General features: G+C 36.6%; 1 long non-coding RNA gene across 1 annotated transcript; it reads left to right on the forward strand.

Annotated features, from left to right (window-relative positions):
* The first annotated feature begins 7,821 nt into the window (after nt 1-7,821).
* On the forward strand, nt 7,822-33,814 carry LOC125317455. The gene is made up of 3 exons (XR_007200098.1): nt 7,822-7,976; nt 28,274-28,339; nt 31,821-33,814. It is a non-coding gene; the product is annotated as an uncharacterized LOC125317455 (long non-coding RNA).
* The last annotated feature ends 38,275 nt before the right edge of the window (nt 33,815-72,089 follow it).

Below are 72,089 nucleotides of genomic sequence, written 5' to 3' on the forward strand. Positions count from 1 at the left end.
TGAGACCATTACTTCCTGTCAGATTTATTTGAATTGACCAGTATTTTTAAATGCCTTTGTGGGTGCACAGACAGAAAGAGAGACATAACACTGATTGTGTAGGTCTGATTTTCTTCAGAAACCAGGAAATAATCAGTAATCACGCATGCTCTTCCTCAAATCCAAGTTCCACCTCTCACCAGGATAAAATTAGTTGAAAGAGAATAAAAAGAACAAAAACAAGCATTAGAAAACACAACTTAAAACTGAAACAGGAGAGCCTGGTTGCTCAGGCTTTGATAAAATAAAACCTTCTTTGAAGATGTAAATGTATACAGCTACAAGGGAAAGCCATGATCAGTTCTCAGGTTCTGACTGAAAGTGCTGCCTAGGCTGAACTTGTACCATGCTTCAGTCAGCTAATTTTACATTGGAGACCCAGCTGAGCAGTGGAAATAAAAAACTATCACACTTCCCTATTCTGTAAACTTGGCAGTGTCTTTCCTCTGAGCTCTTCCCAGCAGTATCTGCCCTGAGAGTCTCTGCAGTTGTTTGGATGGTGTTACCTTTGACAACCAATGCTAGCTGACATAAAATGAAAAAAACATCTCTCTTTGAAATATGATCTACCCCAAAAAAATTTAAACACCAAAGTAGCTCTTATGTGGAAGTGTGGAGTGTCTCCAAAAACCATTAATTGCTAAATATTGCCAAAGCATTTGATGAATATTCTGCTGCATATTATTTTAAACAAATCAGTTAATACATTTCATATACTAGTTGAAGGAAATCTCTTCCTTTAAAAACACATAAGCCATGAAACCATAAAGACACCAAAGAGAAAATGAAACATCCTAGAAAACATTTATTTAAAACAGAAGTCAATTTGGAGTACCTTGTAGAAGATTAATTAACCCTTTTTCAGTTACATTGCAAGTGTTACCTCAAAACACAGTACCACAGAAAAATTAAATATACTGTAAACACACTTTCTCATAAACTTATTAGGATTTGCAGAATAGCATGAAATAATAAGAACAGAATTCATGTCAATTAGTCCTGATGTGAAGCTATGACATTTTACTTTGCAAACAGCAAAAGAAAAGTATTTTGTTCAGAACCTGATCCAGCTCTAGCTGCAGACAAAGAAATAGTGGGAAAATCCAATGGAGAACTACAGATCACGCTAAAAATAAAGTGGTTTTAATGTAAATATATATTTAAGATAACAGATAGCATAAGACAATATACAAAACTAAGAATACGAACTGTTGTCTTTAATATCACAGATTATTAAAAATCTGATTCATGATCTAACTTCTTATTGTGCTGGGTGCTGTACAGATAAAGAACAAAAGATAGTGGGAAAAAAAGGCTATTTTAAATTATCTGGAATAGTAGTCTGACAGGAGAACGGAATATGTTGACTTCATTGCTAGCAAATATAGAGTTCAATTAGGAATTCATATGGAGGGATTTCTGTCTTAAAGGATAAAGAGATTACAGAAAACCTGAAGGATTTCTTTTGCATAGGTCTTCACAGAGGATAATGGAGACATACTTTCCTACATGTAGTGAAGGTATCAGGTGATGGAACAAGTCAAGAAATTAAATTTAAATAAATCACAGCAACCAGATGACATTCACCTAAATTAAGATTTATTAAATAACTAATTACTAAACTACCTATATTGCTGCATAAAATAATGTAATTTATGTATAGCATAAGCTTGTAGGTTTGTCAATTTATATCCTTCTTGCCAAATAGTTTGCCAGAGGTAATCCCAAGAAGCCTGGATCAGTGAACTTCTTTTCAACATAAATCCTTGTCCCATTGCTGTTAGGTATTTTTAAGAGAAAGGTGTGGCTTCTCACTTTTAGGTTTTGCTCGTGTTGCCTTTTCATTACTCATTCATTATTTGCTGAAAAATACATATTTATCTCTGGCAATTCTTATGCATAATTGTCATGTTTTAGGGATAGCATTCTCTAAGTTAGTACTCCTGCTAAAACCACATGCTGCTTCCCCTCCCTATCCAGTTGGAGGCACAATAAGGCAAGATCACGGGCTGAGATAAGAAAAATTTCCTGGAAACAGCAATGAGATATGAAAACAAACAGTAACAGCAACAATATAATAACTAAAGGTATAAGTAAAGAAAAGATTGAAATTGAAAGTCCCCAGCAATAAACAATATCAGACCATTCTGTCTGCCATGTTTTCTCAGCAGGAAACCTTTCTTCCCAGAAGACAGTCCCTTCCACCTGCTCTGGCTAGGGCATGAGGTGGTACATTGTAATCTCCCTTCCAGTTACTGAAACCCTGCCTTGTTGGAACCAGGACAACAAAGTAGGCTACGTTGTTCAATCCAGAGTAATTTCACCGCACTTCAGACAACTCAACTACATTTTATACTTTTGTGCTGGTGGTTACTATTCCATGACTTCTTGAAAAGAGTTAATTTATATAAACAAATCTTTCAACAATCTTGAAAGTTGCTAAGATTGAAGCACTGACTGTATCATAAAGTTCACTCAATCTCCTGCAGTGCTGTTGCACTCTGGTCCTCATAGCACATTCACAGGTCTGTCTTTTCAGAACTGTCCACTTGTCATAACAGCTTTTTTAATAAAACTAAAATTTCCCTAGGAACACGAAAAGGTATTTGCTATATTCTCTAATGTTCCATATTCAATGATTGTTTTTAGAATATTATATCCGATGTGTGATAATTTCCTGAAAAAGCAGATTCTAACAATTGTCCTCATTAGGCAGCCAGACTTGATCTTGAGACCTTAAAGCAAAATGAAATCAACCTAAATGCTTGGCATCTCCAATACTGCAGCATATTTGAAGAGGGTTTTGAGATCCGTAAAGGTATCATATATACATACATACATACATACATACATAATATACATACAGGTAAAATACAAGCACTGGTGAAGCCACACCTCAAGTACTGTGTCCAGTTCTGAGCCCCTCACTTCAAGAAAGGTGCTGCAACATGATCAGAGAAATGTTGCAGTTGGCAGTGCCAGGTGGTAGAGTGCTGGGACCTTCTGAAAGTGTCTCCAGAGGAAGCCACCTGGCGAGGCCACTACATGCACACATATCACACCAGGCAGTTCCAAACACACCATCTACAAAAGAGGCAGGAAGGGTCTTTTTTCCACAGGAGGAGTTTATTTCCAGGCACATGAACAGGGATGAAGACAAAAAACTGGGGAGGGTCCAGGGTTTTATATGGGGAAGATAGGGGCTGAGAGAGCACGAGGGCCCAAGGATCTGAGGGCACAGGGGTAGCATGTAGGCGGGGTTAGGGTAGGGGAGCCAATAGGGAAACAGTGGGGGAGCAGCAAAAGGAAAAGGGCCAATGGGAGAACAGGGAAGGGAGAACTTTCTGGATCGGGGACACATAGGGTAGAAAAGGGGCAGGGAGACCAACAGGCCAATAAGGGAAACAAAACTGGGGTATATTAACATAATTCAACAAAGTATCCTGGGAGAGGCTTCTTTGGTCTCCACAACTGGGAGGTAACAGGCTCAGAACTCTTCCTCCAGGGGACCTTCAAGGTCTCTTGATTGGTAGGCCTACCAGCCTCCTCAAGAGAAGGGCCACAAAGGTTGTGAACGGTCTAGAGAGTAAGTCTTATGAAGAGTGGCTGAAGGAACTGGGGTGATCTTCTGTGGAGAAAAGGAGACTTAGTGAAGACCTTGTAATTCTCTACAATTACCTGAAAGGAGGTTGTAGTGAGCCTACATCTCTCAGGCAACTAGTGACAGGAGTAGAGGAAATGGCCTCAGGCTTTGCCAGGGGTGGTTCAGGTTGGACATTAGGGACAATTTTTTTCATTGAAAGGGTTGTCAGATATTGGAATGGGCTGCACAGGGAAGTGGTGGAGTCACCATCCCTGGAACCGTTCAAGAAATGACTGGACGTGGCGCTTAGTGCTATGGTTTAGTTGCTATGGTTGTGTTCTGTCAAAGGTTGGACTTGATGATCTTGGTGGTCTTTTCCAACCTTAATGAACTTATAATTCCATGATTCTGTAATGGTTGTATACCTGCTCAGGCTTTTGGGGTTGTGCTTAAATATTTGTGCAACTTTCATCTACTGTGTGCCTCTCATAACAGCCATGACTGGCTGTAACATGAGATATCTTTTATTTTGTTTTATTATAGTGTTGTTAGCAATTGTTAATTTTAAGTATTCCAGTGAGGGACTAAATTTACTTATCTAATAAGATTATCATCTCTCAAGTCATATCTCTGAAATATTTTCTGCTTTCTCTGATATGTATTGTCTTAAGCTTGGCTAAGAGTGTTTTTCATGAATTAAAAAAAGCATAACTCAGTGTGTCTTTTAAGTTGCTTAAAATTATAATGCAGATATTTTCTGTGTAAAAGACAATGTAACTCGATGTTGTCTATTACAACAGGCTCCATGACATTATGGGACCAGTCATCTAGTAACAGACGGGTTTTTTCCTCTTTTTCATTGATGATCCAATGTCTTTTTGCTTCCATTTTTATTTCACAGATATTAACACACTACCTTAAGAAGGTTCAAACGTATAATCTCTCATTTATCTTGTAAAAGACAGCACTGCAAATTTGTTCTTTCCGTTTTGCCTTATTATTTTAGGTGAGGGGAGGGGGTGGGAGGCATAGTGTGAGTGTAGTAGTACTGAATTAAATCATAGAATCATCAAATCATAGAATAGTTATCTGTTTATAGGTGGTTACATCAAAGACATTTTCCTCCAAATCTATAGAAATATAGAGCATAAATTGGCTACTTTGGATTGCCTGTAGCAATAAATATTTTTGTAATGAAAACATGTATTGAGAAAAAGTCCATGGATTATTACATGGATTTTCGAGTTTTTTGAAATCACCAGCAGTCAATTTAGTTGCTCCAATCTTTAAACCTAAGGGCCTAATTCTGACAAAGTCTTTTGATATGTTTTCATTACTTTCCTATGGTATTTGCTTGGAGAGAACTGTAGAATATTGCAACAGAAATTCATATTAGAATAACATTCATCCTCAGATTTCTGAGACTCATAAAATTTGTCAGGCATTTATTCAGTGCACAACTGCATAACTCCGAAAAGACTTATTAGGAAAAATTTCTTGTTTCCATACAGGACATATTATGGTCACTGTGCAGATGATCTTTAAAAATACAGTTAAAAATTTAGCATATTCAAGTTCCTCAGTACCAGAGTAGCCATAAACCTATTTGCTATTTAGCCATTTAACACAATTATTTACTCTTCAAGAGATATACAGTTACTATAGCAACAGCTGCATTTACAGTCCCAGAATAAATGGAAAGCCTAATCTGTCCTGCCAGTAAAGCAAAAAGCTTTTTAAAATGTAGTTTATCTCTTGCCTTTATAATAGAAATTAGTGGCACTCAAATTATGAACCATGATCTGGTTGCAGACTGCCAGCTTTGATCTTGAAGACAACTGTTACATCCAGCTCATGGTTTGACTGCATGTTCAGTAGCTTCGACAAGTGACAGTAATATACTCTTTTATTTTATTTTTTTTCTTTAGACTATGATAAGATGACGGATGCAGACAGAATAAATGAGACAATCTTTAGCGGACTCTTTTTGTGGCTGAAATGATCAGTAACCTAGGGTGAAAAAGAGCTACCTTTCACATAAAATGTTAATTTAATAGCAATGAAATAAAAAATTAGAAGTAATATTATTTTTTAGAAGTATTACAATTTTCCTTATAAAAAGATATAAATTAGAAAATTTTCAAAACAGAGTTCTATAACTCTTTGCAGGCTTCCTTGCTGCTCAAGGAATGTGTGTGTGCAACTTGATATGAATCGGTTTTACAGATTAAATTAGACTAAAATAAGATATCACTGTATTCTGGAACAAGCAATGTGCTTGCAAAATCTACCTTACATATGTGCAGAGCCTGGGTTCTTCAAAATAAAAATATTTGCTACAAAAAGAATACTAAGGCGATCCATTTGGATGATGCATTTTTATATTAAAGATCATATTTTATAATTTTTATTGTTATGAATTTACTAAACCTTATAGGTGTCTGCACAAGGAGTTACGTGAGGAACAAAGCTCCATTGGTCTATGCATCAAATCAGTTGAGCATGATTTGTACTCTGTGTCAACAGTGAGTCACTGAATTTGGGTCGATCGATGCCTGGCTTGCTCTTCCTCTCCCGTTGTGCTGGCTTGATCACACCCTTTGGGACAGGGGCTATAAGGGCTCTCTAGAGCTCTCATCCTGTGCCCTTCAGGTGTTCGTAACATGGCATATCAAACAAACACGTCAACCAACCCCTTTTGCTTGCAGTCATTAGTAAGAACGGCTATGTTTTGGCCTTGGAGTGGTGCATATTCTTCCTCTTTTTAAAAATAATAATAAAAAAATTGATATATTTTCACCAATTTAGATATTCCAATGCCTTAAAAATAATGTTAATCCTAAAATGTGTTACCTCCAGCATTTTTTGGTCTTCTTCCATTTGAATATATATGATCTTATGAAAAAAAACATTTCTGCAATATGCTGCCTTAGTTGATTTTCTCCTCCTAATTATTGAAAGTCTGAAGAAGAAACTTTTCTTGACAGATACATAAAGCCCTGTCTTGAAGTTTGATTTTCACTTTTTAAAGTGGTGCTTCTTAAAGCTTTTGTTTATGATGTTTTCAATAAAAGAAATTTCCTGTGTATTCTTATGCAAGGAAAGCATCTAGATTCATAATGCTTGAAGAAAGCTGGAGTATTTTCGGGCTTGAAAGTTCCTGGTGAAAGTTCCTGTGAAACAGTCTTTTCAGGTAAGAGGACTGGAAAATAGTCAGTGTTTCCAGATGTACTGAAAATGTCTAATCAGTAGCATGTCATACTACTTACATCTTGATTACTGCACAGCAGGTAGATTTTTGGCAGCCAGCTGGTCTGAGAGTTAAAAAAAAATACTATGGCAAATTATAATGTTAGGATTAAGCAAAAATTATGTTAAAACTAAAAACTACTTATTTCTGTAATCTGTGAAGAAATAATATTGTATAATATCTGTGATTTTAGCTAAAAAGATGTGTGAAAAGATGCAATCATTGGTTGTAGCTTATTTCACAGATATTTTAAAAACTACAATAATTTGCTAAAAAAGATATTATTAAGGAAGGTTGTGGAATGGCACTTCATGTTCTTCCAGAGCACAGAGCTGAACTGAATGCAAACAGCTGTAAATGAAGAAATGTGTAATTTCAAATTCAGACTTCTAAATCCAAGAAGTACTGAAATACAGAACACACTCATGCAATCTTAACTCTGCCTTCATTAGCAGCAGTCCAATCCAGTTGTAACCTGTGCACTTACTTTTTCATGGGCAGAACAAATAGGAGATATTTAGCCCTATATTAGAATGAAGTAATACAATATCAAGGCCTCCTTGTAGTAATCAATGAGTTATTCTTTCTCTCTTTTGTATTCTTTCGTACAAGGTTAGTGTTAAAAGCTTTAAGTTGTAAACATCATCATCATCCGCAAATCTGGGCTTTATTTTTTACTGCAGTTGCACTAATTTCAAACACGCAAAAAGGGGATCAGTGTCTCCACTTTGTTTTTCTCTCCCCAGAGACTCAAACACCTCCCCTCACATTCTCCCTTATCCTCCTGTTACTTAATCATTTGTGATCTCCTGAGAAACTTTTCCACACATAATTCACACCCCTGCCCCTCTTCATTCATTCTTAAAATTCTGTCTAAATTTTTTGTAGACTGGATTTCTTGAGAGTAGAAATGAGACACCTTCCCTTTTCCTCTTTTAACAGGGCAGGTTTGAGCTGCAAGTGTGCAGATCTACTGAATGGACGCTCACATGATTTTGCATTGCTGCTGATGCTCAGCCTTACACTGCCACGAGCTGGGAGAAGGCAACTCCACTTTCCACTATGTTCCAACTCATGTGAGCACTGCTTGGCTATGCTCCCCAGGTACTTGGATTGTATAGGTGAACATGAGGAACATTTTGGTGCATTTGCTCTGCAGACACTTAACTGACCAGTGTTGGAGAATAAATCTCATGAATTATTGGTTTTGACACTAGTGAAGTAGTTGTGGCTGTGTATAATAAGTAAAAAAAACCCACAACCAAAACCCATTGATGCCAATAACAAATATGATTACATTTTTTGTTCAAATATGTGCAAAGATGTTGATACTTCTGACCTGTAGACCACACCAGGAAAGGTGAAAGAGGAGTGAGAAGATTATATGCTGGGAACATTTTACTCTGATAATTTACATTTGAATCTATAAGTTATGCAACATGTAGGAACCCAGAGTGCTGAGAATATTTCTCTGGCTGTTTTTAAGTGTTCTTACCCCCCTGAACAACACTGTTTTAGCCTCAAACCTTGGAAAAAATTACCAATGGTCAGACAAGAACTAGAAAATACTGTGGTGTGAATTAGGTGATGCACTACTATGTAAGATTGTCACAGAGTGAAAAATTTAGAGGTTTTGGGCTTCTCTTTATAGTAAATAGATAAGAGTAAAAAATATCAAAATGGAGGATTGTTGTTGTTCTCTAAACCTTCTTCTCCTTCTTCTACTACTCCATGTTCTGCAATAAAAGTAGTTTGGAATGATTGGATAGAGAATTCTGCAGTTCCTAGTCATGTTACTGAATAATTGGTAGGAAAGTGAAAATAATGTATGTTTTTAGTAACTATTGGTTAAAAAATCTTTAAAAGGCTGTGTAAATTTTGATAGAGAGGCCTCACTCCTGCTTTTCTGTGCTCTGTGCTGTACCTGGGTCACGCTAGTGGCTCTGTTCCTCTGATAAGACTTAATGGGCGACTATCTGGAAGCATTGAAACTCAAGGAAAAGTCTCGGTTTATCTTTGAAACTCCTTGCAAGGACTTTCAGCAAATTCTCTCCCATCAGGAGGGACTTGATTTACGGCATGGTACAGTGTCACAACAAAGCCAAGGAAGTGAACTTAGGCTCTAGAACTTCAGAGCACATATAGAAATATCAACCTTTGAACAGCAGAGTTCTCAACATTAAATACAGGAAAGCTGGGATTTCTCTACAGTGCTTCTCACAATTGCAATTTTCTTCTTTATCTTTGAAGGGAAAATTCTTCAGTCCTTGTTCTATCAAAACTGCCAGTATTAATTATTAATAGGAATTTTGTTCAATGAATAATGACAGAGATGGCGCCCTTTGTTCTCAACAATTATTTATTTTCAGTCTGTGAAACTCTTCAGTTACATCTTCTTGTAGTTTTGGATCACGTATGCCTTAAATTTCCTCATGTCATTTATCTCTCAACTTTGGTTGTCACACAAAAAATATAACTTTTACCTGCAGTTTTGTCTTCATCTCAGTTTCCTTTTTCTCAGTATTAACTCTCATTAGTCCTTAACTGTCAATTTTAGTTTCTATTATTGCTTTGAGGAAAAATACCATAATTATCTAGAGCACTGAATATGTATTGACTAGGTTAACATTTAGATTCAGTATTACAGATATGAATATTAAAAAAGACCTCTTCAATTCAAAAAGTTTAAATCACTTCCCAAATATTCTGATCTTATGTTTGAACTTTTTTAAAAGATTCTGGGGAAAGGATTCATAGTTTAACTTATGTTTTTTTCATTGGAGATATAAAATAATCTTATCAGAGTCAAAATTTCTCAACAGAAAAAAAGACTAGCTGTTTGTCAACAGAAGCATGAAGACAGCATTCAGTAATAATTAGTATACAGAAATGATTAATCCTTTATGCATGCTGAAATTGATTTGGCAATTCAAGTTATTAACAAGGAGATAAAGGTTCATCCTTGCACAGTCATGCTCTTTCCTCTCCTCTTACTGCCTTTGCAGAAAAGTCACAGTTCTATTTGTCCCCAATAGAAAATGGACTGGAGAAATAAGCATTGTAGCTGAAAAATCCTTTTTAAGTTAGCATCAAAAATATCCTTAAGACTGAAGCTTGGTCTGGTAAAAATTTTCAATTCACCACTGGAGAGGTTCTCATTTATCAGCCAGCACCCGCAGAAGCCATTCCCAGGAAGCACTATGGAAGTGGGTATGACTCACTTCTTACAGGTACTTTCCATATAGCAGACTCTTTCTGGGGGTTAAAAGAGGAGAGCGTAGCATAAGCATAGACTATTCTGTGCCTTTTGGCCTGAGAATCTGGGAATACCACCCAGTACTGTTTAGTTTGCTAACACAGATGTAGAAATATAATCTGGGATCTGATGGTGCTAAATTCTATCTGATCTGAACTGTTGATTGCTGCCACAGGAGGTGTCTAACTCCACCCTGGGCACTGTGGTAGGCTGCCTGAATATGACTCAGTGTTCAGAAAAATGTCTGCCTTCTTCATAATTTACCTTTTCTTATTGATTTGATAATTGAATTATGCAGCATTGACTGTTACATTGCAAGGGTAGAATTGCGAGGATGGCAGACCACAGAGTGAGTGGAATTAGAAAAAGTGCCTTTTCAGACGTACAACAGTATGCCTGAGGAAGCTTCCTGAAAAAGGAGGGGTTGGGTGTAGTGTAAGAAGTCTTTTATCTTTTTAATGTTTATGACTCTCTGAAAATAATATTCAAGGAAGTAGCTCTTTTGAAAGACATTCTCAGATGCAGCAAATAATGATATTGATGAGAACAAATTAGTTTCATGGTGGAAGTGTTTAAAAATAAAAGTTTCTTTGAACTCAGTAAGAACCAGATTTAATGAAATTTAAATTAAAGTGAATGGAATAGATATGTAAGAGTTAATCATCTGGAATGGCAATAATATGGAATAGAGGCTCTTTTCTTCGAAAGAAACTGGTTGAATGAAATCATCTGTCTTGATGTTTATTGTTCTTTGACTGAGGCATGCAAATGTATATTTGGAAAGCCAAATTCTGATCCAATTAAAGTAAATATCAAGGATTAGGATTTTTTCTGTCTTTTTGATTGTCTCTTCTATAGGAAAGTGAATTGTCTGCCTGCACTTTTGGGGAAATGCATTTTGGGAGCTCAGCAAGGTCCTTTTTTGTTGTTCTAATGCAGCTGTTAATACATTGCTATGATATAATTTTTGTCTTTCTTAATATAATTTCATATTTAGCATGAAAATAGTAATCTAAAGTTAATACTGCTACTTTCTAATTTTGCTAGAGTTTTGCAGGTTGCAACAGAATATAGGTACAATTTCATTTTTTTGTGATCATGTATTCTTTATTTGACTCTTGACCAGCTGGAGGTTTGCCTTAAAATCATTAACAATCTGTCCAGACTATGGAAACAAAATTAGGGCAAGTCAGGTCTTGCATTCACTTCAGTGATATATGTGCAATACTTGGTTTTGATTTTTCTTTCCTTTTTCTCCTGTAATATTTGTAAATAGCAACCCCTCTCCTACTACAAGCATATTATTGAGGATATCTTCCCTCTAAAAAATTACCTTACTCCATTCCTGGATTAAAAGTTTTCATATTTATTTTAAATTCATTGTTACTGCTGTGGTTAGCTAATTGATGTTGGTAAAACCATGATTTTATCTCATCAATGAACCAAATACACATAAATTATTATTATAGCAATATGGAAAAACTCAAAATCACAGATGATTCTGTTGACGAACCTGGTTTTTGAGTGACATGACTACAAGGCTAGGCTACAGGTTTATCCAGAGCAGTGTCCTGTCCCTGCTCAGTGGACTGTTATCAGCTACAGGATGCAGTTGTGTTTCACCTAGTATAATTCCTTAGCAACTTCTACCAATTCTTCTGAAACAGAAATTTACAATGTCTTAGAATTTAATAGTTTTGATAGGTTTTCATTTCATGCAAACAATTAATTTGATTTTGAAAGAATAGCCTATTCTGTATGACAGCTAGCAGTGAGCACAGAACTCTGCTACCTATATGAAATTCTGGCAGCAGATGCCTGTACTCAAAAGAGGTGGCTGCCACCACGGATTTTCTTTACTTCTGACTCCATTTTTCAGTGCTAACTGGCTTGGGGTGGACAAGTTCACTGAGGGCAGTCAGTTACAGGCTCTCTAAGGCTTCAGCAGTTCACTATTCAGCACTGCTTCAGCAGTTCAAGTGAGAGATCTTGATAAGATCATCCAGGACTTTTTCCTTCATTGATTCCTTAACTGTCTAGGCAGTGTCAACAAGATGCACATTTCAATTTAGTGCCTGTCCCAGGGTATTAGCCACAAGGCACAGACAAATCAGAAGATGCCACAGAAAGGAATACACAATCCCCTTTTTTTCTGTATCTCTAACCACATCCAGTACAGAGGATCTTAAAAGTTGCTCTGCATAGCACCATTACCACAACTTCAGCTCTTGTGTTTGGAGAGGAAAGAGGTAGCACAAAAGCCAGGGTGGACTGCATTAATGTGTACTCACATGCAGCGGTGGAATTAGGCAGTTACACAGGATTGAACAGGTAGTCTCTAAAACAGCTATGTGGAATATTTCACAGCTCAGGATCTCAGCTTTCAATAGCACAACAGCCTTTATGATCAGACTGGCAGCAGTCATGTATTCTGTAGACCTGACACCTAACTTCTACTCACACCAGAAGTCCCTCCCTCCAACTCCTTTTCTCATCCCATAATAGAATCATGCAAATAGAAGAAGTAATTATGATTTACCTGTTTTAACCATAAGGGTTGGTGTTGACCGTAGTGAGGAATGAATAAAAAGGTGTCCCCTTAAAACTGTTGAGCCTTACAGTGCCTTTATGCTGGGTCCACAAAAAGACACCCTCTGGACTCTTCTAAACTTGCAGGATCCAAATCAATCTGTTTGTCTTAAGACATCCCTGACAGAAGACCTCCTCAATATTTCCATAATAGGAGCATATCTGCCATGCCACATGCCAGGTGCAATTGTCATTCTTCATTGTTAAGATGACCAAGTTAATCTCCTTGAACTATGTGCAACATTCTCTCATCAAGGGGAAGTCATGAGTTTAACAGATTTTTTCTGCTGCTGGTTTACCCTGTTTCTGAAGAGACAGAGGGACAGCTTTCTAAAGGCACAGCTGACACCACCTAAGGTTTTCTGGAAGACTAAGACTGGTGTAATCAGGACAGAGCAGAATGAAACAGAATAACATAAGAGGATTTCAGAAGAGGATTCAGTAATGAGGAACATCAAAAGAAAATAAGGTAGGCAAAGAAGAATGGGGTTATTGATGTAAAGAGGTTGAGAAGAGAGGTTGGATAGAAGAGAGACAGCTACATCTTCGAGATTTGATATCTTGTAGTTGATGTTAAAATCGGAACCATGGATTGGTATAATGAAGAGCAAGAAACAGCTCGAGATATCACAGGGACTCTTAGCAATTAAAGACCCTTTTATTGGCTCATGTGTTGGAAGACTTCATAGAATCAAACAGAATCACAGCATCATTTAGCTTGGAAGGCACCTCTTGAGATTGTCTAATACCACCCCCTTGCTCAAGTAATGTCAGGTAGAACAGATTGCCCAGGATCACCTCAGTCAGGTTTTGAATATCTCCACAGATGGAGAGCCTACAACCTCTCTATCAACCTATTCCAGCATTTGATCATGGTCACAATAAAAGAATTTTCTGTGTTGAATTTCATGGGATGCGTTTTGTGCCACCTCTCTATCAACCTGTTCCAGCATTTGATCACAGTCACAATAAAAGAATTTTCTGTGTTGAATTTCATGGGATGCATTTTGTGCCAATTGCCTCCTGTTGTATTACTGGGCATCACTGAGAAGAGTCTGGCTCCCTCTTCTCCATTCCCGTCAACCAGATATTTATACATATTGATAACAAATCCCTTCTTCATGATAAACAGTCCAAGCTCTTTCAGTCTCTCCTCATACAAATGATGCTTCAGTCCTTTGATGACATTTGTGGCCCTGTGTTGGACTCCCTCCAGTAAGTCCATGTTTTGCTTGTTCTGGAGAGTCCAGAACTGGACACAGTACTCAGATGTCTTACTAATGGTGAGTAGAGATGAAGGATCATCTCTTGACCTGCTGGCAACTCTTCCTAATTCAGCCCAAAAATACCACTAGCTTTCTTTGCAATGGAGACGTTGCTGGTTCACGTTCAGCTTGCTGACCATCACTAACCCATGGTCCTTCTCTGCAGAGCTGCCTTCCAGCCAATTATAGCAGTGTACTAGTGCCTGGAGTCATTCCTCCCAAGATGCAAGTGCTTACATTTCCCTTTGCTGCATTTCATGAGACTCCTTTCTGCCCAATTACTCACTCTATCTAGGTCCCCTGGAATGGCATGTGGTCTGCTGGTCCCTCCTTCCAGTTTTGTATCACTGCAAATTTCCTGACCTGCATCCTTCCCCATCATCCAAGTCAGTAATGAAGAGTTTAAACAATAGTACCCAGTACTGACTTGCCTCCAAACTTTGTGTCAGTGAAGCCTATTTGAAGCAGATTTTGAGTGGAGCTTTAGTTCCCTCTAAAAGTTGTCTGTGATCCAAATTATAATCAGTAGTTGAGAAACAGCATGGCATGTGTTTCAACAGTGTAATATTGTTGCAAACAAATATAAGTTTTACTTCTCTCTCCATGTGATTAAGCATTAGGATATTGAATGTAATTTCATTTTTGTCTCATTCTTCATTGTTTGATTAGTATCTATATTTATATTGTGATCAGACTACTTCATTTAAACTAGAAGTTGCTGTTTCTCCTTCTTTCCTTACACTGTGATGTAACTTTCTAAATTATATAAAAAATATTAATTGCCCAAGATCCTTTCAGGATTTATTATGGCAAGTCTGAAATAATCCTGGCAAATGTCATACATAAACAAAAAGATCTATTGAAGAATAAAATAACCAAGACTGTACAATTCCAAAACAGTGAAATCCTATTCTAATAGATTTAAGGGAACCACAAAAGTCATGTTGCCATGACCATCTTGATGAATTATTTTCTCTCCAGCCTAGTGGTAGTGACAGTTCCTGCACTGTAATTCTTAGAATTTTCTCATGCTTCCACCATTCCTTAGGTTCCTTAACCTCAACCTTCCCTTGCATAACTCCCCAGTTTTTCAGCATACTTCAGAAAATATCCACACGAGAGAATATATGATGTGAGATTTTCAGGACAAGAGTGTAACGACAGAGCGAATATCTCATGAACTCTGGTCTGCATGGACAACAGCCAGATGCACAATGATGCGTGACCCCCTCTGCCCCATCCCTGCTCACATTGGGGGTACCCCTGCACAGGGCAGTATAAGCAGTGAAAAATTTTAAAACAAGCTGAAAACCAGTTATGTGGGGGAACATAAGATCATCAGATTCCCATAGGAAATACAATTGAGATGAAAATACTTGGTTGTTAATTTTCGTATTTAATTACCATGTAATTTTTGCGTGAAATTTTGTCAGAACTGATGTTTACAAGACTGACTCCTGTACTAAAGCAAAATTTGGCACCTTTACAACTTGTTTTGGAAGACACAGGATGACAGGGTCCAGTGTTCATGCTGCAGGCATTATTGCTGTGACTGCTAAACGTTATATGGTTACTTTTGTAGTAGGGATGGGAATGAGGCCTCCAATTTCACAATAGACTATTTAATACCCGTCAGCTGAAGAAAATTTCAGTCAGTAGCAACCCTAAATGCAATTGAACTTAATGACCTAGAGGTGAAAGACTCTGTATCTCATTACCTCTTCCCTAAACCTTCCAGTCCCGGAGTGTTTTCTTCAGTCTTTTGAAAAGAAACATCTATTGTACAGACATAACTGCTACTGAGTATCTTAGTCATTTAACTTTAGATTGTTGAGTTTCATTATTGTTTATTCCTTTGTCTCAATCTGAATCATTTTCTATGAATCAGATAAAGCACTATCATTATGATATCATTTATGAAGGCTACATAATTGTAGCTTTTCTCACTAAATCTTTGAAATAGTGCATTTCTTTCCTCACTAAATACTAATTTATTTTCAGATGTGGCTATTACATTATTCTTTTTATTTCTCAAGGAAATCCTTTTTAAGTAGACATCCTCTGTATTTTTCTACGAGTGTCTGAATTGTTCATTAGCTTTAACTGTAAAATGAATTTTCTGGGAGACACTTTACAAAAGTATTTTTGGTATTCAGGCAATTTTTAAAATAAGTTTCTGGTTTTAAAAATTTGAGGAAGATATGTATTTATTTTATACATGACCTGAACAAAACCCAGAGTTTCCTATAGAAGTTATATTTTCAAAGCATTTATCTAACCTGTCAGTCTCCATCAGTTAGAAATATTTTAGGCACCATTAAACTAAAGCATCAAAGACATGGGAAGCTTGTTTCCCTCCAAGTAATAAGTTTACATCCTGAGAAGTGAAATACAAATCCTTACTACTTCTGAACAAAAATATTTAGGCTCACCCCTTCAAGATTTCAGGTATATTATTTGAGGTGAATTCTTGCAACAGTGAGTGAAAGACATTATTTATTGACTAAACATCCTACTTAGAAGAAACATTTAGGGTAAATGTTTGTGTTTATCCCTCTTCAGGAAAAAAAAAAAAATCTGTGGTTCTGTATGTTCTTAGCTTCCACAAGATTCACAAACTTCTAAACAAGAAACATGCTCTTTAAAAGACTGCTCTTTAGCAGTGGGAGGTCACATAGAACAAGATGCCTGGCAGCTGGAGAGCACTCCTACCAATGAACATTGGCACTAGTGGCTCCTTTGAACCAGGAACCATTCTAATGGAATTGTGATATTTCATCAGCGTTTCCCTTTTTCTTTTTAAAAGTAAAGGAAAAAAGCAACCAGCCCAGCTGCATTTCAGAAAAAGATAGACATACCCATTTGCATATATGGTCAAGTGAAATTATCTTAAAATCTCTGTATATGTATTTTCTAGATAATCAGGCAAGTAAAAGTCCCCCTTAGAAGTGGAACAAACAGGAAAGAAATAAGCATTTCTAACTTGTACTTTTCCTTTGCTTAATGTATGGATTTTTAATTATGTTAACATCATCATCAACATCATCATTATCATGTCTCTCAAAAGGATTTCATTGACTTGAAACCTCATATCTGTATAAAATCCTGTAGGTACAATTTTTAATAGATATTTAGAATGATCATGTATATAGGATGCAAATGAAAATTCCTTGTCTTTCCCAAAATTTTTTAATGGTTTTGAATATGAATATAGTGGTTCCCCAGGACCTTCTTGCCTCTATATTCAGCAACACCTTCATCCAGGAGATCATTTAACGAACAATAAGAGGTTCAAAGTAGTATTTTCATTTTTCTCCAAAATGAAGTCAGGTAAGAGCATATATTGATAAACTATCTGCAGATAGTTGAATTATGCAAAAGAATTTTATTCCTACTAAGCCACAGGAATGTAATATAGAATTCTTCACAAAATATCTGTAATGCTGAACAACAGTCCCACTAAAATAACTGTACTTTTGTTTGCAATTCTAGCAGAGATGTCAAGAATTTAATGTGCCTTTACCTTAAACTGCCCTCTCATCCATGAAAGTGGGCCCTTGTGAACAGAGCTGAGATTTTTAGCATAGGGAAACTTGTACAGCCATCATCTGTATTGTAGCTAGTTTGTTGATTGGTAGAAAACTTTAGTTTCACAAAGATGTTCATCTGGGCTGTTCCTCAAACATTGCACTACCTTACTTTTTTTCTTAAGCTATTTATATTAGCCTTTAGGTTTATAAAAGTGCTCAACCATTTTTTAAGTTGCAATAAGAATAGCAGGCACCACAAGATGGAAAACAGAAAAGGAAAATATATCCCACACAAAAATATAATTTCTTATAAGTCAATCAATGCAATAAAAATTATAGGAATTTTAGTCCAAGGGTGTTCAATTTGCCATATATTTTAAACATGGAGGCTTGTTAGAGAGTATGGTTGTGGGGAAAAGAGTGAAGGACTATGATTCATAACGTATTTGGAGAATTAAAGTGGTTTCAGACCCTCAGGCATGGGAAGTTCTGATATGGTATTTTTTCCCCTACTCCATGAACATTATTTATTTGATGTTAAAGTACCACATATAGAAAATTGAAGCAGAATGCAAAATTTCTGTTGTAGACAGCCCAATTTCTACAGAGTTTAGTTCTTTGTAGGTGAATTTGTCTCTCTGTGTACAGACCATGCTTATCTGATGGTCCCATCTTTTTATATTCCCTTGCCCTTTTTTTTTTCTCCAAGGAATACAGACAAACCTTCCAAATTTTTATTTGCTTTTTAAAAATTCTTTGACGATCTGCTTTGCCTTAATTTATACCAGCCAACCTCTAAGTCCTGTGTTGCAGTTAGTAGCATCCAGCTCAAGAAGTACTTGGCTGGACTCTTGCTGGAGCTCAGAAAAATAGTCATGATTTTTCTGAAGGCTCACTGTAGATTGTATAAAAATATATGAAAATCTTGGATAAATCCTCTGCTTGTGATGAAAAGGTGCTTCTTTTGTCGGGATTGATTTGTCAAAGAGTGGGGTTTAGGGTTGGGGTTTTTTTTAGACTGTATTACCTGAATCAAGGAGATAATTCAATATTCAAAATATTTTTAATACAAAATAACTTGCACATATGAACACTTGCAGGGAGTATTAAGAGGAAAGTGGATGAAGACTGGCAATGCTGGGGTTTCAGGCAATAACAGGGATCTGATAAAAGGGGATGGAGTTTAAGGGAAGATTTGAGCATGTAGGTAAAAAAAGAAAGAAAAGTAGTAAGATGAGAGGAAGAGAAAGAAGGAAAAGGGAAAGAGGTGAGAATTTTGTGGGTGATAATTCTTTTTAGCTCTAGCTCCCTTTTCATGAGCATTTTCTTGGGGGAGCAGGGCAGGAATGGTATGGGAACAGGGGAGAATGATGTGTTGTCCCTTTAGACATTCCTGGTCTCACCTGATATGAGATAAGCCCTCTTTCTCTTCTACCAAGTAAGTTGAATCTCTTTTTCCAAACAAGCATGTACATACTGTTTTCCTCATCTGCAGTGTATTAAGAAATTTCTGGTCTAGATGTTTTGAATGTCCCCTTTTACTCGTGGTTTACTCGTTTATCCTAACACACGTTAGGATACCAGGAGCTGCTGAATAGTGTTAGTACAAATCTTTGTGACATTCCCAAAAGAGAAGTCATTGCTGTTCGTCTATGTAGTCAAAAGACAGAACAAGTGTAGAAACTGATATGTAGTTAAAGCACAGAAAAACATAAGTTCTACAGGTTCTCCATCACTGTGATTAGGCAGATAAATAGCAACATCTAATGAAAGAACCGGGATATCTCTACTCTTCCAGAGCTTTGGTTTTGTATGTGTTCTTTCTGTGTTATTTGTTGAAGAAAAGTAACTCTCTTAAATTTTCTTTCTTTGAAAATATCAATCTTTCATATGAAATACCCATTATTTATTGAATTTTTCATGAACTTTGAGGTGATAGAACATAGAAAATTCACAAAATATTTAGAAAGTCATCTGATTCAAAGGCTCCTGAGATGTCACTCTCAGCTTCCTTCAAGCATCTCTTATGGTTGCCATTTCCATTCTACTTGTTTTTCAATTCTCATATGTGCACACACTTTCAGAATCAAACTAAAACTATTTAAAGTGTTCAACTTTAGAAGTGATTTCTCATCATGTAGATAGCCTGGTGTCCAAGGTGCAAACTCATGTCATCTGAGGAAATGTCTTATTTCTATGATTTAGTCGATTTTTCTGTTAATAACCCTTTCATACGTATTACCTTTGCCATGTGAATAACTTTTGCAGTCTAAAAAGTACACAAAAAATAAATAATGTCTTTTCATTTTACAATGCCGGTATATATATTCATTGCAGTATTTTGGTGTGTCCTGTGCTGCTTTTCTCATATTTGTCTATCATGCCCAGCTGAAGAAGGTAGTTAAATGTAACCATGTTTATAAAAGGAAAAACAACAAAGAAGGAGAGGAGGTGGAGGAGGAGGGTAAAAAGAGAGTGAGAAGTAGCAGATATCCCTACTGCAGCCCATGAAGCAGTTAGCTATTTAGTGAAGGAACTGGAGCCTGTGGAGAGCCCATTCTGGAGCAGGTTTATCCTGAAGAACTGAACCCCATGGAGAAAACCTGCAATGAAGCAGGGAAAAAGCATACTGAGGAAGGAGGGATAGAGGGAACTCTCATCTTCCTGGGCTGCTCAGGGGGTGACAGTAGATGAAACCAGAGTGAAGTAATTGAGTTGAACCTGGAAGACTAGGGGAGCAAAGATGTTGCTTTAATGTTTGTTTCTCAGTATTCATATACATTTTTATAGGAAATAATTTAATTTTCCCCCAACCACATCTGTTTTGTCCATGATGCTAATTGGTAAGTGATCTTCCTGTCTTTCACCCTGGTCTATGAGTTCTTGCTCTATTTTTTTCCCCTGTCCTGCTGAGGGGTAGAAGTGAGCAAGTACCTCTTGGAAGTTTGGCTTTTAGTTTAACCCACCAAAATTATGAAAGTTACTTGCAAGTCTGTCTATTGCCAGGGATGAATAGGACATTCCTTGGATCTGCTGGCCATTTTTCATTTCTCAGTGGTGTTGGTAGGAGCTGGACATACTGTACACTTCTGCATAATAAATTAAGGGAACCTCAAAAGTGTTGACATTATGTATGAAGTGCTCATATTATTTTGTAAATTATTTAATTAAAAGTAATTGCTCAGCACTCAGAGAGTATCCCCAGATTGAACTATTCCCGTTTATCTATAAGCCATGTTTTCGAGTTCTTGATGAAGTCTTCTCAGTGATCTACAGCTTCTAAAACAGGAACTAATTTCCAAACTGCTTCTCTGAAGACAATATATTTCATTTAGCTCACTATCTTCCATTGCCTTCCATAAGATGCCATTGCCCCACTTAGTTTTCTCAGTTGTGTTTAGCAGTCTAATAGTCAAAGCTTCTGTGGTATTCTGGTAGTACGGCACACAACTCATGCTTACTTTCCTCTGAGAGTAGAGAAAAATAAAAATATTACTGTAAGAGTTAAAATACCTTGCAAACAGGAAAAAGAAGTGATTTTGGATACTTTCAGGCTGGTTTCACTATATAAGGAAAAAATATCTCAAAACTACTTTTTCATTAAATTGTTCACAGAATGTCCATAGCATTCAAAGGACAACTTTAAAACTTTTGACCTTACTCTTTATTGTTACAATATACTGTATAATTATTTTATTGGCATTATTTGATTGGATTTTAGGATACTATTATGCTGCTTTGTTGGCTGTTTCATTGCCTCAAGTAGAATAAACCACAATGCTTGCAGTGGATTTCTGCAGTTTAATTAGTATGCTGCTGTGCTGTTTTTAGTTGCATGCTGCTATGGTACCTTTAATTGAAATCTTTCTCTTATGACTGTGATAATTATATCACCCTGATGCCTTTAATCTGGCACCATTATATAGCATGTGGCTGTGCTGCATTAACTTCTTGATATTAATCATTTGGATTAGCACCAAGGGATAACCCAGAAGTAAGAAACACACTGGCTCCCCAGCTGGAGTATTTTCTGTAAGGCCATGAATACATGCCTATGGCACACTCAAAGATATCAGGATAAGCACCTTTTATGTTACAACTATGTTTTTAAAAACCTTGTAATAATTTATCTACTTAGGTTTTTTTCTAAACTTTCTGTATCCCATGAAAGAAATTTTTTATTAATTCTAAGAAACTTCAGTTTTTCTCCTGAAAGAAAAAATGTTTCCATCTCATGGGCTAGTAGATGAATGCAAATTCCTCTTTAGCAGTCCTTTTGGATATATCACAAAATACCAAATACTTTGTACAAAAGTTCACAGATTCTTTTCATGTTTTCTTCCTATTTATTTTAATGCATTGTCACAATGCTATAGAGAGCATTTCAAAAACAAAAGGAAAAAAAAAAAGCACAGACAAACAAAACCCATCAAAAATCATGCTTCTTACAGACCCAGTAGCTGGAGACAGGAATTAATGACATTTGATACAGTATATAATACAATATACAGTTGAGGAAGACCATCTTACTTCTGAAAATTGATGATTCTTTTTATAACTCTTATCTTCCTTGATCTATTTAGTGCTAAGCGTTGCAAAAGTTAGCATCTGTGGGAGGTCTGGTAATGAACGAAATCCAGTCATTTAAAGTATAGCCTGATAAATCTGAAGGTGATGTTGCTATAGTGGAGGATGCAACAGGAAGAAACAGCAGCATTCATATATTTTTGTATCATAGAATGCCTGGAGTTGGAAGAGACCTTGAAGTCCACCTAGTTCCAACTCTCCTGCCATGGGCAGGGAACCTGCCACTAGACCAGGCTGCTCCAAGCCCTGTCCAGCCTGGCCTTGAATAGCCCCAGGAATGTGACATCCATAACTTCTCTGGTCAACCAGTTCCTGTGCCTCACCACCATCACAGTAAGGAATTTCTGTCTAACTTAAACCTGACCTCCTTCAGCTTAGAGCCATCCTCCTTTGTCCTATTACTACATGCCCTTGAAAAATGTTCCTCTCCAGTTTTCTTGCAAAATCTCTTTAGGTACTGGAAGGCTCATATAAAGTCTCCCTGGAGCCTTTTCTACTCCATGCTGAACAGCCCCTACTCTCTCAACCTGCCTTCTAAGGAGAGGTGCTCTAGCTGTCCATCTTCATGGTCCTGCTCTGGACTCACTCTACAGGTCTGTGTCCTTCTTGTGTTGGGGGCCCCAACATGTGGCACTCCAGGTGGGCCCTCACAGTGGCAGAATAGAGGGGAAGAACAATCTCCCCTGACCTGCTGTCACATTAGTTTTGATGTATCCCAGGATGTTTCTGCTGGCAGGCTTTCTGGGCTGCCAGCATGCATTGCCAAGTCATGTTGGTCTTCTCATCTGTGAACACCCCCAAGTCCTTCCCCCCAGGGCTAGCATCGATCTGTTTTCTGCCCAGACTGTATTTGTGCTTGGGATTGCCCAGACCCAGGTGCAGCACCTTGCACTTGTCCTTGTTGAACTTCATGAGGTTCACACAGGACTACCTCTCAAGCCTGTCAAGGTCTCTCTCCGGATGGCATCCCTTTCCTCCAGCATGTTGGTGACATCAGCAGACTTGCTGAAGGTGAACTCAGTCCTAATAAACACGTTAAAAGGTGCCAGTTCCAATACTGACCTCTGAGGAACACCAAGTGCCACTGCTTTCGGCTTGGACATTGAGTTGTTGACTGCAACTCTTTGAGCATGACCTTCCAGACAATTCTTTATCCACTGAATGGTCCATCTGTCAAATCCATGTCTCTCCAGTTTAGAGACAAGGATGTTGTGCATTTGACTAAGGGATATCTGATTCTTTTTTGCTACTATTACAAAACTGCAGTGTCTTGAGTCTCCAGCTTAAGTTGAATGGTCACACAATTACAGATCAGGAATTCTTTTTTCTGAGAAACACTGTATTTCTGTTTCAGATAGGTAGTTGCACATCATAGTATATATGTCTTACCTACAGGATGGATTGCTTGTACTCATAGTGGATATTTAAATTGGGATATTATGCTAAGTGATCTGCTAAGTGGCATTGGTTTTTTATAACACCTGTTTGCATTCGTATTAGTTGCACTAGTTTTCTATTGGTTTCTATAAAGATTTTGGTGTAGTCAAAGTGCCTGAACTAATGCTCCAAACAACCTCTTTTTGCAGCTATGAGACATATCTGTTCACTATTAAATAAATTCAGAACTTGTATGGAATAACACAGCCTTGGAACAATTTTTCAGTTATCTGGACAGAAATTTCCAGTAGTACAAATTGATCCACATCTTGCACTGCAATCCCAGGTCTTTTAGCAGTCACTTGAGAAGCAGGACTTCTCTCTGGAAGTAGCTGTGATTTTAAGATACATATTGTTAAATGACTTGCTAGTCTGTGCCAGCCATGAAATAAGTCATTTAGTAAGTTTTTCAAGAGTTGAAGGAATCAGAACTGTTGAGGTTTTTAAGTACCTCTGCAGAGAAAGACCTGGGGGTCCTGGTGGACAACAAGCTGTCCATGAGCCAGCAGTGTGTACTTGTGGTCAAAAAGGTCAGAGGTTTCCTGAGGAGCATTAGGAAGGGTGTTGCCAGCAGGTCGAGGACAGTGATCCTGCCTGTCTACTCAGTCCTGGTGAGGCCACATCTGGAGTGCTGTGTTCAATCTTGGGCTCTCCAGTTCAAGAGATACATGGAGCTCCTGAAGTGAGTCCTGCAGAGGACTACAAAAATGATGAGGAGCACCTCCCTTATGAAGAAAGAAGACCGAGAGGCGATCATATCAATGTTTACAAGTAACTAAAGGGAAGGTGCCAAGAGGACGGAGCCAGGCTCATTTCAGTGGTGCCAAGCAATAGGATGAGAGGAAGTGAGCAGAAACTGAAACACATGAAGTTCCACTTGAACATGAGGAAGAACTTCTTTACAGTGTGGGTGACTGAGGTTTCCCACGGAGGCTGTAGAGTCTCCTTCTCTGGAAATGTTCAAAAACTGTCTGGACACAATCCTGACGTAAAGTGTCATGAGAAAAATAATGCACTTTTAGTTCCTTGCATTGGGTTTTATCAGGTTGCACAATAGAAACTCCCCTGCACACCTACAAAGGAGCACATAGACTATGGCAGGTTGGGGTAACCCAAATAATAATCTGCTGGGACACCAGGCCATCAAAGGCCTGTTTCCACAAGCCCAGAGGAGCACAGGAGTACATGGCTGGGCAGGGTAATCCAAATAGCTGGGTCAAAGAGACAAAATCTCTGCCTGATCTCTCCAAGGGCTTCCACAGGGGACTCTCAGCAGCATACATCCTTGGAACACACAGCACCAGCAGTCAGACAGAAGGCTCTATGGGCCACCTCACAGATCAAGGGGTTCACTACCTAGGGGCATTGTACATATTGTGGGATGCATGATGGGAAGATCATTTGGGATTTTGGGAGGCCTTATTTTAGGTTGCTTAAAGAAATATCCAAGGCCAGGGAAAGAGACTGATTAAGGTTTGGGGAAGAAAAAAGCAGGAAAATAGGGGGCTAAATGAATAATTAGGGCCAGTCCTGTATGAACAGTTACCTGGTCAAAACACTTGCCTCTCTGTGGCCTCATCACTGCAGTCTGTCCTGTCTTGTCATTTAACTCCATTTCTCTTTTCATGGGTGAAGGGCTGACTGTTCTCTGTGTGAGCGTATGGGGTAAGTGCCAGCAGTTGGAGAGGTGGGTCAGGGGGGTCCATGTGTTTAAGGTTCCAGAGACTGGAGCAGGTGAGTCTCCATTTTTCAGTGTGTGATTGTTAGTGAAACCAGAACTGATGAGCAGGATAATTGCCCTGGGAGCTATGTCTGTCTCTGAAAGTAAGGCACCTGGAAGAGTTAGCTCAGTATTAGAGATGTCTTTTGAAATTCCTATTAGTAGGAAAGCTGACATAAGAGAAAAACGTTTTAGAATATGGCTTCATTATGCCAGCTAATGACAATCAGTGTAAAAAATGTTTATATTTTTATAAAAAGTCTGATTTAGGTTAACAAATTCTCTCAGCAGTATTGTTCATTCTCACATATTTTCCAAACAAGTTTTCAGTTAAGATTTTTTGACTGCTTAGTTTTACTGTTAAAAGAAGTTAAGAAGTGGCACAACTGAATTTAGACAAATATGACCCTGAGTCTTACACATCAAATCAACAAATGTGAGGGTGTCACCAGTTTATGCTTAGCTGTCTCTTTCCTTATTTCCATCCACTCTATTCAGCACTTTTCTCTAAATTCAGCAGCAACGATATAGTTCATTTCACTTGTTTAAGAGCTAATTATGTAGCTTAGATGTAGGTCTGTATTTTTATAGGTTTTCTATTTTTTTTTTCTAATTATTTTTTAATTGCTTTCATGTGCTTTGAATAGGGACCTGGTATTAAGACAGTCTGGCTGTTTTAATGCTAAGGTATATCTGGTCTATGTTTCTGCTAGAAAGATTTTATCCTTACAATAGGATCTACTTACAAGGAACTCAGATACTCAGTGAAAAATCCATTACTGTACATTTGAGTTTAAGAAAAGCTAAAATCATTTCATTTATTTTTAAGAAAAAAGGGAGAAGGCCCATTTCTACCAGAGTATAATTCTCACTGACACATTCTTTTTTCCACATGGAGGTGTTCCCCCTGTCCTTTACTTTTAATGACATCAGGTGAGGGTGAAAAGATCTTCAACTGAAAACTCACTGTCAGCTTTTGCTAAAATGTGTAATAGACTTTTAGCCAAACTACTTAAAAGGATCAAAGGTATTTTAATATACTTTAGAAGAAGAAAGGACACATAACATGCACAATAAATTACTTCTATTTTGATGGAAAATATACATTCATATTCATATGTTTGTATGGGTGTACTTATGGCTATAAGGAAAAGTAAATTCATATAAACACAATTTTGTAACATGGGTTTATTTATAAGCATTTTATATTTCACTGTTTGCATGTGTGTATGTCTGTACACATATGTATACATAACATGCTCTGTATTTGATCTAAAGATGATGGTAAGACAACATTTTGTACACTTGCCTAAGTGCTAAAAAGAGGAAATGATTTACATTTGCACTCCAAGCTGCTGCCAGAAAAGCCTTTCTACATCACATATTTCAATCTGCTGTATGCATGTGCCTGCATACACATCTCAAATACACCATATCACTATCACAACACCACTGCTTTTAGAAATTATGATTCCTTTTTCAGAACATATTCCTGACTGAAAAACTCAATTTTTTCATGTATTGCTATCAGATGCACTCTGGAAAACTGGGGAATAAGTACAAAGGCCTACAACCTAAATGCTACTTGTGCAGATTTCTTTAAGATACTGACCAGCTAGGAAAAAAAATATAGATGTGACTAGGAATAAATTTTGTTGTGTGTTGAATTTTTTAAAGATAAAAATACATAGTTAAAAATTTGAACATACTAACAGTTTATATCTTTGCGTGAGATTTACAAAATTTGGAATCAGCTACAGAGAATAAGTCATCAGTAGTTCTGTTTATCTCAATTACAATTAATCTAAATTTACAACAGGTATATTTCTACTTGAGGTCCTATTTAGCTTGAAAAGACTGTTCAGTCTCTTTCAGAACAATTGCAGTAGAAATCCAATTGTTCTTTCAACTGCCTGTTGTAAAATTCCAGCTACCTAAGCTAAACAAATGCAGCTGAGAGCTGTTAGATGTGTTTACCCAGAGCTTTTCAGAGATCAAAGGGGGGGAAAAAAGCACATCTGTATATTGAATTAAACTTTTTACTTTACTTGAAAATAAATTTTTTTAAAAAGCATTATTCCTTCCTCATGAAGTTTTCCCCAGAGACCCCCACTTTTGAACTGTGCATGTACAATTTAAGGCACTTAGCCTTAGGAGGGGCCACCTCCTGCTGTAGATGAAGAGCTCGACACTAGGACTTATGTTAAATAGAGGCATGTACCTCCTCTTCCTTCGGGTCCTGCTTTTTGTCCTGTAACAGGCATTGGAATCATTGGTCTCCATTCAGATGCACTTTTCTTAAAATGTTACCACCTGTAGGCTACTGTTACATTATTTCTTTGAAGATCCTGAAAACATGAGGGTAGGGTAGTTTTGTTCAATTTAGCTTTACTGGGGGTATGTGGTTTTACAGACAAAAAGAAAGTGCTGGTTTTTTCCCCCTTGAGATGCTGTTATGGCCATGGGCATCGTGATGTCTGATTTTAAAAAGTGAACTTCACAAGAATGCAAAATGCCCCTTCCAGAATAATATGTTTTATGCTTAGTGTGCCATGAGGAAAATGGTGAGCTTAAGGTGGTATTCTGTTTGTGCATGCATTTTTCCATCTGTGCTCTACAGGAGAAGGTAACGTGTCACTATGTCCTGATTTGGGAACAACTTTTCTCTCCTCACTGTTTAGGGCATAGACAGAAAGGGTTCAGGTTCCTTAATGACAGTGTCTTCTAGAGTGAAAGCAGTTGAATACAGGCACAAAATAGCAATGTCTCTTGGTTTTAGGATATTGTAATAAACTGTTTGATGCCCAAGCAATGGATGTATGCTTGGTGTTTGTTAACGCCTTATCAAAGCAAGGGCTATAAGAAATGTAGGCTATCTGTGAGCTTGTGATGTACTGATTTGAAAAATTAGGCCGAACATTAAATAATTTACTGTAACTTTGTTGTAGTAAGCTATTTCCAAGTGTAAAAAGAGTAATATGTTACTTAAACAGATTATTGTTATGTGTTTGGGTTAGCAAAAGAAAAACTGGGAAGATCAGAGTGCAAAACCAAGTCCTCATTGGTCTTACTGCAAAACAATGGTAAGTACTACTTTATTTTTTAAGGTTAATTTTTTCTTTTTTTTGTATTTATGTGATATTCTATATTAGTTTTCCTGTGAAATTAGCATTTATTTGTTAAATACACTTAATTCTTGATTGCAGGGGTAATCTTTGCTCACTTTTAGTCTGTTTAGGTGTATCAGTGAAAATCATCATACCAGAAGAAGTACCACAAATATAAACAAAAATGAATTTCAGAAATCGGGAAATTTTACAGATCTTAATCTGGTTCTGCTCTTTTATGCTATGTGACCAGCTTTTGACAATGCCTTTTATATGCACATTCCGTGGAACCACATTTATGGCTTTGTAATTTAGCCTTTCTAATAGCTAAATTGCAATAAGATTCCAAAAGATAGCCTTTTTTTTTTTTTTTTTTTTTCCCCTGTATGAAGAAACTGTGTAATTTATTATACCTAATTCTGGTGAAGTAAATTGTCTTTCAGGATGAACCCAAAAAGCTCTTGCTGAATGAAACTTAACTGGACTAATCAAAGACCAAGCGATCTAGCATGAATAATGGGTGGGATATATGTTTTCAAACCTATGCCAGAGCTTATTCCTCCTTGAAGCCTCTCTGGGTCTCAGAGCATGCTGGCCTCCATGAACACAATGGGACCCATGACCCTTATTCATCCATAGCCCCCACTGGCACTCAGCAGCAATCTCAGCATTCTGATTGACAATGAAGAGAGGCATTGCTTCCCTCTTCCTTCTCAATCTTATGTGCATGTTTCTAAGATGCTATGTTTCTGTCAGAATACCCAGTTTAAGGATCAGAAGGGATTTTCTACCCTGTTGCGATCACAGTGGTGTCCCGGATTAGGGAGTATTTTACCTTTTCAGAAGAACTTCACTGTTTAAAAAAGTTTTACCAAACAATAGTAACTTATGTGGGGAAATGTTCTTTTGCCAGTGCTCTGAAGGGGCAAGGCAATAAATTTAAAGCCATTAGGTCAAACAATTCCTTCAAGTTTAGACATAACACTGAACTAGCTATGTGATTTTTAAGTTAAAGCAGATTTCCTGTGAAACAGCTAGAAATATCAGAAGAGGAGTTTAGGCATGTCTGTACTCATCCATTCCCTTTAAGACCCTGAGTAAGGCTGGAGAACCTATTAGTTTGGTAAATTAAAGTATTCCTCATTCCTTAAAGTTTTCCTGCTGAAATCTTGTGAAAAAATTATTCTTCTGGCTTAGTACTACTACTGAGTAGTACTAAGTATTAAGGTACAGTAAGGAAGAATATATTATTTTCTTGTACAGTCTGTGGAGGAGGTATAAAATTGAAGAAGCAGTGAATAAGAACATGTTTGTTAGAATATGAAACATTTTGTGTGCTTAGGAAAAAACACAACCCTCAGAAGCCCTGTCATGGTCCCTCATAAGCTGTGGCTTGAGAGCAGTAGAAAATGGGTTGAAGTGAACAAACTTCATCTTAGGTGGTTCCCTACATTTCTTCTTTACATTTTCCATTGTACCTGATAAAATAGATGAGCTCTGTGAAGTAGTCATCCCCTACTTCAATTAAAATGAATAAATCTGGCAAGTGATGCTTTGAAACCTGTCCCTTTTCATATATATCATTCACTTGAGTATGTTATTGTAAATTTCTAAATCTTATTTGCTTTCAGCAATTAACTTTCCTTTAAATCTTCCTTCCATTTACCTTGACGTTTAATTTACCAAATCTCTCTGTCTCTCTCTTGGTGTCTCTCTCTCTCCCCCTTTCTCTCTCTCATATTACTCTTGCTGTTGTTCTGGGTTTTTTTGTTTATGTTATAAACATATTGCCTGATAAATTTCTATTTGATCATTTCAGGAATGGAGCAGTCTTTAGTGTTTGATTCTAAGGACATTGTGCCTTTGAATCTAGTATATTTTAAAATTCAGTTAAGTTATTGGAAAACAGTCAGGAGATTTCCCCTTGAGTTATTCTGCAAGCTTTTGTGGTTTTCATGTAATTTCTTTTATATGTTCATATTTTTTGAGGGGGGTGAGAGTAAAGTTCAGTCTCTTATTCCCCTGGCAAACATTCATAAAACAAAAGAAACACCACCTGATTGCTTGTGTGAAAGAAATTACGAAACACCATATGCCAAATGTTGTTAATAGCAAAAAGTGAAAAGATAGAAAAAATACAAATGCCCACAATATCTCCATTCTGTAATCTTCTTTAGGTATAATAAGTATGTGTTATTTTTAACAATGATGGATATGGGGTTTCTTCTGATAAAATGTGAATTATAAATTGAGTCTGTCTTTAAGAAAGAAAAAACAAAACAAACCTCTTCCTGAAAATATCTTGGCTATTTATAAGTTATACTTTTGGTATGTCTGAAGAGAATTTTGATCCAGAAGTAATTGCTATAAATATTGAAACATATCACATAATATGTGGGTGATATATTACCTTTTTTGCAATAATTAAAAGATTGGCAAAAAATCCACATTTTCTATTCTAATTTCTCACATTATATACTTAATTCTTTCATAAAATGTATATTAATTTCCATATTTCTCTCATTCTATCTTGCATGTAAATACTTTGACCCTACAAATTTCTAATGGTCAAAGATGCCAAGAGTGTGTAGGGAAATACTCCTTTTTAAACAATTCTTTTATTTTAGGGGCTGGTGACTCACAGGACCTTGATCACCTTACTAAGTTGAGCACCTCTTCAATATCTGACTCTACAAGGTTGAATATTACCTTCATTGTTTCCTTGTCTATATAACCAGGGACCAGGTCCACCATAGTCACCAGACTGTGCTGGTAGCTCAGGCTTAGCCAGTTACATATCATTGCTAATTAAGAGAATTACTATGTCTCTTAGTGCTGGAGTGAAATTGGTGTTGATGTGTGAACCAGGCTAAGGGTTTAGATGAATTCATGGTGAATTTTGTAATTGGTGTCATAACTGTCTGCTTTATATTCTTTGTGGTTCTGTGCACGTGTCTGTAGCTCACAGGAGTTCCAAAAGGAGTGCCAGTCTATAGGGAGTAAAGCCAAGCCTGAAGATGTCCTTCTTTTCTTTCTTTTTTTTAATTATGTGGAGATGAATATGAAAGAAAGCAAGGTTTTAAAGATATATATATATATGGAATGATATAAGCCTTTCTGCCTCACTGTTTGTAAATATACAAGGAGATTTAAAAAAAGTATATATAAAAGATATATTGAATAAAAATTTCAATGTTGGCTTGCCAAAAACCAAAATATTTTCAATTTTCTATGTTTGTCAAGTATTCTTTACAAATATATTAATGTTGAAACTGCCTCCTACCCCTAATCTTAAGTGAAATGTGCAACAAAAGAGAAGCACTTGGAGTCTGGAAATGACAAAGTTGAAGTTACACGTCCAGCATGAACTTGGCTTCCTTGTGTGTACATGTTTTGATGAGGTCCTTTATTATTTGATCACATAGGTATTTGACTTTTGTTCTCCATTTAATTTCAGGTCAAAATCAAACTGTACAAATTCAGATCAATATGAGTTAGGTCTTCACTGAGCAACAATAAGGCAAGTTTTGATGAACCTGAGTGACCTAGAATCCTCTGGAAAAGTGAGAGTCATCTTGTGAAAGACGTCATGGGTTAAAATTGAGCAGTCTGGGCTTCTGCTTTGCTTGAAATGTTATTACACCTCTCAGTGCCTCTCTCTATTCTATCATTGTAAATATTCATTCAAGTATTTCCAGATCTCACAAGAGTGTTCTGAGAATAAATTCATTACTCCTTATGAAGCACACTGATATTACAGTGATGACATAGATAGAAGCCTATAAAGAAAAATAAAAGCTTATTTGCTTCAGGGCTTAGAGGATATGTCGTAAATACAATGTGGAACCACATGTTGAACGTAAGGATAAAAAGAAATATCCAGGTGTTGCTTAGCACTTTGTCCCCTGTATTAACCAAAGGCTCAGGGGAGGGAAAGGGTGGGAGAAAAAGCCTGTTTTTCCTACAAGAGTTTTGACAGCAAACTAGTACGTGACGTGCAAAAAGCACAGGAGAAAGGTAACATTGGGATTTTATTAACAGCTCTTCAGTTGTAGTTGTCATGAAACTTATACAAAACTGAATTAAAATTCTTCTTTACCCATATTCCCTTTGAACGGACCTCTTTAGAATACAAGGGATTTTGTGGTGCATAGAGAGGTCTATTTATAGTGCCTTATGCCACCAATAATTGATCTGTTCTCATATTTATATCTCATAAAAACATAAATATCTCAGAAGATACTTCTGCATTTATTATGAACATTTCTCCTTAGACAGTAAATATTTTCAAGCATCACAAATCCTCACAAAGGCTTTAAGGCTTTGTGATGCTTTATGCTATTTTCTCCCTTTTTGAAAGTAGCTGAAATAAAGAAAATGGCTTACAGATTTAGCTGTGTATATAGTTTGAAAGTAACAACTGAAAAATGATGTTCATAATCTGAATTGCAATGAAACCAATTATCTGTACCATGGTGTTTCACTTGGGAATACTCTGAAAGGTTTAGTATTTCTTAAAAGAAATTAAAAACAGCTGTAAAAATACCATAAAACAAAAATAGCAGCTGCAAAAGAGATTAACATTCCTAAATTTCATTTGAACCTGAGATGTTATTTTTCCAACAGAAACATACATATATACTGATTTTTAAAATCTATTCTTTATGAAACTATATCCTTTTAAGAAAAAGATATGGTTTTTTTTTTTTCTTTTCCATTTCACCACTTCTTGATACTACCTATGAATTTCATGAACATTCTTCCCCTCTGCCTAGGAATTTTGTAGTACATTTTCTTCTGTAATTGTCAAAGAAAAGCTACAATTGTTGAATCTTGAAGAATGATTTGAATATAACCTATTAAGAATTAAAGATCTGCCTAATAAACAATTTATAGCAATCCTTGCACTTTTTTTACTTACAGCTGTCAAACAGCTTTCAAACTGAGCCCAAATCACCCTGTGCCTGTTTTAAAATTTTATATAGCGTCTGTTTTCCAATTAAGCAGCCAGTCATAGATGAAACCTTTCCTAATCTTTTTCATATATATAATAAAACCAAATGTAATTTATAAAACAGAACTGGAGGTGCTGACAGTATAAAACAGTTTATTTTGCAGTCTTGGTCAAAACATATGGCAGCAACTTTTCTAGACTTCTGCCAGATGGCGGGCCTTAATCGATTTTGTCTGTTGTGCCGCATGTTAATTCTCTGTGAAAAGTGTTTCTTCAAACTCAATTAAAAAAATAATGACTTTCATTTTCTTACTGAGCAACTAATGCTAAAACTGTCATTTAGATATGTCTGTTTAAGTTTGAAAAGTTTTTGAAAGCCCCAAGATATTTACACAACAGGTAAAATTGATTCTAATGGCTTTGAAAGCTGTGATTGTTATTTGTCAGCTTATGTATCATTTCATGTGAATCTGAATAAATTTACCTTTTTGATAATATTCCTTATCTTGCATTTCTGTTTTTCTTGTGGCTTTTTTAACTAATGATAGTGTTTCATTCTGAAAATTAGAGTAATTTTGAGCACCAAAAGACCCCAGAGTAAAATCTCAAATCATCAACACTAAACTCATTACTCCAAACTATAAACACATGAAACTAGAAAAAGAGAATAACATCTATCTCTACATCTCAATAAAGATACTGTTTTATGCAACAGCTGTTATAAACTTTAACTACTGGTCTACCCAACACGTTTTGATGTGCTTTCTACATCTCCCATATTAAATTATTATAATTTATGTGACCATACTACATTTAATAAATGTTCACAAAGGCCAGTCTCCAAGGTTATTTTAACAGGCAATTTTTGCTATGCTAGAGTATGAAATTTCCTCTCTACCCAATAAACAATGAGGTATTAATTTTTGATAAAGGTGCTTCCTGATGGGCAAACATAGTGGACACAAAATCTTTAAATTCTACTAAAATTCTAGCAGTTATAGTTTCTATGTATTTTGGTGAATGTGTTAGTAGTATGGATGCCTTAATAAATACATTTTTTAAAAATTCTGGGAGTTAATGGAAAATATAGTAAATGTTTATACATTTTGGTCTTTTTTTACTGCCATTGTTCTTTTGTTATACATATTATTTGTGACACGGGCTTAGATTTTGAACAAAAATAAGATGTGTGCATAACAGAAATCAAATGAAATGAACTAGTCCCCAGAGAAATATGCAATCCTTTTGTAGAACCTAGCTTTAATGTAGACCAGTACTTAACATATTCACAACTTATAACGTATGAAATGGGTGTATGTTGAAACAAAATATCAACCAGATCTATTCTCTTTACCATGTTTATTTTATGACTACTTTCTTTTGAAATAGAGCAGGGTTATGGTAATATGTATGTAGACTAAATAGGTTGTGTTTTCTCCAGCAATAATCCCACACAAGTACAAGGCAGAAACACTGTGTTTTTCCAATACAATCCAGCAAGGGCAAATGACAGCCTTAGCTGATGGCTGATATCTTTTATAGTACAGCTGTGACATATTTTATGCATCACAAAGAATGATCAAACAATTCTCTGGAACCTTTCTGTCAAGGAATGTGGCCCCATGTCCCTTATATGCCTTTACTTTAGCCTATAATACAACTAAACACTAAATTAGATATTTGTTACCAACTGGTAATTATTTTGTAATCAGGATGCATTTAGGAATAGAATAAAATCTTTATTTTGTGTAATATTTACAATTTATTGGGTTTTAGTATATGATAATGATTGCTTAGAATATATTTAAGATAAATAGTGCACATACTTAGTAATAAGAATACCACTGTAGGCAATTAAATAATTTTAAATGCACCATATGCTTATATTTTGGAAAATAAAATGGAGTACAGCCTACTAAAAGTTGGATGTCTGGGGATTTTGGAATGTAGTACTTAACAATATCTTAAAAATTCTTACTTATAAAATTATGTTGATATATTTGACTCAAAATCTCTTAGCAATTTAACTGTCCTGCGTTCTTCACTATGTTAAGTATTTTTAAAGCAAGGTTCAAACATAGATTTAACATCTAATGCAATATATATTCTAGAGTGAGGATAGTGCTCTTTGCTGGTGTTCCGGTTTGGCCAAATTTAGAAATATATCCTCTGAGAGAAGGCACTACCACGCCTCCCCCCCACCAGGTTCGGGGAAAAAAAAATTTTCCTCGAAGGAAAGTGAAGAAGATAAAACTATTTATTTAACAAACACACAGGAAAAGAAAATAATGTTAAATGGTAAAATCTTTCGCTGTAGAGGAAAAACCTGGGAAAGTGTTCGAGTCCTCCCTTTGGTCTCCTCGGAGCTGGGGCTTGGGCCGGGGCCAGGCCCTCTGTGCCCGGTGGAAAGTCCTCCCGATGTGCTCTGATGTTACAGCAATCAAGCAGTCCAGTAGAAAAGGGAGAAAATCCGAGATTCCCGAGAAGGAAAAGTTCAACTCTCAGCCTCTCTCCGGAGAACAAGGAACTGGAAAAACTGGCCAAAAGCTGACTGGAAAGCAGCAAGCCGGGTGCTTCCTTGCTCCCCTGCCCCAGCTGGGGAAAAAAAACCTGCTATCTTTTTGTGACCTTGAACAAGCTGCAAACTGCTTTGAGAAAGTTTTGCTCAGGTTTTTCCTTCCCCCTCTCAGGCTCAGTTTAGAGGCATAGAAAGGCCCAAAAATTAATTTCTGGGCATAGGCAGCGATATGGGATACACGTCATAAGGTCACCCCAAGACATTCCACCCCTTATCCCATATTGTTGGCTCGATGCCCAAACTGAGATATTCTAATTCTACATACACATTAATACGTATATATATATATATATACACAGCTATATACGAACAGTGACAGTGACAATCAGCAAGCAGGGGTATACTGGCATTTCACACTACAGGTGGTTTTCACACAACAATCAGATCTCCCTGTGGTACACAACGTGTTGTTCCATCTTTCTGCATTACTCACCATGTGCAACCAGGTCCCTGAGCAAAGACAACCCCACGGATGGGTTTGTCTGTACTCGAGGCAGAATTTATCCACACAGTCTTTCCTAACAGACCTCTGACATGCACTACTGGGACCTTATCTCCATCTGTTGTATGCAGGGATTCAGATTGGGCTGGGCCAGCTCTATTGGTGGAACCTTGGGTGTTAACTAACCAGGTGGCCTTTGCTAGATGCTGTTCCCAATTTCTGAAGGTTCCCCCACCCAGTGCGTTCAAAGCGGTTTTCAACAATCCATTGCACCGTTCCACTTTGCCTGCAGCTGGTGCATGGTAAGGGATATGGTACACCCACTCAATGCCATGTTCTCTATCCCAGGTGTTAATAAGGGTATTCTTAAAATGAGTCCCATTGTCAGATTCAATTCTCTCAGGGGTGCCATGCCTCCAAAGGACTTGCTTTTCCAGGCCCAGGATGGTGTTCTGGGCAGTAGCATGAGGCACAGGATAGGTCTCCAGCCATCCAGTGGTGGCTTCTACCATTGTGAGTACATAGCGCTTGCCTTGGCGGGTTTGAGGCAGTGTGATGTAATCAATCTGCCAGGCCTCCCCATACTTGTATTTGGACCATCGCCCGCCACACCACAGAGGCTTCACCCGCTTGGCCTTCTTGATCGCAGCGCATGTCTCACAATCATGGATAACCTGGGAGATACTGTCCTTGGTCAGATCCACCCCTTGATCTCGTGCCCACTTACAGGTGGCATCTCTGCCCTGATGGCCTGAGGCATCATGGGCCCATCAAGCTAGGAACAACTCTCCCTTGTGTTTCCAGTCCAAGTCTACCTGTGACACTTCTATCTTTGCAGCCTGACCTACCTGCTTGTTGTTTTGGTGTTCTTCATTAGCCCTACTCTTGGGGACATGGGCATCTGCATGGCGGACTTTCACAACCAGCTTTCTTACTCAAGCAGCGATGTTTTTCCACTCTTCAGCAGCCCAGATTGGCTTTCCCCTACGCTGCCAATTCGCTTTTTCCCACTTTCCCAGGGGGAATAAAAACCTGCTATCTTTTTGTGACCTTGAACAAGCTGCAAACTGCTTTGAGAAAGTTTTGCTCAGGTTTTTCCTTCCCCCTCTCAGGCTCAGTTTAGAGGCATAGAAAGGCCCAAAAATTAATTTCTGGGCATAGGCAGCGATATGGGATACACATCATAAGGTCACCCCAAGACAGCTGGTCACTGAGTTGGTTTCCCACACACAGATTTCTAGTGTCGTTTGAGAGATCTAAGGTATCCAGCAGGATGGATTGTAAAAGTGACAGCTGCCTTGCCTCTTTGGAAGGGAAGGGGGAAGCTGGGGGCATACAATAAGGCATCTTAGCAATGATGGCTATTTAGCAACTAATTCAAAACCTGGATGGAAGGCAAGCCATAACACCACATGGCTTTTTTGACAAGGGAAAGAAGTCCGTTGTTCATATTAACTGTGTTTTAAAGTAAACTTCTCTCATGCAATTTGGGTTTAGTCATAATTGGAAAGGGGCAGAAAACAATATTTATAGCCATTAAGCATCAGTTATGAGAGGAATATATCACGATTTACAGTAATAGAGGAATTTGATCCAGGCAGAACTCAGGAGGAGACCTCTCATTGAGGATTTGCTTTTCCATGTTGAGATTTTTGGTTCCAGCACTCAAATGCTTTTGACTTTGCATCTCATTGACATGCTTTGAGCACTACAAGAGATCTGCTAGTAAGACCTTTGCTGTTGAAAAAATAGAAAGCAATAGGAATTGACTCAGCTCAGGAGTATTCCATTAGAAACCAAGATATAACTTTGTAAAGCACTATAATAAACAATAGAATAGTAACAGTAAACAGAAAATATGACCAAACTGTGCTCTTATGAGCATCATTCTTTCAACAGGGAGAAAGTAGATAAGATTTAGTCATAGTTTCACATCTATGCAGGATAATCGAGAACGGGTTTTTTTATCAGTTAATGCCTTACACACTCTTCAGCAGGTGACAAGTATATTTTTGTCTCTTATATATTTCAGTGTCTATATACCTTTTTCTGCTTCTCCAAAAGGTGGGGACTGAGTGTCCTTTTCTAACAATACCTTTTATACCTTGCACAGGTAAGTAGCTGCCAGTCAAGCAACATATTCATCTGCAAATTTCTATTTCTTTCTTCATTTTAGAGTGATTTTTCTGTTCATCTTCACATATCTTATTTTGGCCAACAATCTGTAGACAAAACTCTCTCTTTTTTTCTCAGCAGTAACACTGGGAAAACATAGTTTTTAAGTGGCATGAATAATGAGCTTCATTTTTCTTTGAAACACCTAAAGAAAAGAAAAGGTGCTTTGATTAGTGAGGTTTAGAAAATGGAAGCAGTATTACAAGGGAAAAAATAAAAAGTGGACAAAGAAAAGATAAAAAGAGGAGGAAAGAAATTGTATTTTCTGATTTTTCTTTTCATAATCTCCTTTTAAAATATTGCTCGATGATAATGCTTTTCCTATTGCAGTAATGAAGTGCACTATTTGCCAAAATGACCAAAAAATTCTATTTATGGATAGAGGAAAAAGCCAAACTGAGAACTTTCTTGGGAAATTTCCTGAGTGGAAAGTTATAATTAAATTCTAAGTTCCATTTTTCTACATCTCACAATCTAACATATAAGAGCATAAGAATTGGGAACTACCCTGTCCTACTTAATAGAACCATTCAAGTCCAATAAGAAGAAAGCAGACAGTATCCCAAGAAAGAAAAATGCTTTTCCTATACCATTCTTGGGGTTAGATTCAAACCACTGAGATGTCAACAGTAAGATTTTTATTGACTTCTAAGAATTTCCTTTCTTCTTTGTGGTAAAGGAGATCAGAGAATCCTTACAACACTTGAGGTACTTTCAGAATTCAGTGAAGGCCATCTAATCTTAGAAGCACACTGTACAGCACAGTAGCTTTGGCAAGAAGACCTTAGCTAATGGATGGACTAAAGTCATTTATTTAAAGAAATACAAAACATTCAAATTTTACCAAAACCATAAATTATTTTCAATTTAGATCTTTCTGTAACAAGCTTTGATTAGTTCTTTTTTTTTTTTTTTTTAATAGGTGCTGGTTTGGACTTTACAGAATTAGCAACTTAGTGGCCATTCTCACAATCAGCAAGGATAAATTCTTTAAAGAGAAGGTATGGAGAATTTCAGAGTAGGGACCTGTTTTCATTTATTTCCAAACTGTTGGTCTACACCTGTCAAACCTTTTATAGATTACACAGTGCGTGAGAAAGAAAAAAATCATGCTGAGGCAATTTTTAAAAACTGAACAAAATTCTCCTCTCCTCTCCTCTCCTCTCTGCTCCCTTTAATCATATTTACTTAAGTTTTTCAAGTGCCAATAGCCCTGAAAGCATTTCTAGTGCATCACAGTTCTGAATTGCCATATATTTATTTATGACCTTTATCAACAACAGATGAGAAACTGTACATAAATTGCATGGTGATCATGTGGCATGGGTAATTATCCACTAGAGATTGGGAAGGGAATATCAGACAACTTCTCATCTAAAACAGAATTAGAAAACAGGTTTATAGTGATATACCAAGACGAAGTTGTAAATGTACTTTGGCTAAAATATATACCTGCAGTACTATCTTAATTAATGGAGAATCCTAGGGTTCAGTTAATTTAACAATCAAATACATAGAGGGTTTTTTACACAGAAAATATGTACTAATATTTCTATATTTCATTAATATAGGATCCATAATTCAGCTGGAAAATCTCTCACAGAAGCTGAGCAATCAGCTTCTCTGGGTACGGTATAGTAATGTACTAGCTTGTGTGTATGAGGTCTTATTATAGAGATGTCAGTTTTAGTTTGAAACATAAACATATTTTTATTTATACATTAGTGCTTATAGTGATCAATGACCATCTGTGCAGTATATTAGAATTTAGTTTTGATCAGTAGAAAGCAATTATTCATAAAACTCAAAACAGAAGGCAAAGTTGTGAAAGAAAAGAGAAGAGTTATGTCTTTCTTACAGGGAAGGTAATTTTAATATAGACGAGATTGGCCCAAGTCCTGCAGTTTGGATTGATAGATTATCTAGCAGAACTATCATTTCAATAATCTCAATGACAGTGTAGCAGTGGATACTTGGTACAATATTATAAATTAAATTTACTGCAAATGTCATTGAAGAGAATACGGAAAGAGATCTGTCATTTGTATTTGTAGAAGCTAAGATAGGGAAAAATTTAAGATTCTTTGACAAAACATAAGAAAAATTATCTACCTGATATAGTTATGCTACCAGTTATGTAAAAGATTTCTTTGATCACTACTTTGCTCATTAGGATACTTAAATTGCCCTAATTTTATTTGATCAGAGAGGGATGACGTTCTTTTAAACAGAGATATATTCTTCATTAAATTTCTGGATTTAAGAATATCCAACGTCCATGTTTCAAAATCACTTTTTTTTTCAGAAAGTATGAGCTGCCTCTGTCTAATTACAGTCTACTTATGCAACTGTAAAACTAAACTGTGAATTGGAAAATTAATATTAACCTCCATATACAGTTGTATGTTGGCCTGACAGTGATGTTTGCAACATAGATACCAGGTTGGTGGTATAAAAGTTCTGGAATACAGGGGGCCAAGGAACAATAATAAAAGTATTGTTTCTGATTACAGTTTTTTGTAGCCTCAGTTTATCCCTTTCTTTGCTATTACAAGGTCATAAATAATGTAATCTAAAAGCTTTAAGCAAAATTACAGAAGACTTGAATTTGCAGGCACACTGGAGCTAAATTCTCTCGAAGTTAGAATTTATAAGCTGAGATGAAATTTCTCACCTAGGGGAGTTTATAGTGAATTATATTTTAAACCAGAAGTCTGCCGTTAATGTAAAGTGCAATTAATACAAAGAGGCTTAGTTGTTGGGTTTTGTAGTGTTGTTATTTGTTTGGTTTGGGGTATTTTTTTTTTTTAATGCATGCTGAAATCAAACAAATGGACATAAAAATAGACTATATTGCAATTTAACCCTCATTATGTCATATCTTTATCTGCAAAAAGGTATATACATATTTTTTGATTAAGCAACAAGTGGGAAAATATAAGAGATCCAATTAATATTAATTATGCTAGTTTTAACTTATAATTGAAATGAAAAACGGAGTTGTTCTAACCAATGTCCAATACAAAATTTGCTCCTACAGAGAGGATTTCAAGTGGGTCCCTAGAGACCTCAGTTCTATTTTAAGCCTGCTACTGGCTTACTTTGAGACTCTTGGCAAATCATGTTAAATCATTTTACATAATTTTCTCCACCTAAATAATGACAACTTTCATAAAGTACTTTATGGAAACATACTTCTATGGAGTGTAGATGAATACTGTTGAATTCATGGTCATTATTTGTAATATAAATAATTTATAAAATTATGAAACAATGCTCAGCCTCTAGGTTACTACGAGATTGTACTGATCTGCTTAATATCTATATTTTTTGTACCTTCATAATAAACACTCGCATGGATGAACATATGCCCTCCCCTGACTCTTAAGACAATGAAAACAAGAACAAAATTGCACATAACTGTATTTTTCTTTATTTCTGTCTTTTCATTTCCATTTTCTTCCTGCTTCTTTCCCAGTGTTGCCAGCAGGTCAAGTGAGGCGATCCTTTCCCTCTACTAAGCACTGGTGAGACCACACCTGTAGTGCTAAGTCTAGTTCTGGGCTCCTCAGATCAAAAGAGACATGGATATACCAAAGAGAGCCCAAAAAAGGACCACAAAAATTATTCAGGCACCGGAGCATCTCTCAAAGGTAACTCTGAGAGAGTTGAGGCTCTTCAGTCTGGAAAAGAGCATACTCAGGAGAGATCTTATCCAATGTGTATAAATACCTAAAGGTGTGATGGGGGACAAGGGCCAAGAAGACAGAACAAGGACCAGAGCCAGTGATCAAAAACTGAGACAGGAAGCTTCATTTGAAGGTCAGAAAACACTGTTTTTCCATGAGGGTGACCAAGCACTGGCACACTCAGGTGTGTCACACTGGTTACTCAGGGAGATTGTGGTGTCTGTTCTTGATGATATACAAAAGCCATTCGGATGTGTTCTTTGGTTGTGTGGCATTGCTTGAGGAGGGATTTGGGACAAGATGACTCCTAGAGGTCCCTTCCAATATCAACCATTCTATGATTCTGTGATTTCATGTTTCAGTAATTTGCCATTCAAACACTTCAAAATTTACATTTTTCCTGAGGTATTCCCTTAGACCAAAAGCACATTTTCCCCAATTATTTCATATCCTAAAAATTTGATTACATTTGTATAACAATGACACTTACTAAAGAGATTATATTTTGTGCTGTCTTTAATTCATCAAGGAAAGCTGAATCAAAAGAATTTCTCTTAGTTCCAGAATGTGCCTGCACTGCAATGCAAACTGAATGTATTTATTGCATGTATAGTAATTAAGCTCTTGTGGAAAATACCATACCAATGATTTTAAATAATCCAGAGGGAATGTATAATATGAAATTAATCTGCTACTGCTGTAACATATGAAATAGTTAAGAAAAAAACAATGGAAGCAGCAAGGTGCTACTGTCACATTGAGAAAATCAGATATTTTGACTGGTTTTAGCTATCTATCCATCTACCTATCTATTTCTCTATTTATCTTTCCATGTTCTGTTGAATTCCATGTTTCCCTTTTTCTCTTACAATTATCCCTTCTTGGTGGACAGGAAGTTGATAAGACTTTTCTTGTCACCAATGGGTGCATAGTCTAGTTCCATTTGTCTAGAAAACTGAAGCTAGTGTGTCAAAAGGGGAGAGAAAATCTGTCATGACCATAAGGATATATAGGATGTTAATTAAAGACAGCTTGCAATGTCTGCCATCTTTGAGCCAAAACTCATATCTACCACTGAGAAAATGTAGATTATTACTTCTACGCATGACGTTCTTCTCCTTCACATTTCTTTGGAACTATTCCTTAATTCAAATACTTTTGCAAATATATCTGTCAATTATTTTAATTTCCAACACAGTATTTATACAATTACAGTAATAATCAGACTTGCTAACCTTTGGTAGAGTCTACCATCAAGGAAAACACAAAAAAGTAAAAAAATTCTGAATGTCACTAGGATGAACACATTCTTCAAAACACCCCTCATTTAAAAATTATTGAGTGCATGTGACTGAACAATTATGTCATACCCTTGCCTGCCTACATAGCCAAAGCAACATTCAAACACACAGCAAAAACCTGTACCACTTTAGCCTGTACAAAGTAGAGCTCAAGACTAATGCCAGATAAGGAGTTTTTTAGAAACTCTTATTTATATGACTGTTTGCAAATGTTGACATTTTTTTCTTAGTTATTAGAGCAAAAATATGCTGTGTTGATTATAGCAAGAATTTGCTTTGTATAAATTGTTGGGGGGTTTTTTTTAGCACATTTCAGTATGGTGCATCAAAGCATGAAATGACCATGACTTATGGCAGAGAGCAATTTCCAGCTGAGACAAAGTTATTGGAACTCCTACTGGCTCAGCTGGATGGAGGGAATTTTCTTGGAGGACATTGTGGAGTAAATAAGTACAGACTCTTAGTGTCCTACTTTTAGTTACAACCACAGTAATATGCAGAACGTATGTGCATACTAAATCTAATCACCAGTAGAGATATGGCTAATGAGTTACATTTCCTGTGATATTCAACCACCATATGGCAGGTACAATATTTATCACGCCATGTGCTTGATACCACAGACGAGTACATTCTGTAAACATGATTATAACACCTTTTCATTGATTCAAGAAGTGGCATTCAAACAGAAACTGTTTCAAGCTTCTGCCAAGATGGAATAGCTGAGAGGAAGTCAGTAAAGTATTACCAGAAGTTTCCCCAGCAGGAATGTTTTTGTCCAAAGAGACCTCAGTATCAAAATAAAGAAAAACTCATCATGGTTAAAATAGCTCACATGATTTCACAATGGTGAATATTATCATTTTTACTTGAAGACTTTATTGTCAGATTAATGTTTCTCTTTTACACCTGCTGTCTTCAGTAGATGTCCGTAAACCACAACAAAAGTATTGATGCCTAACCCATCCAGAGGCACTTACGTGCAGGCATCATACGGAGCTCAATCAAAGTTTCCACGGGGATTCAGTGGCCTAAACACAAACTCCTGGTGCCATTAGCAAGACCAAAAGTTTCCAAGTCATCTGCATGTAGCTGTCACATGACACACAGGACCTGCAGAAGGGTATGCCCTTCTTCAAAATTTTTTTATCTTGCCTGATCAGGCAAGAAATTTTGTCCTTACTTTTTTATACAACTGAGATTACAAGAGTTCTTGGATGTCACAAATATATGAAAATAATTCTAAACTACTGTCTTATGTTCTCTACCCTAACTGCAAGACAATCTGATTTCCTATTTTTTTTCCAGAATGCTAGTACTGACAGATAGTTTAACATATAATTTATTATCTAAATACTGACATAGTGTTGGTTTTGTAAACATTATTCAGATCATACCTAAATATCTGGAAAAAAATATTATTCTATGTAGACTACATATGAAACATTTCTCCCATGTTAAAAAATCTTTTAAGTGCTGAAAGAACCATCAATTCTCCCATAAAGTTTGGAAAACACTAGTCTTTTTTTTTTATTTACAAAAAGAATAAGATCTGTCTGCAGAGATAATATTGAAGCTGCAAGAATACAATCAAGAAAAATAATATGATGTAAGGAAATCTTGAAAATATAAATCAGCTTTTAAAAAATAAACCAGATTATTTTCAGTAGGAGTAAACATAAAAACAAGAATTCACACATAAAAGTTAGTTATTGTTAAGTTCGTGAAAGACTATGCCTGTTATAAAGGGCAATAATTTTTATGAAAGAAATGAAGTTTTAAAAAAATACATAATTATCAGAAAAAAGAGTTTTTCAAACCAAAAAAAATTAAAATCACTCCTGGTTTTAAAAATATGACATGTACAAAGTAACATTTTCTTTCATTACTTATCCAACTGTCCTCTCAAAGAAGTAATATGAAAGCCTTGAGTAGGGATTTCAAAGGAATATATCTCTATTTTTCATTCCTTACATATCCAGAGAAGAACAATGAAATTTTTGCTACCAAAAAACCTAACCAACTGTGTCCAATACACAAGCTGCTTCCCCCTTGTAAATGTTTGAATTATGCCTGAAGGTCTTGTTGCAATTATGCATATATACAAAGTCCTCTAAGTATCAGCATTCTTTGTATATAAATTGTCATTCAATTTTATCTTTAAGTAAAAATTTGGCAATAGAAATGTTTTAGTTGTTAATTTGTGATATTTTTTATTCTTCATCTCCTAGGTGTTTATCACAGGAAATAGCTCTGGAAGCAAGCAGACATTTTTCATGGAAGAAACTATTTACCTTGACAAGGACTACAATAAGGCTTAATTTCTTGTTTGGAGGATGGAATAGTTGGGGATTTTTGTTGTTGTTGAAAAGAAAATAAACCAAACCAAACCAAACCAAGGTAAAACATGGTAGGCTAGACAGAAACATGACTTTAAAAACTAATTAACCTGGATTTCTGAAGAGGTTTTTCTAAGTATTGTCGTTAGGTGTATTAACAGGGGATATGCACACAGATAGCAAGTACTTGCCCCACATGGTCTCAGTCCCAGCTACTACTGTAAATAGGCTTTAATTGCTAGAGAATAGAGTACCCAGTAGTGACATGCTGGAAAGGTACTTCAGAAACAGCTACGGAAAAATGAGTTTGAATTTCAATGTTACCTTTGGCAAATTAGGACGTTGTTATTCACATTCAGCCTTCTGAAAACCAGCTGTAGAATCAGGTAGTTTCACTCGGTAGGCACTGCACAAGAGGGTCTTCATAGTCCACTTCTAGGTTTCTACATCTCATCCATCAGAGAGAGCATCAAGATAAGCAACAAAAAGCAAAGTTCTTAGCTGGTGAAAGTGACCTGATTTAAAGGCTGCCTATAAATAATCAGAAGGTGAAGAATTATATTTAAGCTGAAAAAGGATTAAAAATGAGTGAAGAAAGGTAAGAGAAAAGGGAAATAAAGGAATTAGGTATTAAGGAAGATGGAAAATAATAGAGCATGAAATAAGGTTTAAAATATGGCAGAAGAGAGGCTAAACTGGGAAAAAAAGGCATTCTGTAGAGTTTTTAATGGGAAAGAATCATAGAATTTTAACATAAAACCCCAGAGTTGTTTGGAAAACCTTGAAAAACTATAAATCAAATTAAGAATGGAAAATGGAAAGCAGGAAAAGGTCTAAAGGTAAGTTTGGATTTGTTTCATGTTCATGTTGAAATTTCACACTGTTTTTTTCCAATCAGATTTGATACATGGGATTTGACTTTACATTTTTTAAAAAGACATGAGAAGTACAGGAATTATAATTTTTTTTCATGTGGTGATAGCAACCAGTGTGTATATAAGCAAGTGTAAAAAGCCAACAAAAATCCAAAATGACAACAGCAACAAATCCCAACAACAAGACTAATTACAAGAATGACATAAGTAGACAATAATGAAGGGAATGATTAAGACCATTTCATTGGTTCCAATGACATTACAATGGTTTTAGTGGAGTGGCCAAATTTCTTATTATGTGCTGCATTAACTAGCAGTTAAATATGGAGTAAGTTAAGAATGAAGTGGTAAATTTGCTTTTGTTAGTTTAATCCAGACCTTTAACTTCACTGTTTTGCATTTAATAAAATACATTATCAAAAAGAAGCGTGACATCTCCTTATGAAAAATGTTTTATCTACATAAAGGCAAATTAAAGAGCAGGTGGTGGATTTAAAAGAACCTACGTCAACTATCATTCCATACCATGGAAAGAAATATTCTCATTGTTGGTTAGAGACTATCACAAAGAGTCAAATGCAAAGCTAAGTGAATCATTCCTCCTAGAATTCATAATTACTTATCCAGCAAAGGATTTCACTACAGTGCATCTGTGGTGGGATGAAGTCCTCTGATAGGAAAAAAGTGAACACATTTTAAATCTGATTATATGTGAATATTTGAAAATTATATGTACCTTCAAAAACATATTCTTATTAGAAAATCTGTGCAACAGCTTCAATATTTTATCCTCTTGATGAAGGTAAGAAGGTAAACTCATTATTACTAAACAAAATCTCCTGGCACAATATTTCAAGTATGCCATACAAACACGCCTGAAATTCTACAAGGGTGCCCTACAGTCGTTATCTATCAAGCTGCACCGACTCCAGGAAAACTGTAATAATTTTTTTCTCCAAACCAGCTATCTGAATTATAATCAGCATAGAAGTTCTAAGGGTTTGCTGTTTGAACAGTACTGGTCTGACAACAGATTACAAAATAATGCTTTACTGGGACAGTAGAAAAGACAAGCAACAACATGCCCATAAGGCAACCTTCATGATCCCTGACAGCATATACAGGATCATAACTGATATCTTGTCTATGGTGGAGTGCCAGGGACACTTGGAGTCCAGGTCATCTTGCCACAACAGTCAACCAGGCAAATATCTTTTGAATCTGAGTAAGAGTTGTACTACCCCTTGGTTCCACCAGTGAGAATGAGATTTGAGAGAATTGTATATGACATGAGTAACATGGGTCACATCCTGCCTACAGTGTCCACCCTGGTCAGGGGCACTGTGTCATCAGGCTGCCCTATGTGGCCAATAGTAGGTAAGAGGCAGGCTGTCAGTGTCTTAAAAAGCAGCGTATATTTGGCAATTATAATAGATCAGTTTGTATTCAAGATGAGCTGAAAGCTAACAATTTCTCACTCCAGGATGTGTTAAAATGCAGAATAACAAAGCCACACAAATCTTTTTATTGTATACTTCTGAGGTAGCCGTATGTCCTAATCCCCAGATTTTTCAAGTATCTCATAACCTATAGATACAAAAAGCACAACTAATAGGATTTTCAAAAACACCCAGGTGTCTAGCTCTTATTGATTTAATTGAGGGTGAAGGACAGGAATTAAGTGCTGAGACAGTGATGATAGAATTCCTTTCAGACTGTCTTATATAATTGTCATATCCTGGAGAACAGGGAACTAGCTAATACTTGAAAGAATGAATATTTTAGTTAATTTTGTTACTTAACGTAATGTTGCTCTGCTACCACAGTGGTAAGTATCTCAGAAAATCCTGCTTCAGGGAGCTTCACCATTTTTCCCTTTTCAACAAACATCCAGAGCAGCACAAACCTCATTTTATCATGTCATTTCAGTAATATGTTTTCGCTACCTTCCAAGTTTCATTCCATATTTTCTGTGATTGGTAGTTACAGTGCTAATACAGACCAATGTTTTACCTCTGTGTCACTGATTTGTATTTAGAATGGTATCCTCACCTTGTGTGTCTGTGAAGCACATGAATCAAGATGGAACTAGCATTGTATTTTACAGATGGAGTTGTCTGCCCCCATTAACGATGTACAGGAGAGTGTTTGAACTACAGACCCTAGGGCACAGCAAAACCCATGTCTCATTTCAAGTCAAGCCATAACACAGGGAAGCAGCTGGGAGTGCTTCTTAGAGCATCAAGGAGCACTATATTAGCAAAAGCAGGATGAAAAAGTTATCAAGACATTTTGGAAAGAAGTCTGTAAACTTCCGTATTTTTGTTTGACAATTATAAGGAAATGGCTTTCATGGATGATGAGGTTCCCTCCATAAGTGGCTTTCCGTACCAATTTTCCTCTATTGTGAAGGCAGAGACATCCCTTCAGAAGAGGCAGCCAAGGAAGGTGTGTGAGTCAGGAATATTCTTCACTGCTCATAATTTTTTCCTACTCAGAATCTGAGTGCGGGTCAGTCACTTTGCAATGAAGATAAGGTGATGCATTTGAAAACTAAAAGTAGGACTAACTTGAAGGATTTGTCTTTGTGATTTTAAAGAAAGTATGAACATCCGTTTGAACATTAATTTATGCATTTTAAGCAGGTAATGTAACTACCCTTGTCCATTATACAATTTCTAGCCAAAATGCTTGTAAACACCCCCCACCCACCAAAAAAACCCTAACCTCAGAGAAATACCCACCACCTGTACATCTAGTATTCAGAAACTGTTTGGATTACTGAAATATTATCCGTGGGAAAAGGAAGTAACTTGAATATGTACAGAACCATTCTAATCCATCAGAATGTCCATTCCGGTTCCTCCTTACAATGATTATTACTTTCTGGAACTCTCACTGCTGGGTTGGCATTCTTAAGGCTAAGGTATTTTTCTCATTTTAAAACCACATAATCAGGAATAACAAGGAATAATGAATGACTGGACAAATATTCTTTCATTGTTGTTGTTGTCATTATTTGAGTTCAGAGGGGATTTTGCTAACCTTATGAATGGTGCAAGAACACTGTGCCACAGCAAACTTTCCTCTATAAGGTCAATTCGAAGCTCGTCTAAGAATTTTCTTAAGCTCTCACAAATCCTTTAAGTTGCTAAGGGATGCTGCTCTGAAAGTTGCACAGAAGTTACATCCCATTGCCTCAGCAGCTTCCCTCTCAACAACCATAGTGAATTTCAAGAGAGCAGCTCCATCCTTTGTAGCACCAATTGACAGCTTTGCCAGATGGTATTTGATCATCCAACTCAAAGCCATAAACTTTAAATGATTTTCAGAAGTCATAAGTCCTAGAATATTGAGCTCTTGAGCTGTTACATTCTCTTGTCCCCTTTCATCCTGACAAAAGGAGCTGTAAATGACACATTCTTACTCTTTCTGGAGATCCCCACTCTGTCAGGCCTTCTCTATTCACATTCTCTTATTCAGGCTTTTTCTGGGGATTTCTTTATTATGAAATAGGCCTGTAAAGACTCAATCCTCCAAAACCCCATAAACTATAATTTTTACAAGTGTTAATAGGTTCACCTATTTTAGTTGTCACCTTAGGAAATTTCTTTGCAAGATTCCTACCTCTTTTCGCCAGCACAGGAGAGGGTAAACCAAGAGACATGAGCAGGAGCAGGGTAAAGTTGTCTCTCTTTACAGCAGGGATTTTAGAACACACCTGCTCTCCTACTTCAAAAGTTCTCATTTTCTATTGCAGAATGTGGATTTGGCTATTGATCAACAGATTGAAATTAATAAATGTTATGGTTGTATCACAAATTCATTGAAATGCATTACATTACTTATCCAGAAGAAAAATCCCACCATAAGGCTCTAACATTCTGTCAAAAACTGAGTGAAGAGATCAAAGGAGCCTTGATGTGGTGGCAGTTATTGTTAATATCCACTCTAGACCTCCTATATTCTTTCAAATGCTTTACTGAATGAAAGCCTATTCTCACAATAGAAGGATATTTCTGGGCTTGTCCTCTATCTCCCATTTTTCATGCCAGATTTGTGCAAATGAGTGCAGGACAACCTCAGAAAAGTAGCAGGGTTTTCCCCTTTATAGCCTTATGCCTGCATGGCCAATCAAATGTGTGCAAGCATGTGATCTTGCTTCCACAGAAACAGTATCTTCTGAACCTTGAACTGGACTTCTCACTAGGACCACTGAAGTCATTCCTTTTATAGCTCTCAAAGGTGCCATATTCCATTTGTACCTCTTGGTAAATTACATGGTCTTTCTTGTGAAATTATGTCAGTTTGGTGGATCTGTTTTGACACAAAGTGTAACATATCTGTCTAGCTTAAATCCCCCCTCAAGATATTTCAACTGTGAAAGTGTTGAACTCCTCAGGGTCCTGGTCATTCTGGAAATTTGAATAGAAAACTATGCCAACTTCCAAACCTATGTCCAGTGAGGTTTAGTCCTTCCTTTAATTCTCCTTATGAGAATTATCTTCCTGTTTCTATTTTAACAAGTCATACTGTTTAGTGAAATAGTAAAACAGACATGTTGCAGAAATCCACCCTTTTCTTCCAAATCCTGCATATCTCTTTCAAAGTGTTTGCTTTTGATTCATGAGACTGAATCAGGTTTTGGACATTTTTCCATTGAAATCTTACACTGAATCCATGTCCCTCCACAAAAATAGCAGTAATAATAGTAATAATAATAATAACAATAATAATAGCAATAATAATAAACACCCCCCCTCCCCCCAAAAAAAACCCCAAAAAAACCCAAACCAAAACCACAAAACAACCCCAGTTAAAATAAAATAAAAAAAACCAATTCATGTTAAACTGTAAAAGCCTGGAAGCTTACTGTGGTCAAGAAGCCAAGAAACAAACTGTATTTTCCTGAAGGAAAGCATATCTTATGATCCTTTTTGACAGGACACTTTGTGGCCAATATTACTTAAGAAATCACATGATCAACAGCTCATTATGCTCTGGTAACGTGGCAGTCCCCATTGAGTTCCTGCATGCAATAAAATTTTGGATGGTGAGTCTGTTAGATTTACTATACACACTAATCCAGACCACCTCTTTGGATTTCCAAGAAGCAGGGCACTATTTTTGTCATCACCATCAGCCTAACCAAAGCCGGACACTTCTGCACTTTCCCTTCATACTAAGGTAGCTGCTGAGCCCTTTATATTTTCTATTCATATGGTCTACAGATTAGGGTAATTTTGTACTAGGTTGTCAATTTATTTCTCAGTTCTTGATGGAACAAATTTACCTAATTAAGTCAAAGCTCTCAGATCATCTGCAAACCAATGGATGAAAAACATTAGCCTAATTCTGCAGCAGTAGTGGAAGTTCGAAACCTGCCAGCAAATATCCTCCTATATTGTACCAGAACTTTATGGTGAGGAGTATAGTCAAATGTACATGATACAAAGTCTGCATGAAATCAGCCAGGGCTTGCAAGGTCGCCTAGAAAAGAATATGCTCTGAAGGAAAATAATTATGTGAATTACGTAAAATGAAAAAAGATCCCTACAAACTGCCTGAAAGAACTGTAAATAAATTTCTTGGATCTTTTTCATAACTTTTCTCCAGACTAGCTGGCTACCTGTTACCTTATGTTTTATTTTTCAGGTTCATTTCAGCTTTAATGATCCCTTTTTAAGCCTTTTTATAGAAAATATATTTTCTGAGTATTAAGAACCACCTACTTCAATTGTTCTGTGGGATGAAGGTAAACATACTGAAGGCTTCTTTTGTTCCATTTTGTAATTTATGCCTTGCTCTGATTCTGACACTGCTCCTTACTGTTGTTTTGCTTAATCTTGTTCTTTTTCAAATCTTAAACCTGGCTTTATCCAAACACTGATTTTCTGAGTTCCTCCATCACATCCCTTCCTCAGCCCTGCCCTCAAGCATATCTTTCCCTTATCTGTTTCCAGATCATCACAATTTGGATTCATTCCCTGGATCTCCAGGGTTTTCCAGTCAGAGCTGACAACCTCTTCAGCTAATTAATGCATGGTCCAGCTATACCTAAGTATGGTAAGGCAATGCTATGTTTTTTTTCTTCATGAACCGTATAAATTATGATTGCTGGCCCAAACTTCTTCTCTATAATTTTAGATCTGTCTGACAAAACTCCAGCTCTATATTAAACAGCAGTCTTTCCAGTGTGTTTCATACTGTAAGTATTTGTTCCCAGACTGTCAAATTTCAGATCTTTGGTCTGTCTGCACAGCAGCTAGAGAATTTGGTGATTGCAACACAGTGATACACCTGAATCAGCTTTACACAAGGGACTACAAAAAACAATAGCAAAAGCATGGACTTCAACACCTGAAGGTAAAAGTCCTTGAGAAATCCCTTTATATTTACTTGAGGGACTAAGTCATGCTGTCTCTTCTGGGCAATTAGAGCCCAAACTAGCCAGATTGAAGCCAGAGAAGGTAGCTGTTTAACTTTTGCCTTAAAGTCCCAAAGTGGGCATAGCCTAGTAAAGAATTATATATTGTTATTAAATCAAAGTCATAGCTGATAAACATGAGTGCTTCCTTATGACAGTAAAAAATACACTGAAAGTAAAAATAATAAATGTATTCCAAGATGCTAAGTAGATGCATCTAAGGTCACATAAAACTAAATTATATTCTATTATATGAGAAATAATATGTGGTCATTGAATTAATGAATATTGTAACAAACCCCTGTAAAGAGAAAGGATTACTCATGCAGGCTTCACTGCCATTTCCTAACATGGGTTCTTAACTATATAACTTTAAGGTTTTCTGGAAGCAAAGGCTAGGGGAAATCTCTCTTTCCAGTAAAATTTGTAATAACTGTAAACTTCAGACATTATACAGTCATAGGCTCATAGAATCATAGAATAGTTTGGCTTGGAAGGGACATTTAAATTTCATCTATTTCAACCCCTCTTCCATGGGTAGCAACATCTTCAACTAGATCAGATTGCTCAGAGCCCCATCAAACCTGATATTGACTATTTCCAGGAATGGGGCATCTATCACCTCTTCAGGCAACCTGTTCCAGTGTTTCGTCAACCTCATTGTAAAAAATCTCTTCCTTTTACCAAGTTTGAATGATGTCAAGAGATGCTGTGTATGAAGGGCCTTTTTTCACTCTTCATTTCACCAGTTTCCCAAAGGCTTGTCATGGGAACCATACTTCACATGTCCTTATTCATGAATGAAGTAACTCATGTACATGTAAATATAATCCTCCACAGATTAGTGATAGAGCCTATCTAGGGGTTTTTCAGGCCACTATTTTCCCTGTTTTCCACATTGTGTTCACACATTACCCTGTTTAACAACCAAAGGTCATCAAATATAAGGAAAGAACATCATCCCAACCCTGCTGAACAAAACAAGCATCTGTCAAGCCATATTCTACCTCTTGAAACCATTGTTAGCTGGGGAATTTTATGCACTTGAGCAATTCAAAATTTCATTGAGATTGATCCTCTGCTATTATAGAAAAACTTTCAAGAATTGCTTCCAATCATGGCTCTTCAGCCTGACTTTGCATCTCTACCGAGCTCCTGAGAGCATTCAACTCTGATTAATGTTAGCAAATCAAAGCTTGAGATGTCTCATATTTTAACCCCAGATAAACTACAGTATATGAAAATGGAACACCACCAGTGTCCTCACAAACCAACAACAAAAGTGTTCATCTCACCTAAGAAGAGACACTTCCAGGGAATATTCTCAGCTATTATTTAGACAAGTTTCTGATTAAACAGGCAAAAAAATGCAATAGTAGAAAGGTTGTCTGTGCTTACCAAAAATAAGGTTTCCAGTTCAGCTATCAATTCATTTCTTCTGCATTTCTAAACAGCTACTACATTGCAATAAATTTCAAAGGCCATTAACTGGGCTGAGTTTCAAGCAGTTTTAGAAACACAAAACTGAGCTATTAGATTCCTCTTTCAGATCCCCCCTAAACACCCAGTCTTAACCTCAAAATTTTTCATATTGACTCAATCTGGAACACATGGATAAATTTTTAATGTCTTTGAAAAAATATTAATATGAAATTAAGATTCCCATAGTGATAGACAGGCTACCCAAACTTCATTCCTTGAAGAAACAATGAGAACAATTCTACATAACTAGAGGGTGGATACACACTAAATGATCCTAATACATGCCTTTGCAACAGTGACATACTGGTAAGAAATATTTGGTATTTTTTAGCACATGATTTCTTGGCTGAATTAACCTGTAATAGTGGTGACCAGCTATCTTGGGTGCTTTGGTGTTGAGCCTTCAATCAAAGTTTATAAATAAGGGTGATAGCAGCCACTGATTAGGAAAAAAAAGGAGCGTGAACCGAGTTTCTCTAGCAACATCACTGGCTTATGAATAGTGCTTCACCAAGTGGAGCAATTCCCTCACTCTTCATATTGCCCACATTACTGGAGATGAGTGTTTCAAACACATCATGGGGAAGACAGATGGCAGAGGATCTTGGTGGTGTTATTTAACTTTTTTAAAAGTTTGGGGGTTTTTTTACAAGTTTATCTTTGGCAAGCAATTAAATTAGACTGTGTATCATATAGCACTTGGTAAAATGGATTTGATCCCTGGAGTATAAAGCTATGCAGTTATGTATTGCTATATTTGAGCTTTTTTACAAAGGACTATACAAACCATTTTGCTGGTCAGCTATAGAATTTCACAGCGGTTTTTTAGACCCTGCACTCACAATTACAGAAGTTCCTCACACACTCAGATGCATTGCTTTATGCCAAATATAGCATTCACTGCAGTGACTCATAAATACTTTAAGGTCTCTAATGTAGTTAGTTCTATCTGTTGTCCCTACAGAAAATATGAACAAGTCTGCAGGGGGAGTAAGGAATGTAAAAGAAAATATTTTATAATTTATTTAAAAATAGATATAATATTTTTCTATTAAAAATCAAATTTAATTTTAATATGTTTGTTTCGGTTTTGTTTATTTCAATCTACTAATCACAGGAATATGAAAATACATGGGCAGGAGTAACAAATCCCTTCTTGACAGGCTGTGCATTTAATAAAGAGTATGAAATTTGAGGTTGACTCTCTTGTCTCTTCCTCACCTCTGATGATTGTTTTAGTTTCTTTGTCCTCTCAGAAGACACTTTCTCTTCATTACATATTTGGTTTTCCATAGACTTTTCATTTTAATTAATTTGTGAACAGCATCAGTCATAGATCTGTTTATGGAGACACCTTAATAGTTTCAAAAAATCAAACAGTTTTTCTTACCTGGGCATTATGTAGGTATTTATCTGCAGTGCCTGGTGTGTGCATATCAACATGTGTGAACATGTATAGTGCTGTGCATGTTATGATTCTTCAAACTTTATTCATAAACATGTTTTTTCCTCACAAATAGACAAGATACTGTATTTTCCTTTCTCTTTGTCAGATCCATATAGTTACAGTAGGACAACTTCAGAGCATCTGATACTTTTTGCTATATTGGCCAGTAAAGTTCTCAAATTAATACCTATTCAAAATTTAAGATATTGTACAGTCATTATTTACATGTGACATTGTAGACTAGACACACTTAATACTTCTTAGGCATTCACTGAAGTTGTGAATTCAGTAAATTCAGACATTACCTTCTCAAAACGTCCTTTGATTTAAATGTCTTAAATTCTCAGTTCTGCATTTTAGTCCTAGTATGGTGCAGGCTCCTAAAATTTACTTTTACTCAAATTCAGATGCTTAACATTGTCACAAACACTCTGGCTAAACATTTAAGCAGACTGATCACTTTGAATTTCACTTTTAAAACATGCTTAGGTCCTGATTCCTGTAACATGTCCAAAGACTTTACCATGTTGCTGAGCAAGATGATGCAAATCCTGATTTTCAGATAAGACTATGTAAGATTTGTGAACAAGTTTGTCTGTGTCTAGTCTCTAGTCGCTTAGATATGCTCGCAGTGTGCTTAATGTAGGATGAGAGTGTTCAAGCCAATGACTTGTTAATGCAAAATACTTCTGTAGTAGTGAGAACAAGGCCTGGATTCCCCCCACTCAGGCAGGGTTCTCTTGCAGTTGCAGTATTCGTGCTGCTTCTTGCTAACACACTTTCTGTCTGAATCTTACATCATTTACACAGTGACTGACTGAAACAGAAGAGTCAAGCAGTGTAGCACAGTCCAGAACTAAATTTATTTTGGTGTTTAGCATATGCATTTGCAGAACATTAAGATACCATTTGAAACCCCTCAGAATGAAAAACAAAACTCAGCTTTCCCACTTTCTTGGGCCAATAATCTAGACACTACATTAGTATGCAAGAGGAGGGCAAAACATTCTTTTTGGCTTCATCTGAAGACAGAAACAGTAGTCTACTTGTCTGAAAAGAAAAAAATTAGTGCTGAAGTTCATGAAGTTTACCTATAAATATAGTTTATGCTAGTGTGTATCATAGATAGATACCAAATGCTGAGAAAAGAAAGCTTCTTAGATATGTATTTTTCTTTAGTGATTTTTTAAACTCAATCATCTCATTAATTTTCAACATTCTCAGAGCACTGCTGTGACAATTCCATACACTGAACAATGTCTATGCCCAAATAATTTAAACTTCTGAATTTAACTTTGAACTTATAACTCTTGGGTACCATAATAGTGCCAAAGTGCTCTTCCAGTTGCATGCCATGACATAGAGAATACTGAAATAATTCTCTATTGACAGCTGATAACAGAACATATTTCAACACAGCATCATTGCTTTCTATTTCAGTAGAATTTGTTTGTTTGTGTCATCATTTATTTTTGTCTTTACAATTAACTATTACAATTGAAAAAAACATGATTAACATCACAAAGTAATTCTGAAATTTTCTTTGGTTCATTGTCAAAAAAGCAGTACATATTTCCTCTATTTTGTTCGCTTCAACCGCCACTGGGCTTTACACTGATAATGGCTTTGCCCAGTAGTGCCTAAAAACTGAAAAGAGAGCAATCCATGCATTACATGTTTTTAAAAGGCCAAAGTGTTTTCATCAGCAAATCAAAAGAAAAGGCAGAAGAGAGAGTGAGAGAAGGAGAGAAAGTGGCAAACACTTAAGCAGACTATGATTTAACAGGAAGATTTACAAGACCAGATAATTTTCTTATGAGATTCAGCAGAAGGATCTGAATTCCTTCTGAAAACACGAGATTGTTTCAAAAATACTCTCCACTAGGTAACCATCTGACCTCACTAAGCAAGGTACAGGGGCTGGGATAGGGTGGTGGAAAGAGCCTTTATTCTCTATTTCTAAAGCTATTCAGAACATGGGGATTTTTTCATGAAAGCTCTTAGATACTATGGCACAGGTTCTTATTAAGAGATTATTATCTGGACCACCGATTTTGAAATTTCTAATCTTACAATTCTTTTGTTAAAATGGAGAGAATTAGTTGTACAAATGGAACATTAAAACAAGTTAGTCATTTTATATTTGGCATTTACTTTGTAAACAGACTCAGAGAAAATGACTGAAAATCTATCAAGACTATTTCTTGCATTTCTTTACATGTTGTTTGAATATACAAACTCAAAAAAACGTAGAAACATTGCCCTTGGCCTAATATGTTTGACTTTGGCAACTGCAGCTGGATATAGTAGGTTTCATTGGGAAACTGGGAAATTCTTCTTCTTGAATTACTAAATTTCTATATCAAAACCTTCAAGCCCTGAAATTTTAAGATTTAAATTGTTCATTGTTATGTAAAGAGAATGTTGTAGCTGTTTCAAGAATGACTCTTACCTACCTAAGATTTAATGAAAGGAGAAATGACTCACTTGCAGAGAGCAGGAAATATTTCAGTGTCAAGTTATTATCATCTTTTCAACATCATTTATTTTGATCTCAAATTTTAAACAGTAAGTCACTGCAGAAATGAATAAATGGGTGGGAGGCCAGCTGAGCTGTTCAAAAGTGCATGAGAAAGTTACTTGAAAACCTACATTTATTGCATCAAGAGAAACTGATGTATCAAGACAAATGGAGAGTGCCTGATAAATAAGTGGTCAATTTGTACAAGGACTTTTTAAGGCTCAATTCATATTTTTTTATTTTCTGAAATGAGGCACATTTTGTTCTCATTCTAAAAGTATTTTTTGTTTGTAAAAAATTTGTGCATAAATTTCTCTGGGATTAAAATTGAAAAAGAGAAGAATCTTCTGGACTGTAAAAATTAGTCATAACTATCTGAAGAGCATCATTTTCTCAGCAGTAGGTCACAGAATCATAGAATTTGGCTGGGCTTTCATTCATGTGTTTCTCCCAGGAAAGCTGAATTAATCTTGCTAAAACTACTACTGTTTCATGAAAATCTTAACATACATGCATGGAGATTTTTTTTTAGGTAATTACTGTAAACATCAAGGTTCATAAATTACAAAGAAATTGCCTGACACTCCTTGGTTATTTCAAAACAGAAGGAAGGAGTGAAAGATTTATCTTTTGTATGTGGCAAACATGGAAGTATGTGTTTGTGAAGAAGGCTAAGCTGCATCAGCACTTGTGATGATGCAGTCTAAACTCTTTCCATAAGATAGCACATTCAGCTTTTAAAGACACATATTATGCAGGACCCAATAATGTCGTTAAATCTGAAGGTTCATAGCAAAATTATATTGCAGAAAATCATCAATGTTTATTGTGTTCTTACAGACATTCTTTCATGGGAGAAAACCAGTGAAGCACACGTCCTCGTTTTAAACAGCATTTCCATTATGATGCTGAGAAATACTTAACTGTTTCTGAGAGTTCAAATCACCAGTGTAATTTGCCAGATCTGCAAAATATCTTGTGGTAAAAATTCTTAATGCTGATCTCTCAATAAAATCTAGGTCAATTTCAAATAAGCAAATCTTAAGAGAAATGAACCCAATTAATGTTGTTAACAATTAGTGTACTCTGTAATGATAGATATATATGAGAAACTCCTGAAAAATTTTTTCTTAGCAAGTAAGACACCAACAAATATACAGGGGGATACTTCTGAAAGGTACTAGTACTTTCTATACAATAGAAATGGATTAATCAAAACCAACACTTTATTCTATTGGATGTTCATTTTCACAAAAAATGAAATTATTTATCCCATTCTAGAAAATTTAAGATGTAGTTTTATATTGAATTTATTTAAGACCATGTCTTTCTAGAGTTCAAATTACTTTCGCCTAGTCCATCTACTTAAACATCTGATTTTTTTTGCACTTCTGATATTTTCACGATTATGAAGCTGTTGGCAGCTTAGATAATATACAATGTGGCAAGTGATTTCTGACATGGGGCAACACAGCAGAAGTATAGAATCCAGTGTAGTTCAGAACCCACCAGACTGTGACATAATTGCAAGAGATCCGATTCTTATTGTGAATATTTGATGCTTTTTACTGTTTTAGTTGAGTCACTGAATTCTATCTGGGTTGTTCTTCCTTGATCATCATTGCTCTATTTTGTTTTTCCTGTCATCAAAACCACATGCACACACATACACAAGACCATTACAAAAGGGGTAGTCATCACAGTTAGGATTTCTTTCCCAATTCAGTGAGACCAGGTCTCCTAAGTTAGACAGGCTTCATCAGTTAGTGTTCTTGCTGGTCTCATTCATGCATGTATTTTTAATGTAAAATCTAAAATTGATATGTACATCAGGAAGGGATAATGATTCCATTTTTTGATACTAATAAAGCACATGTCTATTGATGCAGTAAATGTACAGTTAAAGATATTTTGTGAGAGAATTGTATTTGAAGCTTTTGACCTACTGTACTCAAGGTCTATTGTTAGACAAAATTTCTTTCTCTTTACCATAAAAGGAAGCTGGGAAATAAGCCTGTCATTTTGGCCTTCATTATTTCCAACTGTTTAAGCAAGTCTAGTCACATAACAGGAATGTAAATCTTGGGAAAAGAATGAAGTGGTAGTAATTAATGAGCTTGAAGTTTCTTTAACTCAGAAAAAAATGCAGTCATCAGTAGGAACTATATTCCCTTACACTGCTTGTCTGAATAGTTGTATTTTAAATATTTAACATATATTTAACCTATTGGTTTTCAGTATTAACTCAAAAAAAAAAAAAGCTTTTTTTTTTGGCATTAAGAATGCACAGGAGAATCTCTTGGCAGAGAAACTGGCAGCCATGGATGACATGCTAACCAAATTAAATGCCAATATTGAATCAATCCATTTGTTAAACCAAGAGGTAAAAATAGTGAGAAGGAGAGCAGAGAGCAGAGACTTTTAATAAAAGCAGATAGTCACAATCTATTTACATGACTATATTAGAAAGTTATTAAATATTTGTGAATATATATAAGTAAAAAAATTGTATATGTTGAGTCAAAAGGCAGTGTCTGATGTTGATGTAATTTTTCTATTCCCTGGAAATGGTTCACAAAAGAATCAAAAGAAATGACATAGAATGTATGACTTAACTACAAAGTACTCTTTGTATTTTGCTATAGCAATGAATTTCAAGTACTGCAGCCAGCCTCACTGTTAAAGTTATCATTTCTTCTTACAAACTTTTAAATACCATATTCCCAGCTGTTGGGATCAAAAGAATATCTTGCATTTCTAATCTTAATATTTTATATTTAAAAACACATTGATTCCCCTTAGACTACTTAAATGAATAACAAAGAGTATCCTCTATCATCTCTTACCATTGCAGTCCATTTCAGCTTTAAACACTCACTAGTATAACAGAGCTTTTAGAACAAAATTTGGAAATACACAGGAAAAGAAAAAAATATAAAATATAATCCTAGAAAAAACACTTTTTTTGTTTTTTTGTATGGAGCCACTATTTTTCTTTGTCTAAAAAAAAGATGATAGAAGCAACAACTGATAGTGACTGATCATGAAAAGAAACCCCAGGAGCATAGACACACTATAAAAAGATCTAGGAGGAAGTCATTATGCTGTTGAGGGAATAAGAAATTTAAGTCAGAGAGTTGTGAAATGTTCTCATTATAGGTCATCTCAGTAATTATCTGACATCTACAGATGGAGTCACTTCTTAATCAAAAGAATGAATCATTACTGATATTGATTCAGACCAAGATTTTGAAATAATGAGTCCAGTAAGTCAAGTATAAATTTAGAGGTAATTTCAGCAACTTCTTTGCAAAAGTTTCAGACTAAATAATAATGAAATATCTTATTACATTGCATAATAATGATAAGAAAATGGCCAGAAGAGTGTGAACTAAACTACCCCACCATGATTGCATGTTAAGACTCAAACAAAAGAAGAAAAAAAGAGGTCGCTAATATTTACCATCCCATGAACACTGTAGCTTTATTATTATCTACAAGAACAGAAGATTGTTTTCTCTTGAGTACTATACTGGTAGCTGACACTGCTATTAGATTTAAGGATCTGCAAGTATTTACTTTAGAAATCTTTTTTTCAGCAGTTCATGATATGACTGTGAAAAGCACCTTGAATAGCATGCAATGTCTCAAGAACTATAAGAAGTTCTAAGAATGTACTTAAATATCTAGAATAAAAGTAAAAAAAGTAAAGAGGGAACTGCAATTATTGACTGCACATTTTTAGACAAACACTTTATTGCAAAAATCAGTTCCTTGGAAGATGTTGATTTACTACAATAAGAGCAGCAATGACAAACCTGTTGTTAAATAGGCGGGAAGGGAGAGACAGCTTCTTGTCCCCAGAGACAGTCACTTCAGGGCAGTGTTGCATTCTCCTTAGAGGTTGCAGTTGCCCATCATGTCATTGTTCTGTGAATACACAGAAAACTCTTTCTTGTCTATGTGACACATTTCATGAACACAGTACCGACATTGGCTGAAATTTGTCCTTATCTGGGAGACCAGTCCAAAGCCTGGAATGTAGGTAGGTAGTAGGTCATCAAATCTAGTCCCTCACAAGGGTGTCTATCATTGTCAGTCATCACAGCGAACACATGAATTCTAGTTATGAGTCCCCTAAGACTAAGAAGTTCAAGTTATGTCATAAATTATTCCCCACACATATGGAGGCCCACTCAGGGCTCGTTTCAAGTGCAATTAGGACATAATTACTCCCTTTCTAATCTTTGTTATTCTACCATCAACTGTCAATGGATGGATCCCTTTTTTATTTTCTAAAGCTTTTTTTATCATGTAAGCTGCACTTTTATATCACTTAAGCTGGCCACAGGCAGATTTAATTTTAGGACTGACTTCTTTATTACATGTGGCATTTTGACTGAGGCCAACCTACCTTGGCCTTTACTGAAACTTGCTCCCATTGCTTTGATTCATGGCATTATTGCCCCACTACTATCATGTCAGACTTGCCAGGCACTGTTCTAAAAGAATAGAGACACTCAATCCTGAGGATCCTAATACTAGATACCATTTTTCTAGAAGCTAGAAAAGTACTTATTTGGACAATATGTATATCTTGTCTAGGTTGGACCATTTTGTAATTATGGGTGCATTTTCTGCTAACATAAATTGATCTCTTTACCACAATATTTTACCACAAAAAGAAGTCATGTGTTCTTTCAGAAAAATCTTGCTTGAGTAAGTCAACAGCTCTTTTAGTCACAGCACAGAAGAAAGACACACGCACTTCTCCAAATTAGATCCTATTTGCTCTTGTGTGCAAAGACAACATACTTTTAAAAACAGTTTAGCATGTAACTACCAACTTTCCAGAGAAAACCATGTGAAATCTATGGCGAAAGCTATATTGTGATCAACAATCGTAAGTAACAAGATAAAATATAAGTAGGATATATAAGCACCTGTGCATGTTTCTAGATAAAAACTTTCTAATATTCAGAAAGATGGCAAAAGAAGTGGTAAGACTGAAATAAAAAGGTGTCATATCTGTTGTGTATTTTTTGTATCATGTTTAGTCTGTCTGAAGGAAAACCAGCATATTGTTTTTAAGTTAGTTGAGATATTCATGCATGGAATATTTTTAAAATACATCATTCATAAAATATGGCAAGAAGTTTGAAATTATAGTGACCTGCTAAGTTTGAAAGAATACATGAATTCAAAGCAGAACAGGTTCCTCCTAACTCTGACAGGGAAAAGATACTGCTTTGATTTTCTTCTTGAGATCTCAGGAAAGGAAGCACATTAAGGGTATGGAAAACAGAGGAGGTTTCAAGGTTACCAAAACCCTGGTGTGGAAGCAGAGTAGTGCTGCTGCAGTCACATCCCTGCTGGGTGAACTTGGAGGACTAGACTTCTAAGAGCAAGGAATGAGATCCCACCTTGAACAAAGCAGAGGGAGAGGTCATCATGTCAGAGAGGGCAAAGACAAAACCTGCATGGGCAGGCAATGCTGTCAGTCTCACTCCACCCTGCTGCACGAGCATCACTATTGAAACTTGGGACATGGCATTCAGGATGTGATGTCTTCTACTACAAAGCAAATACTGAGAGGCTCATTCAGAAATGCAGAAGGGCAAGACACAGGTGTATTGCTTTCCAGCCTGCCAGAAATGAGAAGTGCCCCAGAGAATCTTAAAAACTCTCCAGACAAATAGTTTCAGTCAGGTATGCTTGGAATTTGTACTTTCACATTCTCCTTATAAATCTGTTTCCAGTGTCAGGATCATATGCACTTTAAGGTTCATGCATTCTACGTGGATCTAGCATGCTGAGAGTGCATAAGAAAAATTATGTACCTCCAGACAGGAAACACTCACAAAAAAGAGTATATGGTGTGTAACCTCTTTGTAGATTTAGAAAAATATTTTCTAAATCAAAATTTGCAGCCTTGAACTTTCCTCCTTTTAACATTTCCTTTTCTCCATTTTATTCATTATTTTCTTAGTGTATGCAGTTCTATTCTGTCTGCAGGGATTTCAGCTGACATTTGTGTTGGGAATAGGAGTCAGGGTGTTTGCAGCAGAGGGGTTCAGGGGTGGCCTCTGTGATGGGAACTCAGGGTTTGTTCTGTGCTGGACATTCAGCCAGCTCCAATCCACCCACCACAGGGCTCAGCTAAACCCCTCAGCCGAGATGGTGGCACCTGTGAGAACACATATTTAAGAAAGAGCAAAAATGCCACAAAGGCACAAGAAAAGGGGGAAGAAAAACAGTAAGAAACAGAAGAGGGAAAACCAAAGTGAGAAAAGGAGGAGGAGACAATGGACATTCATAGTGGTGCAGATATTCATGCTGCAGGCCACGGATGACCCCACGCCAGAACAAGTGTTAATTCCCGAAGAATTGCTGCTGATAGAGACCCCATGAGAGAGCACAGGAAAAGTGAAACCAAAGGATCAATAGGGATGTTATGGACTGACTGCAGCTCCCTATTTCCCACACCCCCTATGACACTTACTATAAGATAGAGGAGTCTGGAGAAGTTGATGCTGGGAAAGTGGAAGGAAAGATATGGTTCTCATGTTTGGTTTTGGCTTATGTTTCTCCCTACACAAATTCATTTTAATTAGCAACAAATTAGTTTTCCGCAGATCAAGTCTGGTTTGCCCACAACAGTATTTGGCAAGTTATCTCCCTGTCTTTGTCTCTTCCCATGAGTTTTCTTACTCATTTTTTTTTCCTATTTTTCTCCTCTCCATTCCTCTAAGAGGGGGAGTAAGAAATGTGTGGGAGTCTCTCTCTTAGCCAGATTGGTTAAGACTCCCAGATTGGCCTCTTATTACATTGTTGGCTTTTGTATATCATATTAAAATAGTCATTGTCACAAAGACAGAAAAGTGGTGATGTAGCCCAATATTTAAAATACTTAGTGAAACAAAGAGGCAGATTCTACCCTTCCTTATACCTCATGTCGTCATGACTGCAACATTGACCTGGGATCAGATTTGTCAAAAAGACAAGACAGAGTCCTGTGTCACAACTGTGGTTTTTTCATGACTAAAGCATTAGGTAAAATGGTCAGTCTTCGCAGCTTTACCTCCTTGATGCCCAAGGGCTAATGTAACCTCTGTTTCACAGCCAAATTCCCTGTTGTGTTTTAACCCCAGCCAGCAACTAAGTACCATATAGCCACTCTCTCACTTCCCCTCAACTTTCCCCCATGGAGAGGAAGATTGAAAAGAAAAGATAAACCTCGTAGGTTGAGACAAGAACAATTTAATAATTTAAACAAAATAATAATAACATTTTAATAATAAACATAATAATTTTATCTTTACGTAGATTTGAGTATTTACTGTCATCTTTCACGTACCTAGAAATGCAAAAGTCTAGTTTGAAGACTATATGAAAATTACCTGCTCTATCTTTAAAATTAACTCTTCTGCAAATGTTCCTAGGGTCCTAGCCTTTTCACAGAAAACCAGAGTGAAATAGATCTCTTTTTGGTTCACTTCTGAACATTCTGACTTTACTCTTTATGATAAAAGACCATAATGATAACAGCAAACTGAAGAGTAAGTATCTTCTTTTGTCTTCTGACTCTGTTCTCTTGATTGTTTTGGGTATTTTTTTGAATAATATTTTTGTGACCGTGAATTTGGTGCTCTTTTTCCTCTTTAAGAACAGCCTCTTCTTTGATGAGTAGTCTTATATATTTGAGGTTTCATGGTACCAGGAAACAGCACGTGAATTACAATGAAAAGATGCACAAGCAATGATGCTTCCAGACTCTGTCTGGAATTTATATATTTCTAATTCAGTTATTTAATTTCTGGATGTTTGGATTCTACAGAAATACAAGAAAGGAACATTTATGTGTAAGTTTTCTTGACAAAAGTAGATGGCATTATTCATGTGTTTAAATATAGAAGTCACCCTTGGTACTAAAAGGTTATTGTGATCTTATTTGCTTGTATGAAGAGGGGGGAAAAAAAAAGAAGACAGAATATTTCTTAAGTTTGGACATTTGGATTATTTGTCAAAAAATCTTCTTTTTAATGATTGTGCATCAAGTTATGGTAACAGTGTAACTGTGGCGATATTATGATAAGTTCTGGTGTAAGATTGTCAGAAGTTATTTCTGCAGCCAGTAACAATCATGCCCAAGGCATTGACCAATATGGTAAAAGAATGTAGAAGGTATAAAATGTATAAAGTGCATCCTTAGGGGAGAAGACTTGTGAGCTTTTTCAAAGTGATATTTCCAGAAGAGATGATGCTGGTTTTGCAAGAAAGGGTTAAGATATCTCAAGAAAATAACTGTTTTGATTTTAGCAATAAAGCATAAATCTGTGACTTTGTGCAATCATTTTAGTGTGACTGGTGAGAAAAGAATCTAGGAAAAATAGCAAGTATCAGTCTGATATGACAGTCAACACAGTATAGCTTTCTGGTTATATTTTGTCTAGGTATAGTTTAGCTATTCATACTAAAATCCTTATTAGAAGGTAATGATGCACATCTGCAACTCGTATGTCAGAAAGGTAGGTGTCTACAAAGTGTGAAGAGACTTGTGATAATGGTCAGATAGTGTTGCTTAAGTGGTGAACTAAATTACGCTGTGGAATTTGGCTGATGTGGTTGCCAGGCTACTCTTCATCATACAGGAAAAAAAAAAGGCAGTCAGTGAAAGTCCCAAATGGCTGGAGAAAAGCAAAAGGTCACACCTATTTTTAAAAAGGGTACAAAGGTGGACCCTGGCTGAGCAACCATCCTGCCTTACTTCTACATCTGGTAAGATCCTGAAAGTTATGTCAAAACATATGAGTGACAGGAAGGTGATTTGAAAGAGCCAACATTGCTGCACCATGGGCACTATGTGCCAGAATAATCTGGTGGCCTTCTAATACGGAGTGACTCCATCTCTGGACAAGGTATGAGATACAGATGTTGTCTATCTGGACTTCTGTAAGTGAATATCAATACAGTCTGGGGGTTGACTTGATTGTGAGCAGCCCTGCAGAGAAGTACTTGGTGATATTGGTGGGTGAAAAATTGAATGTAAGTTGTCAATGTGCTCTTGCAGCCCAGAAAACCAAACATATCCTGGGCTGCACCAAAAAAAGTTGTGGCCAGTAGGCTGAGTGAGGTGATTCTTCCATCTCTCATGAGACCCCACCTGGAGCATTGCAACAAGTTCTGGGGCCCACAAAGAAAGGCATGGACCTGTTAGAGTGGGTCCTGATAAGGTCGATGAAAAGTATCAGGGGGCTGGAGTACCTCTGCTGTGAAGACTCTGAGAGAGTTGGGGTTGATCAGCCTGGGGGAGAGAAGGCTTCAGGGACACCTTATTGTGGCCTTCCAATATGTAAAGAGGGCTTATGAGAAAGCCAGAGGGAGATTTTATACCAAGGCCTGTAGTGACAGGACAAGGAGCAATGGTTTTATACTGAAAGAGGTTAGGTTTACCCTCTGATGAGGGTAGTAAAACACTGGAACAGGTTACCATGATAAAAGAATTAAAGAACTTATCAATGCATTAAAATCAGGAGTGCTAGGAGTCTGAGCAACCTGATCTAGTGAAAGATATTCCTGCCTACAGCAGAGGGATTGGACTAGACAAATGATCTTTAAAGTTCCCTTTCAACCCATTCTATGATTGCCTGATTTTATAAATCCATGCCTCTTAGGGTATTCAATTGCCAGAAATCTTTCAAAAATTTCAAAAAGTCTGGAACAGTCATTGTTTTTAGGTTATATGCAACCAGACAGCTCAGTCTTTGAGAAAGAAACTTGTGGGTTCCATGGAGCTATGTTATTTCTGTCCAAAAGGCACCGAAGCCATGATGAACCTTGGAAGCACCAATGTTTTCAGAAGTGATTGCTGTATTTCCATACGAAGACCTAGTGTTTAGGATGAGTTATGGTGTCCAAAAATCTAGTATTTGATGATCCTTCAGCCAGAATTTGGGAGGGAGGGGAATTCAGAGAGCAGGATTCCTCACATTTTTGGCAGTGGCCTTACAGAAACTACTGCAACAGAAAGGTGTATCAGATACAGCAGCAGTAGTAATTTCAGGATGAAGGGTAAGTTCTTGCATTTTTGAATCAAACCAAACTGATAATCCATTATGATAGGTTAATAAAAAGATCGATCATTTTGACCTATCAGGTTTTAGGAATTACTCAGGGTGAAGTCCAGCATCACTGTCAAATTGATATTTGCTCATCTGTCCCTTCCTTACATTCATTTTACTTAAGTATTGGAGTTTTTTTTAATGTACTTTTAACTTCATTTTGTTGTGTGTAACAGTAGGGGTATATGCAATAATTTCAGAAATATTTTTAAAGTAGAAATATTAGTGTTTAAAATAAAATAAAAAAGCTATTAGCTAATACATCATAAATCCACAAACTATTACGTTGTCTCTTCTTCATGGCCATTTAATTTTGCATGCACATAACCAGTGTTTTACTAACAGTACCAAGGGTTCCATATGTAAGTCATTATTCACAGTATGTTTCCTGTTATTTTGCATACCATTATTCTTGGTGAAAATAGTGTTTTGGCCTCAGGAGAAACATTGCAATTGAATGCACAGCAATATGTTTTTGGTATGGGGCCATGGGACTGCAACTTAATTTTTTTTTCTTTCCTTTAAAAAATCTCAGCAATCAAGACAACAGAGCCAGGGCACAAAAATGCAAAGAGGTGGTAAAAAAGGACATATTTTCAATGTTTATTTGCAAATAAAATGTGTTAAGTGAAATGAGAGAAGGAACTGCTCCTTTCTGACCAGCATGGTTACATTGACATTCTATAAATGTTTCTGGAAATGGGATTACATAGCTTTAATATAAGTATTTATTTTTGGAAATAAGTGGGCTGAGCAAAAATTATTGCTATTAAGTTGATTGAAATGTTGAGGATTAGCACAGCGAATAAAAATTAAAATAGTTTAAACTATATGCTGTATTTTTTGCCAACAGACTATGTCATGTCATTGCAAAGGCGTGATTCATCGTATTCTATTCTAGTTTCCTCATGTAGCAAAATGAATCATAATTATCACTAATGACAATGTTAAATCTAGTAATTTCGGTGACTGCTAATAGAAAGTATCCAACCCACAGAAATCTATACCTCTACCTATTAAAGGTTATATATACTAGGATCATCTAGAATATGATCAAACAAGCAAAGTTTCATATTAAACTGAACTGGAAAAAAATGTGCCATTACGTCTTAAAACAAGAAAATGAAGAAATTAAATTCTTCATCATGCAATATTTCCATTGTAAGAGCTCAAAGTCTATTCTGTGGGACACTGAGTGTCCCAATTCATATAAAATTTGAATCTCCAAGCATTCCCATGCTCAGAACTTAAGCACATCACCATATTGTTACTTACTTTTTGGAAGCCACTCTCTTTTAGACAAGTACCAATTATCTGCAGTGAAATTAGTGGGAGTTATTCACCTGTGTCGGTATTCAGTCTGAATAGAATGCAAATGCTTACCAATCATATACATGCTTAAAATGCCTTTCTGCTAATGTTCCTAAGTATACTAAATAAGGTTTTCATCTCCTTTCATTCCACTAGCAAATGACCAACCATCTTTTGGTAAGGCAGCTTGAGTTTGCTGAGTCATTTAATCATGAGATCCTGCTTCGAATAATAGATAGTAACAGTTACATTGTTATGGATGAGGTCAACTCTTCACTAGAAAATATGCCAAAAGCAGCATTAATTGTAGGTAGATCTCAGGAAACCATTTGACACGAAAAAAGATTGCGTGCAATTGATTAGGAAACATAAGCTCTATCTCCTATTACCAATCTTCCAAACAATTCCTTTCTTCTGTGGTTTCTTCAGTAAAATACTGTATTTATTTTGTCCTTGATGTGGAAAAGATCGCTGTGTTATGTCCCCCAAAAATCTACATATTGGACTTTAGACCATTTTCAAATTCGCTACAGAGCTTATGACATATTGTTGTATGACACTCTTAATTAAACATATCCATCTCAGAAGTCGCTTCATGTAGTGATTGTAAAGTTTACTGGAGTTTAACAGAAAAGATTGGAAATTGCAATAGAATGATAGAACCGTGGAATCATTAAGGTTGAAAAAGACTTCCAAGATCCTTGAGTCCAACTTTTAACCCAGTGCCACTGTGTTCACCTCTAAATCATATTCCCAAGGGCCACATCCACAAACCATTTGAATGCTTCCAGGATGTCATGGTTTAGCACAGTCAAAGAAGGCTCCATCAGCCACGGAAGTGATTCTCTTGCAAAGAGGTGCTTACAGCTTCCTCTATGACCTAACAGAACCAATCAATTGGCTAGTTTGAATATTGGCAACTTTTTTAAGCCACTTAAGAAGCTTGACACGCCTCTGTGATCCACACTTAAGAACAAACAAACCCTGGGAAAGGCTCTCTGGCTTCTGGCTTTTGGACAGGTAACTGGGGGCCCTGTACGGCCTGGCGGGGCTGGGCCAGGCCCTGCTCGGCCCGGGCCAGCTGGGAGAGAGCCATCCTGGAGCTGTGTGGCCCTGTTCCACCTGCAGCCCTTCAGTGCGGGCCAGCCCCTGCAGCCCTGCTCCGTGCAGGCAGTGTGGCCCAGCTCCCCCACCTCCAGTGTGGCTGAAGATTTATCTGAGGCTGCCCGGCCTGGCAAAGATCATGTCAACAACAGCGATAAGCGAATTCCAGCTGCAAGGCCCGGGTGAGATTAACCCTTCTAGTGCGGTAAGATTCTCCAGAATAGATGAAGCCTGCAGACATCAATCCTCTCCCAAGCCAGAGGAAGAGGAAAGGTGAAGGCACATGAAGAAAACACTGTAGAGACACCAAAGTCAGTAAAGAAGGAAGAGCTGAAACCCTGAGGGATGAGAAAGAGGAGATGCTTCAAGCCTAGAAGCTGAAATTCTGTTGTAAAGCTATGGTGATGGACTGTGAGATATCAGAGTACCTGCTGTAATTTCATGAAAGCACGGGGGGTGGAGCGTTCAAACTGCAATTGTGAGCAAAAATATCTGTGCTGAAACAAGCAAATGACTGTAATTGTGAGCAAAAGTACCTGTGCTGAAATAAGCAAATGTTGAAGTAGCTGTAATTTGATGAGAAGCTTGAACTGAGAGAGATGAAAAACGATGAGGACCCTTGCTCCCGGGGAGGGAGAAGACCTCTATACAGTAGACGAAGGTGCTCCCAGAGATAGCTGAAGAGAACCTTTTCTTCTGAAAAGCTCAACCTTAAAATGGTACCCCATTAGCTCAAGATTAGACCCTTGAAAACAGTTGTGGGGAAAGCTGTAAGACAAGGGAAGGGACTTTCACATGCATGCAGAGAACCAACCCAGGTGGCTGTCTTGCTGTGACATTGAAGCCATGAGAGAACTGTTTCTTGTGGACATGTCTCCATAGCATGAGCAAGAGAGACTCCTCTCCCTAAGTGAACTGAAAAAAAGAGTATCATAGAGGTGGTAAACTGACTGGAAATCT

Source organism: Corvus hawaiiensis, chromosome 26, assembly GCF_020740725.1.
Source record: "Corvus hawaiiensis isolate bCorHaw1 chromosome 26, bCorHaw1.pri.cur, whole genome shotgun sequence".
NCBI lineage: Eukaryota > Metazoa > Chordata > Aves > Passeriformes > Corvidae > Corvus > Corvus hawaiiensis.